The sequence below is a fragment of the Salmo salar genome, chromosome 04 (assembly GCF_965601325.2).
Source record: "Salmo salar chromosome 04, fSalSal1, whole genome shotgun sequence".
Classification (NCBI taxonomy): domain Eukaryota; kingdom Metazoa; phylum Chordata; class Actinopteri; order Salmoniformes; family Salmonidae; genus Salmo; species Salmo salar.
The window spans coordinates 6,604,107-6,675,135 of record NC_138294.1 but is presented as its reverse complement, the minus strand read 5'-3'; the positions used below and the strand labels follow the sequence as shown (position 1 = coordinate 6,675,135).

At 41.9% G+C, this 71,029-nt stretch overlaps 3 long non-coding RNA genes across 3 annotated transcripts; 2 read left to right on the top strand and 1 right to left on the bottom strand.

The window, feature by feature from the left end:
- The first annotated feature begins 6,357 nt into the window (after window positions 1-6,357).
- On the top strand, window positions 6,358-8,196 carry LOC106599975 (uncharacterized). Its single transcript, XR_006762893.2, has 3 exons — window positions 6,358-6,454; window positions 7,637-7,778; window positions 7,877-8,196. It is a non-coding gene; the product is annotated as an uncharacterized LOC106599975 (long non-coding RNA).
- An 8,062-nt stretch (window positions 8,197-16,258) lies between these two features.
- LOC123731867 (uncharacterized) lies at window positions 16,259-27,215 on the bottom strand. Its single transcript, XR_014392050.1, has 2 exons — window positions 26,647-27,215; window positions 16,259-19,043 (listed from the first exon to the last, which is right to left on the bottom strand). It is a non-coding gene; the product is annotated as an uncharacterized LOC123731867 (long non-coding RNA).
- Window positions 27,216-33,745: 6,530 nt separating this feature from the next.
- Window positions 33,746-40,012, top strand: LOC106592562 (uncharacterized). Its single transcript, XR_014392045.1, has 2 exons — window positions 33,746-34,317; window positions 39,278-40,012. It is a non-coding gene; the product is annotated as an uncharacterized LOC106592562 (long non-coding RNA).
- The last annotated feature ends 31,017 nt before the right edge of the window (window positions 40,013-71,029 follow it).

Sequence of the window (71,029 nt, the reverse complement as noted above, 5' to 3'; positions counted from 1 at the left end):
GGGAATTTACTAACAATTTACTAAATTACTCACGATAAACGTTCACAAAAAGCATTACAATTATTTTAAGAATTATAGATACAGAACCCCTCTATGCACTCGATATGTCCGATTTTAAAATAGCTTTTCGGATGAAGCACATTTTGCAATATTCTAAGTACATAGCCCGGCCATCACAGGGCTAGCTATTTAGACACCCAGCAAGTTTAGCCTTCACCATAATCACATTTACTATAAGAAAAATGGTCTTACCTTTCCTGTTCTTCGTCAGAATGCACTCCCAGGACTTCTACTTCAATAACAAATGTTGGTTTCGTCCAAAATAATCCATCGTTATATCCGAATAGCGTCGTTTTGTTCGTGCGTTCTAGACACTATCCGAAATGGTAAATCAGGGTCGCGCGCATGGCGCAATTCGTGACAAAAAAAATCTAAATATTCCATTACCGTACTTCGAAGCATGTCAACCGCTGTTTAAAATAAATTTTTATGTAATTTATCTCGTAGAAAAGCGATAATATTCCGACCGGGAATCTCCTTTTCGGCAAACAGAGGAAAAATCACAAAGACGGGTGCGGCCAGGTCACGCGCCTAAGCCCACAGTCCCTTGATCGGCCACTTGAGAAAGGCGATAATGTGTTTCAGCCTGGGGCTGGGATGACGACATTCTGTTTTTTCCCGGGCTCTGAGCGCCCATGGAAGACGTAGGAAGTGTCACGTTAGAGCAGAGATCCTTTGTAAAAGATAGAGATGGCAAAGAAGTTCAATAAATGGTCAGACAAGCCACTTCCTGTAAAGGAATCTCTCAGGTTTTGACCTGCCATTTGAGTTCTGTTATACTCACAGACACCATTCAAACAGTTTTAGAAACTTTAGGGTGTTTTCTATCCATATATAATAAGTATATGCATATTCTAGTTACTGGGTAGGATTAGAAACCAGATTAAATCGTGAAAATACTGCCCCCTAGCCATAACAGGTTAACAGCCAAACATTTTTTCTGTTGATCTGTTTGACTCAGAGGGATGACATTTGGGACACAGCCTCAGGGATATGAGTCTACCTAACCCAGGTGATATCTCAGACACCTCTGGTTCCATTTTGATGAAACGTGGGTGAATGATGAGTCTTGCCATAGAGATCCAGAATTCACTAAATTTCACTGATTGGCCTAAAGGGGGCGCTGCATCATTCATGGGGGACGACATATTTACTGTTGCTTTGTTATTGTTGTGATGTCATTGAGGAAACAGTGTAGGGAAGCAGAGGGAGAGGGGCTGAAATGTGTTGAGGAAACAGTGTAGGGAAGCAGAGGGAGAGGGACTGAAATGTGTTGAGGAAACAGTGTAGGGAAGCAGAGGGAGAGGGACTGAAATGTGTTGAGGAAACAGTATAAGGAAGCAGAGGGAGAGGGACTGAAATGTGTTGAGGAAACAGTGTAGGGAAGCAGAGGGAGAGGGGCTGAAATGTGTTGAGGAAACTGTGTGGGGAAGCAGAGGGAGAGGGACTGAAATGTGTTGAGGAAACAGTGTGGGGAAGCAGAGGGAGAGGGACTGAAATGTGTTGAGGAAACAGTGTGAGGAAGCAGAGGGAGAGGGACTGAAATGTGTTGAGGAAACAGTGTGGGGAAGCAGAGGGAGAGGGGCTGAAATGTGTTGAGGAAACAGTGTGGGGAAGCAGAGGGAGAGAGGCTGAAATGTGTTGAGGGAACAGTGTAGGGAAGCAAAGGGAGAGGGACTGAAATGTGTTGAGGAAACAGTGTGGGGAAGCAGAGGGAGAGGGACTGAAATGTGTTGAGGGAACAGTGTAGGGAAGCAGAGGGAGAGGGGCTGAAATGTGTTGAGGAAACAGTGTAGGGAAGCAGAGGGAGAGGGGCTGAAATGTGTTGAGGAAACAGTGTAGGGAAGCAGAGGGAGAGGGGCTGAAATGTGTTGAGGAAACAGTGTGAGGAAGCAGAGGGAGAGGGACTGAAATGTGTTGAGGAAACAGTGTGGGGAAGCAGAGGGAGAGGGACTGAAATGTGTTGAGGAAACTGTGTGGGGAAGCAGAGGGAGAGGGACTGAAATGTGTTGAGGAAACTGTGTGGGGAAGCTGAGGGAGAGGGACTGAAATGTGTTGATTCTTGCCTGTTCATTCATAGCTTGAACACATGGTTCTCTCTCTCTGTGTGTGTGTGTGTGTGTGTGTGTGTGTGTGTGTGTGTGTGTGTGTGTGTGTGTGTGTGTGTGTGTGTGTGTGTGTGTGTGTGTGTGTGTGTGTGTGTGTGTGTGTGTGTGTGTGTGTGTGTGTGTGTGTGTGTGTGTGTGTGTGTGTGTGTGTGTGTGTGTGTGTGTGTGTGCCAGAACCCTATGGGGAGTACACAATGACTCTGAATTTAATTAGGCCTGGATATCCACATTAAAACACATGTATATTATATCCTTCTCTCATCTCTCTCTCTCTCCCGCTTTAAAATGTCATATTATGTGCAAATAGTTAAAGAACAAAAGGGAAAATAAATCAACATAAATATGGGTTGTATTTACAATGGTGTTTGTTCTTGACTGGTTGTAACACGTTTCAGCTAAGACCCAGATGCAGACAACGTCAAAGTAACAACAGTTTATTAATCCAACAGGGGCAGGCAAGAGACAGGTCAAGGTCAGGCAGAGGTCAGTAATCTAGATAGATGGGGCAAAGGTACAGGACGGCAGGCAGGCTCAGGTCAGACAGAGGTCAGTAATCTAGATAGATGGGCAAAGGTACAGGACGGCAGGCAGGCTCAGGGCAGACAGAGGTCAGTAATCTAGATAGATGGGCAAAGGTACAGGACGGCAGGCAGGCTCAGGTCAGACAGAGGTCAGTAATCTAGATAGATGGGCAAAGGTACAGGACGGCAGGCAGGCTCAGGGCAGACAGAGGTCAGTAATCTAGATAGATGGGCAAAGGTACAGGACGGCAGGCAGGCTCAGGGCAGACAGAGGTCAGTAATCTAGATAGATGGGCAAAGGTACAGGACGGCAGGCAGGCTCAGGTCAGGCAGAGGTCAGTAATCTAGATAGATGGGCAAAGGTACAGGACGGCAGGCAGGCTCAGGGTCAAGGCAGGCAGAGAGGTCAAAACCAGGAAAACTAGAAAACAGGAACAATAGAAAGACAGGAGCCGAGGGAAAACCGCTGGTAGGTTTGATGAAACAAAACGAACTGGCAACAAACAAACAGAGAACACAGGTATAAATACACAGGGGATAATGGGGAAGATGGGCGACACCTGGAGGGGGGTGGAGAAGAGCACAAGGACAGGTGAAATAGATCACGGTGTGACAGGTTGCCCTTTTCTTGTGGCAACAGGTCACACATCTTGCTGCTGTGATGGTACACTGTGGTATTTCACCCAGTATAAATGGGAGTTAATCAAATAAATCAATAAATACAAAATATTTGTGGATCAACTACTCCATGTCTGGTCAGGGTCCAGCAGTCACCCACCAACCCTGGAGAGATACAGTCACCCACCAACCCTGGAGAGATACAGTCACCCACCAACCCTGGAGAGATACAGTCACCCACCAACCCTGGAGAGATACAGTCACCCACCAACCCTGGAGAGATACAGTCACCCACCAACCCTGGAGAGATTCAGTCACCCACCAACCCTGGAGAGATACAGTCACCCACCAACCCTGGAGAGATACAGTCACCCACCAACCCTGGAGAGATACAGTCACCCACCAACCCTGGAGAGATACAGTCACCCACCAACCCTGGAGAGATACAGTCACCCACCAACCCTGGAGAGATACAGTCACCCACCAACCCTGGAGAGATACAGGCTTTGCAGGATTTTGTTCCAGACCACCACTGAAACGCCTGAAGTTAAATTGGCTAATCATAAAGGATTTGATGATATATTGATTGATTGGTATTTGTTGAAGTGGTACTGGGCTGGGGAAACGTCTGCATACCTGGGCTGTGCCCCAATAATCTCTCCTTCCTCCCAAAGTGTGCACTTATTCTCTTCCCTTCATGGACAGGATTTGACAGGAATTTATTAGTATGGAAACTCATGCTATAACCTACTCCTACACCAATCCAATGCTTTTACACTTTATGGGGAGTAGGGAATGAGTGTACACTTCAGGAAGCAGTAAATACTTTTGGGACACACCCTTGGCCCAGGATGGAGGATCTCCACATTCACCACTTGGCAAAGGGAGCCTATACATTCTGTGGTGCTCTATTCTGGAATATTAACTGCCGTTTGTCGCCCCCTTGTGGAAAGAAACTCTTATTGATCTGGCTCTCTATAGAGATCTCTGCAGTTTGTACCTCGCAGCACACCGTACAAATATTCGAGGGTAAAAGCCTATATTACTGTTCTGCTAGCAGCAGGATAATATGCTGGCAGTACAATATCAGATTATTTTCTTCTAAATAAGAGTCCCCCTGCAAAGACGAGCTCAACTTTGAGAATATAAATTATTTTAGCACTGTAGTGCAGTACAACTGTTTTTCACAGCAGTGCAACCACTTTAGAAACAAATAAATGGGTAATTTGACGTATTTTAATATTGTATTATTTATACCAGCATTTCTTTTGAAAGTTTCCAAACTAAATACTGGTATGTTGAAAGCTGTTGTGTCGGCCAGTGGTGTAGTGGTGCCTGGAGAAGTGGGTATACAGTACTCTAATTTAGTAAAACATTTTCCAAACGGCCCAGTGAAGGAAAGGCACCCTGTGTGAAAAGCATGAGAAACAGTGATATACACTCTGAATGACCTAAAATGATGAATCTCATATTGGTCTTTCACAGTCAGGCCAACCCAAGCTGTACTGTTCAGTAGGATAATAGTAGACCAACCCAAGCTGTACTGGTCAGTAGGATAATAGTAGACCAACCCAAGCTGTACTGTTCAGTAGGATAATAGTAGACCAACCCAAGCTGTACTGTTCAGTAGGATAATAGTAGACCAACCCAAGCTGTACTGTTCAGTAGGATAATAGTAGACCAACCCAAGCTGTACTGGTCAGTAGGATAATAGTAGACCAACCCAAGCTGTACTGGTCAGTAGGATAATAGTAGACCCCAAACAGAGAAACTGAGTCAGAAATTCACAGGTTTCAAAATGTCTTTTTCAGGTTTTTGTTCTCAAAGTCTGACTTTTTTAAACAGAAAAACAATACAATTGTATGTTCTAAGTACATAACAATGCTTAAACCACATCAGGAGACCACAATTGAGGTTTGGGAAAAATCTAAGAAATTTAGATTTTTGAGAGTAGTTCCCCTTTAATCAAGTGTGCAGGAACCTGTAGTACAGGTACCAGCACTATTGTTGGATTAGCAGTGTTTCTGTAGTACAGGCACCTAGCACTATTGTTGGATTAGCAGTGTTTATATAGTACAGGCACCTAGTACTATGGTTGGATTAGCAGTGTTTCTGTAGTACAGGCACCTGGTGTAACCAACTTCACACAGCCCCCCAGAAGAAAGGCACACGGACACCCACACTTCAGGTTGACTCAGTTTTTATCTGCAGTAAAAGATATCAAACAGTGATGACAGGCATTGACAGGACGGTCACAGCCACGTTCACTGGTTAGGTAGGACACAATATATCATTTAGATAGGAACAACAGTAGTGATACATGGTTAGGTAGGACACAAGATATCATTTAGATAGGAACAACAGTAGTGATACATGGTTAGGTAGGACACAATATATCATTTAGATAGGAACAACAGTAGTGATACATGCCCTCAATGTGAAGTGATATTAATCCATAAATACAGAGCACAAGTACAACCCTTTTTATATAAACATTTTAAGGTAGTAAGAAAATAAACATGAAGTTAATATTTCAATAAGTCACCTGCTAGTAAATCACCTGCTGGTAATAGCTGCGTGACACATTGTAGTGCAGTGACCAACGGTGCTAGTTAGCTCGTCATTATCACGGCTAGCTAAACAAGCAGAAACCTGGTTAACTTGCTGAAATAGGTCTTTAATTTATGAACGGCAAAATAAATATATACATAGCCACATTCGCCATTGACTTTAGGATATATGAACCAGTTTTCCAAAACCACTATTGTGTTATAGAGTTTTAAACAGTTTTTATATACAGAGGAAAAGGACTGGAACCTGCTGTCAGAATATCTCTCTCAGCCTGAGGAGCAGGCAGACCAACTTCCCAAATAGGGGAGAACCACTCAAAACCCACTAGTTGTTCTTTCAAAGAAAATAATACAAATATGGTAAGTCCGAAGACCGCTCGTATTATCAACCTTACTACAATGGCAGCAAATATTTTTATCAATTCAGTAACACATAATGAAAGGAAACGTTAATTATATCACCTCTTTTCCTGAAGTGAATGGTTTCACCCACTACTCTCCCGGAACTGAGGCTTTGAGATCTACATTGCGCGCGAGGTTGATGGAAACTCTACATTTTCACTTTGTTACACCTTTGGTGAGCAAAACAGCTAATAACTTAGCTAAATACTGACATTATCCTCAATCGAGATATCTGTCCGTCGTTTCAGCTCCAACTGAAGTTAAAGGTGCATTTCAGACACACATGTTCGTGTCTATTCAGGATGTAGTGTACTCAGACTGTCTAGCTCTAGCTAATAACACAGCATAGTAGGCTATTGGTTGACAGACAGCCGCTGATCACATCACCACCAGGCAGGGACGTCACTAGACATTAATGGATGGGGGGCTAAGCCTCTTTTAGGGGGGTCTGGCATACTCACTCCGGTCCGTTTATTGTTAGCTAGCAGTCTCAAGCCACAGAAGTAGCTAACGTTAACTTAAACGTTGCATGTACACTAGATAGTGGTAAACTGCTGAGGCCGCCCATTGTGACTCGCTTGTGGACGTGCTGGCAGCATATGGCAGCATGTTTGATTGTGCGTCAAGAATTCAGCACAGCAAGTTTGTATGAAGATCTGGTTATTAAAGGGGTACATAGTTCAATAGTAATATCCTCTAAAACGCTCTGGTGACTAACACTTTGCTGCCCTGTTTCCAATTATCCACATGGCTGGCAGAACCTATTCAACTAAGTAAATACAATACAAAAATGTAAAACAAAAACGATGTATTATTAGCTAACCAGCTACAGTGCAGGCTAACACAAATGAGCTGCTAAATTAACTAGCTAGTTAGCTATCTTGCCAACGTTATATACTGTATAGATAGCTAGCCAAGTGAATTATATATCACCAGCTACCTAACATCATATTAGCTCGGTATCTTGATGTATTTATCACTGTAAAAAACTAACTCAAAATGCATTTGTAGGTAGCTAGCTAACAGCCTTGGAGGGTGAAATGATAGCAGCCCCAACTGTCAAAGTGAGAGAGAAGACTATTCTGGATAGGGCAGGTACTTTTGTGTAGTTCCTGTCCCTAGAAGTGAGGATGGAGATAATAGTAACATTATATTCAGTACGGTATAATTTGACTATAATGAAGTCTGTTTCTTGTGAGGTTTTCGGTCCTCAGATACAGAGAGCTGTGAAAGCCTGTCTACATATGAAGATGTCCCAATGAAGACCAGTGGTTCTCGCTTTAACTACCTTATTTTCTCAATAACAGTCTCTCTCCTTCACTTCATCCCTCTCTCCCCTTCTCCCTAAATCCTCTAGGTTATATCAGCTGTGTCGGTGAACCCCTCCTGCATCTGAACTGGCTACATAGGGGGCACAGCATGATCAGAGGTTAGAGGTCACTTGGTCAGGTCAACAGGAAGTATTATTAAAGAGATGCTTTACATTGAAATACAGATAGGTCAGTTTTGCATTTCACCTCCTGATTGATGTTAGATTAAAAAATAAAAACAAGGCTTAAATATGCTCTCTCTCTCTCCATCTGTCTCTCGTCTGCAGATATGTTTTGATGTGAGAGGATGCCAACCCCCAGTCCCATCATCGCCACCTCACCTGCTTTTAAGAACCTTTGGGCCGATGAGAGACACTATTGTGTAATTGTGATGAACTGAGAGAATATTTAGGTAGCACTGTGATTCATTAATCATGTGCTGCCTTCCCTGCTCCTGTGTGCTTACCTCTTTCCCTTTCTGTCTTTTACACCTCTTTCTTCCTCTGTTTTTATAATGCACAACACATCTGCATTGAAGTACAGATTGAACTTGTATTTATAACACTTGGATAAATGAGCTTTTCAATAAAGCATTTCACATTCTCTACTGGTTGTAATTAAGTCTCATTTGATGAAATACTACACCTATCCTGTGTTTATCAGATCAATGCAGATGAAGGGCATTAGATATTGAGATGAACCGGTGTGAGACTATTTACATGATGCATAGGAAGTGTAGTGTACTGTTTTTCTGTATATATGAATTACAAATCAGCCTTTAACTATTTAAATCCTGTTTCTAGTCTATTAGTTACAATGTGTAACGATTGATGTCCCAGGACCAAGATCGGTAAACACTGTTGAAGTGTATAATTGTAATACATACAGTTGAAGTCTGACGTTTACATACACTTAGCTTGGAGTCATTAAAACTCGTTTTTCAACCACTCCACAAATTTCTTGTTAACAAACTATAGTTTTGGCAAGTTGTTTAGGACATCTACTTTGTGCATGACAAGTAATTTTTCCCACAATTGTTTACAGAGATTATTTCACTTATAATTCACTGTATCACAATTCCAGTGGGTCAGAAGTTTACATACACTAAGTTGACTGTGCCTTTAAACAGCTTGGAAAATTCCAGAAAATTATGTCATGGCTTTATAAGCTTCTGATATGCTAATTGACATAATTTGAGTCAATTGGAGATGTACCTGTGGATGTATTTCAAGGCCTACCTTCAAACTCAGTACCTCTGTGCTTGACATCATGGGAAAATCAAAAGAAATCAGCCAATACCTCAGAAATAAATTGTAGACCTCCACAAGTCTGCTTCATCCTTGGGAGCAATTTCCAAATGCCTGAAGGTACCATGTTCATCTGTACAAGCAATAGTATGCAAGTATAAACAACATGGGACCACGCAGCCGTCATTCCGCTCAGGAAGGAAACACGTTCTGTCTCCTAGAGATTAACATTGGTGCGAAAAGTGCAAATCAATCCCAGAACAGCAAAGGACCTTGTGAAGATGCTGGAGGAAACAGGTACAAAATGATCTATATTCACAGTAAAACGAGTCCTACATCAACATAACCTGAAAGGTCGCTCAGCAAGGAAGAAGCCACTGCTCCAAAACCGCCATAAAAAAGTAAGACTACGGTTTGCAACTGCACATGGGGACAAAGATCGTACTTTTTGGAGAAATGTCCTCTGGTCTGATGAATCAAAAATACAACTGTTTGGCCATAATGACTAGAGGTCGACCGATTTATGCGTTTTCAACGCCGATACCGATTAATCAGCCGATTTTTTTGTGTATATATATATATACTGCTCAAAAAAATAAAGGGAACACTAAAATAACACATCCTAGATCTGAATGAATGAAAGAATCTTATTAAATACTTTTTTCTTTACATAGTTGAATGTGCTGACAACAAAATCACACAAAAATAATCAATGGAAATCCAATTTATCAACCCATGGAGGTCTGGATTTGGAGTCACACTCAAAATTAAAGTGGAAAACCACACTACAGGCTGATCCAACTTTGATGTAATGTCCTTAAAACAAGTCAAAATGAGGCTCAGTAGTGTGTGTGGCCTCCACGTGCCTGTATGACCTCCCTACAACGCCTGGGCATGCTCCTGATGAGGTGGCGGATGGTCTCCTGAGGGATCTCCTCCCAGACCTGGACTAAAGCATCTGCCAACTCCTGGACAGTTTGTGGTGCAACGTGGCGTTGGTGGATGGAGCGAGACATGATGTCCCAGATGTGCTCAATTGGATTCAGGTCTGGGGAACGGGCGGGCCAGTCCATAGCATCAATGCCTTCCTCTTGCAGGAACTGCTGACACACTCCAGCCACATGAGGTCTAGCATTGTTTGCATTAGGAGGAACCCAGGGCCAACTCCACCAGCATATGGTCTCACAAGGGGTCTGAGGATCTCATCTCGGTACCTAATGGCAGTCAGGCTACCTCTGGCGAGCACATGGAGGGGTGTGCGGCCCCCCAAAGAAATGCCACCCCACACCATGACTGACCCACCGCCAAACCGGTCATGCTGGAGGATGTTGCAGGCAGCAGAACGTTCTCCACGGCGTCTCCAGACTCTGTCACGTCTGTCACATGTTCTCAGTGTGAACCGGCTTCATCTGTGAAGAGCACAGGGCGCCAGTGGCGAATTTGCCAATCTTGGTGTTCTCTGGCAAATGCCAAACGTCCTGCACGGTGTTGGGCTGTAAGCACAACCCCTACCTGTGGACGTCGGGCCCTCATACCACCCTCATGGAGTCTGTTTCTGACCGTTTGAGCAGACATATGCACATTTGTGGCCTGCTGGAGGTCATTTTGCAGGGCTCTGGCAGTGCTCCGGCAGTGCTCCTCCTTGCACAAAGGCGGAGGTAGCGGTCCTGCTGCTGGGTTGTTGCCCTCCTACGGCCTCCTCCACGTCTCCTGATGTACTGGCCTGTCTCCTGGTAGCGCCTCCATGCTCTGGACACTACGCTGACAGACACAGCAAACCTTCTTGCCACAGCTCGCATTGATGTGCCATCCTGGATGAGCTGCACTACCTGCGCCACTTGTGTGGGTTGTAGACTCCGTCTCATGCTACCACTAGAGTGAAAGCACCGCCAGCATTTAAAAGTGACCAAAACATCAGCCAGGAAGCATAAGAACTGAGAAGTGGTCTGTGGTCCCCACCTGCAGAACCACTCTTTTATTGGGGGTGTCTTGCTAATTGCCTATAATTTCCACCTGTTGTCTATTCCATTTGCACAACAGCATGTGACATTTATTGTCAATCAGTGTTGCTTCCTAAGTGGACAGTTTGATTTCACAGAAGTGTGATTGACTTGGAGTTACATTGTGTTGTTTAAGTGTTCCCTTTATTTTTTTGAGCAGTGTATATATATATATATATGTAAAAATGACAATTACAACAATACTGAATGAACAATTTTATTTTAACTTTTAATATAATACATCAATCAAATCAATTTAGTCTCGAATAAATAATGAAACATGTTCAATTTGGTTTAAATAATGCAAAAACAAAGTGTTGGAGAAGAAAGTAAAAGTGCAATATGTGCCAGCCTAATCTCAGGAGTTGATGGGCTTGAAGTCATAAACATCACAATGCTTCAAGCACAGCGAAGAGCTGCTGGCAAATGCAGGAAAGTGCTGTTTGAATGAATGCTCACGAGCCTGCTGCTGCCTACCACTGCTCAGTCAGACTGCTCTATGAAATATCAAATCATAGAGTTAATTATAATATAATAACACACAGAAATACGAGCCTTAGGTCGTTAATATGGTCAAATCCGGAACTATCATTTAGAAAACAAAACGTTTATTCTTTCAGTGAAATATGGAACCGTTCAATATTTTTATTTAAGGTCAAATGTACTGTAACTGTCTAGTTGTGAAGAGAATCTAAATATGTTGTTTATTGATCTCCTCTCCATTCTAGCACCATACGTTCTGTTGTTTACTGATCTCCTCTCCATTCTAGCACCATACGTTCTATTGTTTACTGATCTCCTCTCCATTCTAGCACCATACGTTCTGTTGTTTACTGATCTCCTCTCCATTCTAGCACCATACATTCTGTTGTTTACTGATCTCCTCTCCATTCTAGCACCATACGTTCTGTTGTTTACTGATCTCCTCTCCATTCTAGCACCATACGTTCTGTTGTTTACTGATCTCCTCTCCATTCTAGCACCATATGTTCTGTTGTTTACTGATCTCCTCTCCATTCTAGCACCATACGTTCTGTTGTTTACTGATCTCCTCTCCATTCTAGCACCATACGTTCTGTTGTTTACTGATCTCCTCTCCATTCTAGCACCATACGTTATTCAGAAGCTGGTCAGCATATGAATAGAATCCATCTTCTCTCACCGTCTCCCCACAAGACCTACATCACACAAGATGCTTCAGAATAACAACAACAACAAGCTGGTGAAGTTGCTACCCAACAGGAACAACCATGACAACAACAACAAGCTGGTGAAGTTGCTACCCAACAGGAACAACCATGACAACAACAACAAGCTGGTGAAGTTGCTACCCAACAGGAACAACCATGACAACAACAACAAGCTGGTGAAGTTACTACCCAACAGGAACAGCCATGACAACAACAACAAGCTGGTGAAGTTGCTACCCAACAGGAACAACCATGACAACAACAACAAGCTGGTGAAGTTACTACCCAACAGGAACAACCATGACAACAACAACAAGCTGGTGAAGTTGCTACCCAACAGGAACAACCATGACAACAACAACAAGCTGGTGAAGTTGCTACCCAACAGGAACAACCATGACAACAACAACAAGCTGGTGAAGTTACTACCCAACAGGAACAGCCATGACGACAACAACAAGCTGGTGAAGTTGCTACCCAACAGGAACAACCATGACAACAACAACAACAACAACAAGCTGGTGAAGTTGCTACCCAACAGGAACAACCATGACAACAACAACAAGGTGGTGAAGTTGCTACCCAACAGGAACAACCATGACAACAACAACAAGCTGGTGAAGTTGCTACCCAACAGGAACAGCCATGACAACAACAACAAGCTGGTGAAGTTACTACCCAACAGGAACAACCATGACAACAACAACAAGCTGGTGAAGTTGCTACCCAACAGGAACAACCATGACGACAACAACAACAACAAGCTGGTAGATGCTTCTAGAAAAAACAATCAATTTGGAAACATTATGAAAAAATTAATGTCTCCACCATGGATGTTTAAGTTATATAGTCTACCAAGTGTTAATGTCTCCACCATGGATGTTTAAGTTATATAGTCTACCAAGTGTTAATGTCTCCACCATGGATGTTTAAGTTATATAGTCTACCAAGTGTTAATGTCTCCACCATGGATGTTTAAGTTATATAGTCTACCAAGTGTTAATGTCTCCACCATGGATGTTTAAGTTATATAGTCTACCAAGTGTTAATGTCTCCACCATGGATGTTTAAGTTATATAGTCTACCAAGTGTTAATGTCTCCACCATGAATGTTTAAGTTATATAATCTACCAAGTGTTAATGTCACCACCATGGATGTTTAAGTTATATAGTCTACCAAGTGTTAATGTCTCCACCATGAATGTTTAAGTTATATAGTCTACAAAGTGTTAATGTCACCACCATCGATGTTTAAGTTATATATTCTACCAAGTGTTAATGTCTCCACCATGGATGTTAAACTTCATCGGGGTAGGGGGCAGTATTTTGACGTCCGGATGAAATTATTAAATCTATTATTAGTAGATTTGGATAGAACAACATCAAATCGTTAGCCAAAGTTATTTTTGCAAGAAAAGACTTAGGTCATGGAAGTAGATGGGAATTTTTCTAATATAAAGTCAGAGTTGTAGCCATTAAATGTGCCAAAGTGCTGATGCACTTAAAGACCCTTAGAGAAAAAGAGTTGATGAGCAAGGTTGACAGTTTTCTAAAGAAGAGAATCTATCTGAAGAAGAAGAGTCTGTATTTAAGTCTTTACAACTAGAATTAGAAAGAAGAAGAGTCTGTATTTAAGTCTTTACAACTAGAATTAGAAAGAAGAAGAGTCTGTATTTAAGTCTTTACAACTAGAATTAGAAAGAAGAAGAGTCTGTATTTAAGTCTTTACAACTAGAATTAGAAAGAAGAAGAGTCTGTATTTAAGTCTTTACAACTAGAATTAGAAAGAAGAAGAGTCTGTATTTAAGTCTTTACAACTACAATTAGAAAGAAGAAGAGTCTGTATTTAAGTCTTTACAACTAGAATTAGAAAGAAGAAGAGTCTGTATTTAAGTCTTTACAACTAGAATTAGAACAGCTTTACACGGGTCAAAGGGTGCCTTTGTAAGGTCAAGAGCAAAATGGATTGAAGAGGGGGAAGAAACAATAGTTACTTTTTTGCACTTGAAAAGAGAAACTACAAAAGAAAATATAGAAAACTGCACTCAAAATTAACAATGTTTTATGCAAAGATCCCATTACAATATTATCATTTGTCAATTCCTTTTAAGAAAACCTTTACAGCTCTCAATTTCAGGAAGATGGTTGTGAAAGCTACATTTGCCACATTCAGAATTATGTCCCTGTAATTGAGGATGATTTCCACTCAGTTTGCGATTCACCTGTGTCAATTTAAGAAATTAGAGAGGCTCTGAATTCAATGAAAAAAAGGGAAATCTCCTGGCCCTGATGGCCTATCAGTTGACTTCTATAGACAGTTTGGGGAGTTACTAGAAGACCCGATTTTTAATATGTTTCAGATTGCATTAAAAATGGTGAAATGGTCTCCACTATGAAACAGGGCCTTGTTTCACTGATTCCGAAGCCCAATAAAGACCCTTCTCTCATTGACAATTGGAGACCAATTACTTTATTAAATATTGATTACAAATTGATTTTTCTGGTTTATGGCAAAAATTAAAGAAAGGAATAGATACCATTATAAATGAGACTCAAACAGGATTCATGAAGGGCCGTCACATCAGCTCTAACATTTGTTTAGTCTTGGACCTTATAGATTATTCAGATGCAATTGACTCAGATGCGGTTGTCTTATTTTTGGACTTCTGTAAAGCCTTTGACACAATTGAACATTCATTTCTCTTTAGGTCACTTAAACTTTTTGGATTCGGTGAAAATTTTATCAAAGCATGTTTTACAAAGATATAAATAGTTCTGTGTTACTAAACCTTAATACTTCCTAAATGTTCAGTGTCAACAGAAGTGTACGACAGGGATGCCCAATTTTGCCATTTTTATTCATTTTGGTTGTGGAACTAATGCAAATTTGTATGGCTTAAACCATTTTTAACAAAGAAATCAAAATTTCCCAACTGGCTGATGATACTACTCTTTTTTAAGAGACAAAAACCAGGTCGCCCTTAATGCTATAACTGCATTTTCTATTGCATCAGGATTAAAACGGAATGTTTCTAAATGTGAAATCGTATGTTTATTTGAATCTGATGATAAAGAAATAGAAAATATTCCTGTAAAGTACTGTGTTTAAAATCTAGGAATACATCTGTCAAAAAACCACTTAGTCAGACAACATATGAATTTCTCTCCTACAATTAAGAAAAACAAAAATATATTTAATGATTGTCTACAAAGAGATCTTTCTATACTTGGGAGAGTACTTCTGTCCAAGGCAGAGGGACTGTCTCATTTTGTGTACCCCTCATTATCTTTATTTGTAAATCCTTCTACTTGTAAAGAGATCAATAAGACCTTTCTTGACTTCATCTGTAAAAAGGATATCTGCGTTTTCTGTGAAAAAGGTGAGAATCTGTCCCATTTGTTCTTTAATGTAAATTTGTATCAGAATTTTGGGAAAACCTTGCAAAATACTTCTTTACCATTATGAACACTGTCTATGTTTTTGACATGAAAGAAATAATATGTTACTATATGTTACTATTGCAATGATAACAAGACCATTGAAATGATTGTGAATATTTTTATTCTTGTTGCCAAATACTTTATACAAAGACAAAAATTGAATTTAACTATTTTATTAAAACATTAACCCCAGTGAATAACAACAAGAATAACATTTTCCTGAATCATTATAGATTTTTTCAGAGTGATTACAATTGCACTAGAATTGTTTATTTTTTTATTACTTCATTGATATGTTTTAGTATTTTCTCGTTAATAGCTGCATTCTGTTTTGTATGATGTAACAATGTAAATTGTTGATCTGTATTTTGAATTTAAAAAATATATATAAAATCAATTAAAAATAAAAAGACATCGCCTTCTGCTGACTGTAGTGGGAAACGCAGTTGAGGAACCAAATGTTTATTTTTCATTTATTCCATAAAAGTTGATTATTATATTAAGTCGTTCAAAGAGAAGCATGTGTTGATTGATTCGTGTTTAATGAGTGATAATTTAAAACAAACTTTAGACCCACTACATATTTGCATTGAACCATACTTCTGACATGGATCATTTTGACCCCAGAGGCATATCTTTTATCATAGCCAAAATGTGGTTTATTAAATTTTTCATGACTTTGTCAATCAACTTGATCTTAATACATCTAAATCATGGTTTAGTGTTTCTGTATCAATATGGACTTTTAACAAATTCAAATCCTTTGGAGTAATTTTGACTCCAGCCAAAAGCACCTTGGATAAATAGGACGTTTATTTCAAATCAAAATCAAATCACATTTTATTGGTCACATACACGTGTTTAGCAAATGTTATTGCGGGTGTAGCAAAATGCTTGTGTTTCTAGCTCCGACAGTGCAGTAATATCTAACAAATAATATCTAACAATTTCACAACATATACCCAATACACACAAATCTAAGTATTTGAATCTAGGTTTCTCTGTAGACATGATCCATCCCACCAGAGGGTGGAGGGGCACCTGTATCAGTGGTTTTGACCAGATAGACACCTGCAGACACACAGTATAGCGCCTCCCATGTACTCTCCTAAGATTGGACTTTTCTATACCACGTATCATGTGATTGTGTACAAAACTGCCAGTGGTAGAAAACTGCCAGCGGAATGCAGTGCATTCATAAAGTATTCAGACCCATTCACTTTTTCAACATTTTGTTACATTACAGCCTTATTCTAAAAATGTTGAATTGTTTCCCCTCATCAATCTACACACAATACCCCATAATGACAAACCATTTGCAAATGTATTTACTTAAGTGTTCAGACCCATTGCTATGAGATTCGAAATTGCTTTCAGGTGCATCCTGTTTCCATTAATCATCCTTGAGATGTTTCTTCAAATTGATTGGAGTCCACCTGTGGTAAATTCAATTGATTGGACATGATTTGGAAAGGCACACACCTTTCTCAGAGTGAAAACCAAGCCATGAGGTCAAAGGAATTGTCCATAGAGCTGAGACAGGATTGTGTTGAGGCACAGATCTGGAGAAAGGTACCAAAAAATGTCTGCAGCATTGAAGGTCCCCAAGAACACAGTGGCCTCCATCATTCTAAAATTTAAAAAGTTTGGAACTACCAAGACTCTTCCTAGAGCTGGCCACCTGGCCAAACTGAGCAATTTTGGTATTTTATTAGGATCCCCATTAGCTGTTGCAAAAGCAGCAGCTACTCTTCCTGGGGCCCACACAAAACATGACATAATACAGATCAATAGACAAGAACAGCTCAAGGACAGAACTACATACATTTGGGAGAAGGGCCTTGGTCAGGGAGGTGACCAAGAACCTGATGGTCACTCTGACAAAGCTCCAGAGTTCTTCTGTGTAGATGGGAGAACCTTCCAGAAGGACAACCATCTCTGCAGCACTCCAACAATCAGGCCTTTATGGTAGAGTGGCCAGACGGAAGCCACTCCTCAGTAAAAGGCTCATGACAGAACGCTTGGAGTTGCCAAAAAGCACCTAAAGGACTCTCAGACCTGGATGAAACCAGGCACCATCCCTACGGTGAAGCATGGTGGTGGCAGCATCATGCTGTGGGGATGTTTTTCAGTGGCAGGGACTGGCAGACTAGTCAGGATCGAGGGAAAGATGAACGGAGCAAAGTACAAAGATTTTTCCACTGATGAGGCTCATAGAACATGGGGGAAAACGATTAGGCTTCTAAATTGTGACACCATTAAAATACTCCTACTACAATGTTAAAACATTCTACATTGTGACATAATTTCATTGATATCATGAAACAACTCCTTCATGTATGTATTTTCTGATGTTTGATCAGAGATCTTTTATCAGAGTATATTTTTTGATATTGATTACAGCTATGAGGTTTCTCTCCTGTGTGAGTTCTCCGGTGTGATATTAGGGTGCTTGGGTGACTAAAACTCTTCCCACATTGATCACAGCTACACGATTTCTCTCCTGTGTGTGTTCTCTGGCGTGAAGTCAGCTGGCTGGATGTAGTAAAACTCTTCAAACATTGATCATAGCTATAAGGTTTCTCTCATTTTACATTTACATTTACATTTTAGTCATTTAGCAGACGCTCTTATCCAGAGCGACTTACAGTAGTGAATGCATACATTTCATACAATTTCATACATTTTTATTTTTTTATTTTATTTTTTTTCTGTGCTGGCCCCCCGTGGGAATCGAACCCACAACCCTGGCGTTGCAAACACCATGCTCTACCAACTGAGCTACAGGGAAGGCTCTCCTGTGTGTGTTCTTTGGTGGTATATCAGGCTGAATGACTGAGTAAAACTCTTCCCACATTGATTACAGCTATAAGATTTCTCCCCTGTGTGTGTTCTCTGGTGTAGAGTCAGATGGCTAGATGTAACAAAACTCTTCCCACATTGATCACAGCTATAAGGTTTCTCTCCTGTGTGCTCTCAGATGTACTATCAGCCAGCTTGAGTGATTAAAACTCTTCCCACATTGAGTACAGTTTTAAGATTTCTCAACTGTGTGTATTTTTTGGTGTGATTTTAAATCTGTTGAACTAACAAATCTCTTTCCGCAGCCAGAGCAGTGGTACGGTTTCTCTCCTGTGTGTGTTCTCAGATGTACTATCAGGCAGCTTGAGTGAGTAAAACTCTTCCCACATTGAGCACAGCTATAAGGTTTCTCTCCAGTGTGTATTCTCTGGTGAGTTTTCAGGCAGCTTGACTGAGTAAAACTCTTCCCACATTGATCACAGCTATAAGGTTTCTCTCCAGTGTGAATTCTCATGTGTACTTTTAGTGATTCTGATCTTAAGTAACTCTTCCCACACTCAAAACAGTGGTGAGATTTCTCTCCTGTGTGTACTCGCTGGTGTATTTTAAGTTCTGATGAAGATTTGCAATGTTTCCCACAGTCAGAGCAGAGGTGAGATTTCTTCTCTGTGGGTTTCTTGAGGTGATATGATCTGGAGAGACTCTTCTCTGCCTCGTTAGCATCATCATGTTGTTGAGGCTCCCCAGAGGATCCAAGATAGTCACGTCTCTCTCCTGTGTGAACAACAAGTCAGACAGATGGTTAAAGGCCCACAACAGCAGAAATCTATTGTAAAAGGTGATGCCAACAGCATAGCCATAATGTTATACAACAATTGACGTCTGTAATGAATGTTAAAATTACTTCACAATTGTCTTAAGACAGTCAAGTGAGCAACAATAGTCATATTTAGTCTTGTTTTCACATTAGTAGTAACATCAATGATTTTAGGCTAGAAAAAAGTAAAACATTTTGAAATCCTAAGCAGTGTGCCAGATGAATTTTTGGTCTCCAAAATAGGCCCCTTTCTGTGTTTTCTAAAATTGCGACAATGGCGATGCACACGCAATTTGGTTGCAGAAACACCTCCCTGCTAATGAGGAAACCACTAGTTATGGATGTTGTATATCTGCCTGAAGCAAAAACGGTGAGCAAAAATTTTAGTTTTTCCACAATGTATTCTGAATATTACAACACACTATCAGTGCAAGATCAGGAGTGCTACTCAAGGAAACTCACATTAAGCTCTGTGTCTATTCACTAATTCACCACCGTGGGGGAAAACTCAGGGGAGTTCTCATCGGCTGACAGCAAATATAGCCTCCATTTCCAGGTTGATTATGAGTGCATTTCACACTACTTTGGATTATAATTGTAAGACTCATTTGAATGTCCTGATTTATATAATGTTTATGTTATTGTTGAAAATCTACTACTTTATATTTAAAAACGTCTTCAACCAGTAAAATGCTCTTTGGCTCGTTTTCCATCAGCCTGACAATGAGGGTTTGTCCACTAAGTGTTTAACAAATTGACCCATAACTTCACCTAACAATAACATAGACCTACTGTAGGACCCATAACTTCACCTAACAACAACATAGACCTACTGTAGGACCCATAACTTCACCTAACAATAACATAGACCTAGGATTATAAATCATTTAATATTTCAGGTGAAACTTGGAAACTAAAATGTATTTGTCATGACATTTCATAACCTCATCACCAGATAATGTTGTGAATAGTCCCAGTAGGCTAAATGTCCTGAATAAAGGAAAATAGCTCTGTGTGTTGTGCAATAGCCTATCCATCAAGGAACAGTTCTCCACACATTATGAGCTAAGTATCTCTGTGCGCAAACAGACTAACGAGACCCTACTGTAAATCAAGCAGACAATATCACATTATAAACATCAATTTGTTTGGGATATTGGATCCAATGTGGATCACGGCATAACTGTCTTTACCGGTGTAATGAATGAAGAAGCACATTTGACTGGCATTCAGAAAATTATTTCCTGGATCAGCTGATGATAGTTGAACATGTGACTAAGTAAACAGCTACTGTATTAAGTATTATGTGTAATTATTGAAGAACTGCGTTAATGACAGTATCCATTTGGGTGTTGTGAATCAACTTAAGGTGAATCTGTTACAACCATTGGATTTAGCAAACTCTGAAATGATTTAGGATTTATGTGCCCATGAAAACTGTTTTCCCAGCATAACATAAGAAGACACTAAATGTTACGTAGTTAGAGAGCATTTCAGAGATCTGAATACAAAAACAATTGTCCGACAGCAAGATCCAGTATTTAAGTTAAAGTTCATCATAACGTTATGACTATAACTACTGTTCCCTGAAGGAGGGAAACTAGGTACAACATACTATTAAATCCACGCCTCGCTGGAAGCCCCGCCTTCCACAGGTTATGAGCGTGAGACTCTGATTTATTCCTTCAATTTAATTCCGCTCTTCACCGACCCAGGAAGTGGCGGGGCCAAACAGGTGTTGTAACTCGTTCATAACTGGCAGATCGGTAGAAATGGTAAGATAAATTGGCACTCCAAATGGAAAAGGAAAAAGTTTGCGGATTTACCGGAAACTTCAGGAGCATAACGTCCAAATTTACGAAGATCAGCAGCAGGTCGGTAATTGGTTATTTTCTTCTGGTTATATTGATCTCTGGCTTCCTCAAGTCATTTGTGTGTGTTAATTAGTTAATCAAACGCTTGAAGCATCAGTTCAAGTTCCGTACATACAGTTGATTTTATTAAACATGTGGGGTGTGTCTATATGAAAAAATACACGTCATAAAATTTCAACCAATCAATTGGTAGAAAGAAAATACTATTTTTTTTAAAATCTGGGACAGCCCTAGAACATACAGTTCATTTGGACCCCTTCCCTTTTCCCACATTTTGTTATGTTACAGCCTTATTCCAAAATGGATGACATCTTTTTATTTATTATCAATCTTCAGACAATACCCCATAATGACATAACAATACCCCATAATGACATCACAATACCCCAAACAGGGAATAAAGTTTAGAAATGCTTGCATACCAGGGAACCTTTGGCAAAACCAACTATATCATACTACAACCAATAAGCATACTACAAACTCAATGTACTTCACAAATAGTACGGTTAGTATGATTATTCCAACACAGCTCAGGTCTCTGGGCTGCCATTTTGTTTCTGTTTAAATCCTAGGTTGCCCCTTTAAAAAACCACACAATCAAACAACCAATCTGCAGTTGAAACAATAACAAAGATGTCATTCCACCACTGTTTTGGTAATAAGATGATGGATGGGGCTGGAGACATGTAACTACTCTCAAATGTGATGTAGTTAATGGAGATGGAGGTGTGTTCTAGTGGGTCTGGACAGGTGTGATGTAGTTAATGGAGATGGAGGTGTGTTCTAGTGGGTCTGGACAGGTGTGATGTAGTTAATGGAGATGGGGGAGTGTTCTAGTGGGTCTGGACAGGTGTGATGGAGTTAATGGAGATGGAGGTGTGTTCTAGTGGGTCTGGGCAGGTGTGATGTAGTTAATGGAGATGGAGGTGTGTTCTAGTGGGTCTGGACAGGTGTGATGTAGTTAATGGAGATGGAGGTGTGTTCTAGTGGGTCTGGACAGGTGTGATGTAGTTAATGGAGATGGAGGTGTGTTCTAGTGGGTCTGGACAGGTGTGATGTAGTTAATGGAGATGGAGGTGTGTTCTAGTGGGTCTGGACAGGTGTGATGTAGTTAATGGAGATGGGGGTGTGTTCTAGTGGGTCTGGACAGGTGTGATGTAGTTAATGGAGATGGAGGTGTGTTCTAGTGGGTCTGGACAGGTGTGATGTAGTTAATGGAGATGGATGTGTGTTCTAGTGGGTCTGGACAGGTGTGATGTAGTTAATGGAGATGGAGGTGTGTTCTAGTGGGTCTGGACAGGTGTGATGTAGTTAATGGAGATGGAGGTGTGTTCTAGTGGGTCTGGACAGGTGTGATGTAGTTAATGGAGATGGAGGTGTGTTCTAGTGGGTCTGGGCAGGTGTGATGTAGTTAATGGAGATGGAGGTGTGTTCTAGTGGGTCTGGACAGGTGTGATGTAGTTAATGGAGATGGAGGTGTGTTCTAGTGGGTCTGGACAGGTGTGATGTAGTTAATGGAGATGGGGGTGTGTTCTAGTGGGTCTGGACAGGTGTGATGTAGTTAATGGAGATGGAGGTGTGTTCTAGTGGGTCTGGACAGGTGTGATGTAGTTAATGGGGGTGTGTTCTAGTGGGTCTGGGCAGGTGTGATGTAGTTAATGGAGATGGAGGTGTGTTCTAGTGGGTCTGGACAGGTGTGATGTAGTTAATGGAGATGGAGGTGTGTTCTAGTGGGTCTGGACAGGTGTGATGTAGTTAATGGAGATGGAGGTGTGTTCTAGTGGGTCTGGACAGGTGTGATGGAGTTAATGGAGATGGAGGTGTGTTCTAGTGGGTCTGGACAGGTGTGATGTAGTTAATGGAGATGGAGGTGTGTTCTAGTGGGTCTGGACAGGTGTGATGGAGTTAATGGAGATGGAGGTGTGTTCTAGTGGGTCTGGACAGGTGTGATGTAGTTAATGGAGATGGAGGTGTGTTCTAGTGGGTCTGGACAGGTGTGATGTAGTTAATGGAGATGGAGGTGTGTTCTAGTGGGTCTGGGCAGGTGTGATGTAGTTAATGGAGATGGAGGTGTGTTCTAGTGGGTCTGGACAGGTGTGATGTAGTTAATGGAGATGGAGGTGTGTTCTAGTGGGTCTGGACAGGTGTGATGTAGTTAATGGAGATGGGGGTGTGTTCTAGTGGGTCTGGACAGGTGTGATGTAGTTAATGGAGATGGGGGTGTGTTCTAGTGGGTCTGGGCAGGTGTGATGTAGTTAATATTTGTATGATGCTGTCATTTGTATTTTTTGTATTGTTTATAAATTATCAAATGAAAAATATTTTTTTAAGTCCCAATGCAGTCACCCCTCACTGTTCTATTTTTGGAGTTATTACATAAAACCAATCAGAATTCAGAAGAATGCCAAAGTCAGGTGTGAAGTAATATGGAGGACCAGCCTATTCCCTATGATGTAAACTACAACAGAAATAACTTCAAATGTAGAACTTGAAATTAAACCAACCGTTTCCACTCATGACTTGAGTGATTAAAGTAAACCACAGTTTTGGAAATACATAATGCCATCGAACCAAATATCAAAGAATGTTAGCTATATGCAGTTCTCTTAGCCAGCCCGCTAACATTAGCTATTTAGCCAACTAGCTATGGTCAGCGAGCTGGAGCCCAACTACTGGAGACCAGTTAGAACCCAACTAACAAAACCCAACTAAAACATGCAGATCAAAAGAGCAGAGACACACATAATGATGTCATGGAAAATCCCCAACATCCAAAATAGATAGATTCCAGATGTCAGTCAGCTAGCAGTAAGCCAAGGTGGAAAAACGAACAAAACTCCCGTAGTGTACTTCACAGAGAATGCTGAAAAGTAGTGATGGGGAACATCTCCCTGAAGCATTCGTGAGCATCAAGTCCATGCTATATTTTGGGTAAATGGTGACTGGCTGACTGATTTATAAATAACAATGAGTAGTTATTTATGATGCAAGGTGATTTGTAGATCAATTAGTCTGCAGTCGCCTGCAGTGTGAGCTGCAGGCGGTTGTTCGATGAAATGAAGCTTCGAACATCATTGATCACGTGCTGCTGATAAATTGATACAGGCATCGGCACACTGCTTTGAAGTATATTGCTTAGCGATTTTAACGCGTGACTCGTAGCTGTCGGTATCAAATGTAAAGTACCTACCTAAAAGTTTTTTTTTAAAGGAGCAAGCAGGTGTGATTTTGTCTTTTGTTTTGAGGCCACGGTAAGAAGGCACCAGAGCCTAACGTGCTAATGGGTTCCCTCTAGATAACACAACCACACAGTGCATGAAAAGCATGAGGTGTGGCTAACGTTAGCAAGCTTAAGCTAGCTACCGAGCTAGCATAGAAACTCAATAGCACAGAGTAGATCCTCCATATGACGCTGAGAAATACTGCATTGTGGGTAGTTTAGAAGATATCCCAAAATAAATGAAAACATGTGTAATAACGAAAAACAACTGTTTGTACTTATAGGTAACCAGATCGTGAATACAACTAGGTTACTAAGTCTTTAACCACACTGTATTGTTACACTGGTGAGTAAAAACTCATGCTTCCCACCCTTTAACTTTTTGTCTGATAATTATAATATACATTTTACTCAACTGCGTTACCCACTCCAGTCAGCAGATGGCGATGTGGGGCTTTAAGGCAATGCTGCTAGTGTGATGTTTAATCTAGTGGATGGGACGCTTTTTTTCAACAGCAGCAACAGTTAGTCAGCCACCTCCGTAGCTTGCTAGCCAAAATAGCCGAACCAATAAAGCTCTTTAGACGCTTTCATGTGTATTAGCCACTGTGTTTTAAACACTTCTGTTGTCGAGTTAGTTATCCGATTTAATTTCATATTTACGGTGTTTCTGTTATTAGTCAGCTAGCCGGCTGGTTAAGTTAGCACTAGCCTAGCTAGCTAACATCTCCAACCATGAGCTCACTAAGCTTGCTTCAGAGTTCAAGTAACAGACACATCTCAACATCAACAGTTCAGAGGACCATCAGGCCTTCATGGTTGATATTGCTGCAAAGAAACCATTACTAAAGAACACCAATTAGAAGAAGAGACTTGCGTTGGGCCAAGAAACACGAGCAATGGACATTAGACCATTGGAAATCTGTCTTTTGGTCTGATGAGATCAAATTTTAGATTTTATATTTTCAGATGACCTGGCCTCCACAATCACCTAACCTCAACCCAATTGAGATGGTGTGGGATGAGTTGGACCGCAGAGTGAAAGAAAAGCAGCCAACAAGTGCTCAGCATATGTGGTAACTCCTTCAAGACTGTTGAAAAAGTATTCCAGGTGAAGCTGGTTGAGAGAATACAAAGAGTGTGCAAAGCTGTCATCAAGGCAAAGGGTGGCTACTTTGAAGAATCTCAAATATAAAATATATTTTGATTTGTTTAACACTTTTTTGGTTACTACATGATTCCATATGTGTTATTTCAGAGTTTTGATGTCTTCGCTATTATTCTACATTGTAGAAAATAGTAAAAGTAAAGAAAAATCCTTGAATGAGTATGTGTCTTAACTTTTGACTGGTACCATTATTTTCTCATGCAATTACAGTAGGTTGTATCGCTGTAGGTCATGCCAGTAGGTTACAGTAGGTTGTATCCAAGTTGTTGTATCTCTGTAGGTCATGCCAGTAGGTTACAGTAGGTTGTATCCAAGTGGTTGTATCTCTCTAGGTCATGCCAGTAGGTTACATTAGGTTGTATCTCTAGGTCATGCCAGTAGGTTACAGTAGGTTGTATCTCTGTAGGTCATGCCAGTAGGTTACAGTAGGTTGTATCTCTGCAGGTCATGCCAGTAGGTTACAGTAGGTTGTATCTCTGCAGGTCATGCCAGTAGGTTACAGTAGGTTGTATCTCTGTAGGTCATGCCAGTAGGTTACAGTAGGTTGTATCTCTGTAGGTCCTGCCGTTAGGTTACAGTAGGTTGTATCCAAGTGGAAACAATTATCAACCCAATGTGGAAAGTGTCGAATTTGGTCAACAACAAAATGAATGACTTATTTGCTACGTGAGGTTTACTTGATCTAACAGAAGTTTCATAATGATTAAGTTGTTATGTGGACACGTGACATACCAACAACTTTGATAAAAACACTATAGGAGTTGTCTCCAGATCGCTATGCATATTCATGCTAGTAGCTTAGCATCTCTCTCCATTGAATACAGGCAGTTGACGACAACAACCCTCATAGAATATAAACAATAGATAACAATAATAAGATGTATCCACCAATCCAAAGAAAGGATAGGCGGGAGCTAGACAACCCACAGTGCTGCTTTGTGGACAACGACTCCCCTTGTTAGGGCAGAGACTTCTTGTCAGCATATCCATCATCTTTGGTGTAGCCAACCCAACTCTCACATGGCTCTATTGGGGGGAACGGTGTGTAGTAAATCATCACTACATTAAAATCACTACATGCCGTGGCCCCCAGTCTGCTGTCAGCAGATAGACCCTTCTCAAATATATATGTCAAGTCACTTTTTGGAAACGGAACGGAGAAAACAAGGGGTAGCTTGCCCTCTATGTCGTCTGATTGTAGACATATCAGTAATCATCCTAGGGCCCTCCGGTGAAGAGGTATTGATGAGCCAACTCCGAATATCCAAAGTGAAAAAACTATTTAAGGCGGTACTTACTGGTGTAAATCAGATCTCCTACCTCCACCTCTTCATCTTTCAATGTGACAGAAATTTCCCCTTCCTTCTGAACTCCAAAAACTGTATCCTCTTTTTCTTCCTCCTCTTCTTTCACAGTAACATCCTCTTCCTCCTCTTTCACTCTGAACATGTCTTCCTCCTCTTCTTTCACTGGAACAGCCTCATCCCCAACTTCTTTTTTTACTGTGACATCCTCCTCTTCCTTCTCCCCTTTCACTACAATGTTCAGCCCCAGAGCTTCTTTCTCCGTCCAGCAGACCTCCTCTTCTTTAGCAGAAGGGGAGAAGCTTAGTGACCTCATTTTCGTGGATGTTAGCTAGCTAGCTATCATTAGCAACTAAGCTAGTGCTAACTTAACCAGCCAGCTACTATATCTGACTAACAAAAAACAACGTAATATTAAATTAAATAGGTTAACAAGTTGATACGATAGAAGTGTGTCTAAAACACAGCCGCTAATATACACCGAAAGCATCTAACGAGCTTGAATCTTTCGGCTATGTTGGCTAGCAAGCTACCGAGGTGGTTAACTTGTTGTTTTTGAAGAACCGTCCACTAGATTATACGTCACGCTGCAGCATCGCCTGAAAGACGCACATCGCCGTCTGCTGACTGGATGGAAAACGCAGTTGGGGAAAATATTATTTAAAATGGATTTCATTAAATAATACTATTGTATTGAGATATACAAAGACAGGAATGTGTTGATTGATTAGTGAGAATAAAAAAATGTTTACTACAGCACATTTAAGGCAGTTTCATTAAGTCAAAATAAATTTAAATAAGTAGCCAGCTACTGTCGGTCTATACTGCTCCTACATGGTGTAACAATACATCATGTAGATGTATATAATGAACAGATTAGGTCTATACTGCTCCTACATGGTGTAACAATACATAATGTAGATGTACACTAACAATCTAAAGTTTGGGGTCACTTAGTCCTTGTTTTTGAAAGAAAATCAATTTTTTTGTCCATTAAAATAACATCAAATTCATCAGAAGTACAGTTTAGACATTGTTAATGTTGTAAATGACTATTGTAGCTGGAAACAGCTGATTTTTTTAATGGAATATCTACATAGACGTACAGAGGCCCATTATCAGCAACCATCACTCCTGTGTTACAATGGCACGTTGTGTTAGCTAATCCAAGTTTATCATTTTAAAAGGCTAATTGATCATTAGAAAACCCTTTTGCAATTATGTTAGCCCAGCTGAAAACTGTTGTGCTGATTTAACAAAGCTTTTGTAAACAAAAGATTTGTTAAACCTTAAACCTGTTAAACCTAATGGCTGTGATCAATGTGGGAAGAGTTTTACTCAGCTAAACAACCTGATAGTATACCAGCATACACACACAGGAGAGAAACTTTATGGCTGTGATCAATGTGTGAAGAGTTTTACCACATCCAGCCAGCTGACTTCACACCAGAGAACACACACAGGAGAGAAATCTTATAGCTGTAATCAAAGTGGGAAGAGTTTTACTCAGTCATTCAGCCTGATATACCACCAGAGAACACACCAGGAGAGAAATATTATAGCTGTGGTCAATGTGGGAAGAGTTTTACTACATCTAGCTATCTGTCTATACACCAGAGAACACACCCTGGAGAGAAACCTTATAGCTGTGATCAATGTGACAAGAGATACTCTGATAAAAGATCTCTGATCAAACATCAGAAAATACATACATGAAGGAGTTGTTTCATGATATCAATTAAATTATGTCATAATGTAGAATGTTTTAACATTGTAGTAGGAGTATTTTAATGATGTCACAATGTAGAACCCTAATCGTTTGCCCCCTGTTCTATTGATTTCAGCATGATATGGATATTAGCCTCATCAGGGGAAAAATCCAGGCTCTGAATTGAAAGAGTACTATTTATGTGATTTAACAAAAAGTGACTAACAAAAAAAGAGCTGTGTTACACTTACAGCATTGGTGACCCACTTGAATCAAAATGTAGCTAGCTGTTTTCTACAAGTTGTCCTCTAACCAGTGATGTACACATTATTCCCAGATTCCATGTGGTTTTTGAGCTGTTAGTTTTAACAGGACATGCAACCTCATCTCCCCACTCTCACGCAATTGATTTCAACATGATATCGATGAGTGATGACAAATAAGTGTTTCATTCCTTTGTTTAGCGACCCCTAAATTGTAAGGTATCACTCCAAAATGTAGCTGACTGTCTTCTGCAGGTTGTCCTCTAACCAGTGAGGTAAAATATATCTCCCATTTCCATGTTTTTTAGTGGTGTTAGTTTCAACAGCACGTACAACCTGATTTTCCCCTTAATGGATATCAGTGATGTATTGCTACTAAACAGCAGTGTTGTTGTTGCTGGTGCAGTTTATAAGGTGTTTAAAAACATACAAGTAATATGATTATGGCAGATGTTTGTGTGTATATACATGTTTTATTATTCCATGCCTCACCATTAAGTGAATTATTGCCAATACATATTAACAAAGGGGTGTACATTTGATTTTCATATTTCATATTATGTAACATTTAGTAATGATAATTATTTATGCAACCAGCTTACCATTTTTGGGTACAATTATATTGACATTGTTGCCCTGCTATTAGAATATCAGGGTTCATTCTCGGAGGTGCCAACCCAAATGTACTAGAGCATGACATTGGGGACTGGGCCCAGATCCAACAACATGCCTATCTAGTGAACCCTGAAAAGAGAGAGAAGCTCCGCAGTGAGGTGGAAAGCTACTACCGATATTGCAGGAGTTTCCTCTTGAAATCAGACCGTGGTAAGGACAACTTGGTTGCTGAAATTCTCAATGGTGGGCAGTCAAAAATGTTTTGCGTTTCGCCAGTGCGTTGCCATGGATCCCAATTTATTTTGACTGCATGTTTCTCTGTATTGGAGATGAGTTTTGTTTGGGCTCGTTCCAAGGGGACGAGAGTTCTAGAAGCAAGTGAGTTTTAGGAAGACGAGAGTTCTAGAAGCTAGTGAGTTTTAGGAAGACGAGATTTCTAGAAGCTAGTGAGTTTTAGGAAGACGAGAGTTCTAGAAGCTAGTGAGTTTTAGGAAGACGAGAGTTCTAGAAGCTAGTGAGTTTTAGGAAGACGAGAGTTCTAGAAGCAAGTGAGTTTTAGGAAGACGAGAGTTCTAGAAGCTAGTGAGTTTTAGGAAGACGAGATTTCTAGAAGCTAGTGAGTTTTAGGAAGACGAGAGTTCTAGAAGCTAGTGAGTTTAAAAAAAAATTACATTGTAGAAAAATATATATATTTAAAAATAGGTGTGTTTTCTTGTTTTTAATTGTTGACAGCCAGTAGACACCATGTTTATATTGGTGAAGGTGAAGCATTGTAGTTGATTATAATGTGAAATGGAAGTTGTTTTCTGTTGATGGTGAGCAAACTTGTCCAACAAAAATATAGGACGTATTTGTTGTCTTAAGGGAGAAGGTGTTACAGGCTTTGGTTTTTCCATTTATGTTTTGAGGTTGGACTTTAGCACGTCTAGCTCGTTAGCACGTCTAGGTCGTTAGCACGTCTAGGTCGTTAGCACGTCTAGCACGACTAGCCCGTTAGCAGGTCTTGCTCGTTAGCACGTCTAGCTCGTTAGCAGGTCTAGCTCGTTAGCACGTCTAGCTCGTTAGCACGTAGGACACACTGATTGGTGTCACCTCATTAGTCAGTTTGTGTTCCACCTGTGCTGTGGGAAGGTATTTCACCTGAGCTGGTCCAGGTGCTATTTAAGAGTGTCTGGCCCAGTATGCCAGTTGTCTTCAAAGACGTGGAGGGTCAACAACTTTAGTTACGCTACCTTTTTGGTTTGCGTCCTGTCTTTAAGTTTGGTGTGGGTTTTTCTTTTGTTTGCCTCTTCTTGGGCAGATTTAGTGGCTGTCTTTTAGGTCCCAGTTGTTGTTACTAGTCAACTTTCAGTGGACACCCCCATAGTGTCTTTCAGAACCCCTCCTAAAACCCCACCTGTTTAGTTGTGGTTGTTGTCAGTGACTCTTTGTTAGTTCCTCTTCTATTTAAGGGACATTTCTGGTTTTCTTGCTGGGGAACGTAACAACAAACAATGGAGTAAAACAAGCTTATATTTTGGGTTGGATATTGCATCCAATTCTTAATATTTTAATCAATGATATTTCCTTACAATGCTCATTAATCTTTCAGTTGTTATTCTTATATTTTTTTTTTATCCTGTTGTGGTAAATATTTATGTTTATTTACTTTGTATTTTCCTGTGAAGCCATTGTGTTGCATGCATGTCTGAAATGTGCTGTATAAATAAAGCTTGATTTGAACATATTGAAGAAATATGCGCAAAGCAACACATATCTTAGTCCAACTTAGTATGAAAAACAGTATCAGTCGGACTTTTCCAGCCTGCTGAAGGAGTGGTAAACACCACCCCTGGCTCTACCAGGGGCTTGAGGTGGTCTCCCACAGCTCCTCTTATATCATGTTCTGTGGCCTTGCCGTTCCATTTCTTGACAGCCGCTGCAACACAGAAACACATTTAGTTGTATTATATAAAACACTCAAAGTAATGGATATGGAGCATCTATGGCCTCAGTTACACCTGGCACCTAAATGTGACTTCTGTCATCTAAAATTCACCCTCACCTTTGATGTGCATGAAACAAGTTATCTGGACATTTTGATTAAGAGGGAGAGGAGTGGCTTTAGCACAGACCTATACAGGAAGCCAACGGACAGGAAATCCCTGTTAGCTTCCACCCTACACCCCTAGAAAATAGTCTCTCCGTCAGCCAATACTGTCGCATAAGCAGGTTTTGTGGTACACAGAGTGACTATGACAAACAAGCCGACTGTCTGGATGAGTGTTTCAGACAGCGGGGTTACCCAGAGGACTGTCTGGATGAGTGTTTCAGACAGCGGGGTTACCCAGAGGACTGTCTGGATGAGTGTTTCAGACAGCGGGGTTACCCAGAGGACTGTCTGGATGAACGTTTCAGAAAGCGGGGTAACCCAGAGGACTGTCTGGATGAGCGTTTCAGACAGCGACAATGCTTCCTTCAGTACTCCCCAAACCTCCCCTCCCTCCAGATCAACATGTTCAATGCTTCCTTCAGTACTCCCCAAACCTCCCTCCCTCCAGACCAACACGTTCAATGCTTCCTTCAGTACTCCCCAAACCTCCCTCCCTCCAGACCAACACGTTCAATGCTTCCTTCATTACTCCCCAAACCTCCCTCCCTCCAGACCAACACGTTCAATGCTTCCTTCAGTTCTCCCCAAACCTCCCTCCCTCCAGATCAACATGTTCAATGCTTCCTTCAGTTCTCCCCAAACCTCCCCTCCCTTCAGACCAACGTGTTCAATGCTTCCTTCAGTTCTCCCCAAACCTCCCTCCCTCCAGACCAACATGTTCAATGCTTCCTTCAGTACTCCCCAAACCTCCCTCCCTTCAGAGCAACATGTTCAATGCTTCCTTCAGTACTCCCCAAACCTCCCCTCCCTTCAGAGCAACACGTTCAATGCTTCCTTCAGTACTCCCCAAACCTCCCCTCCCTCCAGATCAACATGTTCAATGCTTCCTTCAGTACTCCCCAAACCTCCCTCCCTCCAGACCAACACGTTCAATGCTTCCTTCAGTACTCCCCAAACCTCCCTCCCTCCAGACCAACACGTTCAATGCTTCCTTCAGTACTCCCCAAACCTCCCTCCCTCCAGACCAACACGTTCAATGCTTCCTTCAGTACTCCCCAAACCTCCCTCCCTCCAGACCAACACGTTCAATGCTTCCTTCAGTACTCCCCAAACCTCCCTCCCTCCAGAGCAACACGTTCAATGCTTCCTTCAGTACTCCCCAAACCTCCCCTCCCTTCAGACCAACACGTTCAATGCTTCCTTCAGTTCTCCCCAAACCTCCCTCCCTCCAGATCAACATGTTCAATGCTTCCTTCAGTACTCCCCAAACCTCCCTCCCTCCAGACCAACATGTTCAATGCTTCCTTCAGTACTCCCCAAACCTCCCCTCCCTCCAGACCAACATGTTCACTGCTTCCTTCAGTTCTCCCCAAACCTCCCTCCCTCCAGACCAACATGTTCAATGCTTCCTTCAGTACTCCCCAAACCTCCCCTCCCTCCAGACCAACATGTTCAATGCTTCCTTCAGTTCTCCCCAAACCTCCCTCCCTCCAGACCAACATGTTCAATGCTTCCTTCAGTTCTCCCCAAACCTCCCTCCCTCCAGACCAACATGTTCAATGCTTCCTTCAGTTCTCCCCAAACCTCCCTCCCTCCAGATCAACACGTTCAATGCTTCCTTCAGTTCTCCCCACTTGGTAAACAGTTGGACCACATCATTAAAACACTGGCACGTCTTGATCATTGATCCACAACTGGAAAAGACGATTAAAGAACCCCGACGGGTAGTCTTCAGACACGCCCCCAACATCAGTCAAATGGTGGTGAGGTCTGATCTTCCACCACAGCCACGTAGTACTTTCCTAGACAATGTGCCGGACGGTATATTATTGATGTGGCCCATGTACCCAGTGTAACTTTACCAGAAAAAAAAGCTACTTTTCTCCACGGACTGCAGGCGACAGGCTCAAGTCATGGTTGATTGGTCGATTGTAGCGGTAGTCATTTCGATGGCGACTTACTTTACAGTTATTTAGACCGCGGTGGTTATTGAAGTTGTGGTTTTGTGGAAGAAACCGTTGTTGTGCATCATCTTTCAACGCTCCAATACCTGATAATGACCAAACCTGTAGAGGCTATTTGGGAATTTAACTTCAATTAACCTGAAAGTGTTCATAGTAGAAACATCTGTTGTGATGGTAGAATGTGGAAAGACCCACCTCATTGGTTAATATTCACTGTAGTATTACCATCTGTTGTGTTGGTAGAATGTGTAAAGACCCACCTCATTGGTTAATATTCACTGTAGTAGAAACATCTGTTGTGTTGGTAGAATGTAGAAGTAGGTTTTAAATTCATAATTATTACAAATCTGCAGTTGTCTGACTATTATATTATTATTTAATGAAAGAAATGTAAAAATGCACTTTTTGTCTGGAAATAAAAGAAACATTTATCTGCGTTAACCACTCCAGTCAACAGATGGCGATATGTGTTTTTCAGGCGATGCTTTCAGCGTGACGTATAATGTAGTGGACGGGACGCTTCTTCAACAACATCTAGTCAGCCACCTCGGTAGCTTCCTAGCCGAAACATTCAAGCTGTTCAGACTGCTTCGGTGTATATTTGCCTCTGTATTTGGAACATAATTCTGTCTTTTAACTAGTTTCCCCATTTAATGTGATATTTCCGTTTAGTCAGGTAACGGTAGCTGGCTTGATAAATGAGCCTGTCACTAGGCTAGTCGCTAACTAGCTAGGTTAGCTGGCTAACATCCCCGACCATGAGCTCACCAAGCTACTGCCCTCCTGCTAAAAAAGAGGTCTGCTGGAAGGAGAAAGAAGGTATTTGGCTGAACGTTGTCGTGAAAGAGGAGAATGAAGAGGAGGATGTCACAGTAAATGAAGAAGTAGAGGGAGAGGCTGTTACAGAGAAAGAAGAGGAAGAAAACGATTATACTTTTTTTGGAGTGAATGAAGGAGAGATAACTGTCATTTTGAAGGAGGAGGAGAGGGAAGAAGAGGAGACAGAAGATCTGAGTAACACCAGTAAGTCCTGTCTTGAAAATAGTTGTTTTAATGATGCGTGGTTTTAAACGGCATTCTATTCTAGTTCTGATCTTAAATGCCGTTTTAATGTAGGAATTGATAAAGCTACACTGTAAGATGTGAATACCATCAACAAGCTGGCCAACAACAAAACTTTAACAATGGATTTGCACGCAAAATCACAACTTAAATGTCTCACGGAATGGACTTGTCTTCATTCAATACTGCAATTCCATCGTACTAAACTGGAGGCGATTCCGAGCCCACTGTTGACTGCGGTCAAGTGTGCCGACAGTCGCAAAACGCGGTCAGGCCATCTGCTCTTCAGTTTCTTCCTGAATTTGCGTGCGTGAATACACTTTACGGAATGGCGTTTTTTCAGGTAGGGAAACTGAGTTGAATGGACTCTCATGCCCAGATAGTCGAGACGATGGCTACAAATCATTCCAAGCAAACCGTTTGAAGCAAACTTATTCAATCTTCCATAATAAAAATGATACCAAATCGTTTATTTAATTTTCGCGTTATCATAAAGTACTTTATCATTGCTAGAGTGCCAAGCGTAGGCTGGAGTGGTGTAAACGCTACAGCATACAATGACATTCTAGACCATTCTGTGCTTCCAACTTTGTGGCAACATTTTGGGGAAGGCCCTTTGCTGTTTCAGCATGACAATGCCCCTGGACCTAGGTCCATACAGAAATGGTTTGTTGAGATCGGTGTAGAAGAACTTGACTGGCCTGCACAGATCCCTGACCTCAACCCCATCAAACACCTTTGGGATGAAGTGGAACGCCGACTGCGAGCCAGGCCTAATCGCCCAACATCAGTTCCCGACCTCACTAATGCTCTTGTGGCTGAATGGAAGCAAGTCCCCCACAGCAATGTTCCGACATCTAGTGGAAAGCCTTCCCAGAAGAGTGGAGGCTGTTATAGCAGCAAAGGGGGGACCAATCCCCTTTTTAATTCACTTGATTTTGGAATAAGATGTTCGACAAGCAGGTGTCCACATACGTTCGGTCATGTAGTGTATCTAGCGTATTCCAAAGTTACTCTATAATTCTGTCACCGAAATAAATGTTGCTGTGGTTACAGCAGCTAGCGTAATCCTTACAATTTGGAAGGGTCATGGCCACTCCTACTCTGAAACAGTGGACAGTATCTATAGGACTTATTAAGGAAGTCAGACATGGTGTATGACTAGATTATGAACAGTATCTATAGGACTTTATTAAGGAAGTCAGACATGGTGTATGACTAGATTATGAACAGTATCTATAGGACTTATTAAGGAAGTCAGACATGGTGTATGACTAGATCATGATATTTACTGTATATCATCCTAGCAGGCAGGCATAGACACTTTCCTGTATATCATCCTAGCAGGTAGGCGGACAGAGATACAGTTGATGTCGGAAGTTTAAATACACCTTAGCCAAATACGTTTAAACTCAGTTTTTCACAATTCCTGACATTTAATCCTAGTAAAAATGCACTGTCTTCGGTCAGTTAGGATCACCTCTTTATTTTAAGAATGTCATGTCAAAATAATAGTAGAGAGAATTATTTTTTTCAGCTTTTATTTCTTTCAAAACATTCCCAGTGGGTCAGACGTTTGCATACACTCAATTAGTATTTGGTAGCATTGCCTTTAAATTGTTTAACTTGGGTCAAATGTTTCGGGTAGCCTTCCACAAGCTTCCCACAATAAGTTGGGTGAATTTTGGCCCATTCCTCGTGACAGAGCTGGTGTAACTTAATCAGGTTTGTAGGCCTCCTTGCTCACACTCGCTTTTTCATTTCTGCCCACAAATGTTCTATAGGATTGAGGTCAGGGCTTTGTGATGGCCACTCCAACACCTTGACTTTGTTGTCCTTAAGCCATTTTTCCTGAACTTTGGAAGTTTGCTTGGGGTCATTGTCCATTTGGAAGACCCATTTGCAACCAAGCTTTAACTTCCTGACTGATGTCTTGATGTTGCTTCAGTATATCCACATACTTTTCCACCCTCATGATGCCATCTATTTTGTGAAGTGCACCAGTCCCTCCTGCAGCAAAGCACCCCCACAACATCATGCTGCCACCCCGTACTTCAAGGTTGGGATGGTGTTCCTCGGCTTGCAAGCCTCCCCCTTTTTCCTCCAAACATAATGATGGTCATTATGGCCAAACAGTTCTATTTTTGTTTCATCAGACTAGAGGACATTTCTCCAAAAAGTATGATATTTGTCCCCATGTGCAGTTGCAAACCGTAGTCTGGCTTTTTTATGGCGTTTTGGAGCAGTGGCTTCTCCTTGCTGAGCTGCCTTTCCAGGTTAGGTCGATAAAGGACTCGTTTTACTGTGGATATAGATACTTTTGTACCTATTTCCTCCAGCAACTTCACAAGGTTCTTTGCTGCTGTTCTGGGATTGATTTGCACGTTTCGCACCAAAGTACGTCTCCTTCCAAAGCGGTATGACGGCTGCGTGGTCCCACTGTGTTTATACTTGCATACTATTGTTTATACAGATGAACGTGGTACCCTCAGGAATTTGGAAATTCCTCCCAAGGATGAACCAGACTTGTGGAAGTCTAAAAAATAAATCTGAGGTTTTGGCTGATTTCTTTTGATTTTCCCGTGATGTCAAGCAAAGAGGCACTGAGTTTGAAGGTAGGCCTTGAAATACATCCACAGGTACACCTCCAATTGACTCAAATGATGTCAATTAACCTATCAGAAGCTTCTAAAGCCATGACATCATTTTCTGGAATTTTCCAAGCTGTTTAAAGGCACAGTCAACTTAGTGTATGTAAACTTCTGACTCACTGGAATTGTGATACAGTGAATTATAAGTGAAATAATATGTCTGTAAACAATTGTTGGGAAAATTACTTGTATCATGCACAAAGTAGATGTCCTAACCGACTTGCCAAAACTATACATTGTTAACAAGAAATTTGTGGAGTGGTTGAAAAACAAGTTTTAATGACTCCCACCTAAGTGTATGTAAACTTCTGACTTCAACTGTGGATGTGTGTGATCAAGTAGACCTCTGTCAGTGGAGACAGGAAGCACCAAGTAGACCTCTGTCAGTGGAGACAGGAAGCACCAAGGAGACCTCCGTCAGTGGAGACAGGAAGCACCAAGGAGACCTCCGTCAGTGGAGACAGGAAGCACCAAGGAGACCTCTGTCAGTGGAGACAGGAAGCACCAAGGAGATCTCAGTCAGTGGAGACAGGAAGCACCAAGGAGATCTCAGTCAGTGGAGACAGGAAGCACCAAGGAGATCTCAGTCAGTGGAGACAGGAAGCACCAAGGAAACCTCAGTCAGTGGAGACAGGAAGCACCAAGGAGATCTCAGTCAGTGGAGACAGGAAGCACCAAGGAGATCTCAGTCAGTGGAGACAGGAAGCACCAAGGAGATCTCAGTCAGTGGAGACAGGAAGCACCAAGGAAACCTCCGTCAGTGGAGACAGGAAGCACCAAGGAGACCTCTGTCAGTGGAGACAGGAAGCACCAAGGAGACCTCCGTCAGTGGAGACAGGAAGCACCAAGGAGATCTCAGTCAGTGGAGACAGGAAGCACCAAGGAGATCTCAGTCAGTGGAGACAGGAAGCACCAAGGAGATCTCAGTCAGTGGAGACAGGAAGCACCAAGGAGATCTCAGTCAGTGGAGACAGGAAGCACCAAGGAGATCTCAGTCAGTGGAGACAGGAAGCACCAAGGAGATCTCAGTCAGTGGAGACAGGAAGCACCAAGGAGACCTCCGTCACCTGAATCTGGCTCTCCTCTAAAGAAAAATATATTTGTTTATGCTTAATTCTTTCATAACATTAACAAGTTATTTATTCATGGTTCATTCAATTATGTATAATGTGCCTTGAGCAAATTTGTTTCTTTCAATTATGTGTTGTGATTTTACCAAAATATACAGCTCACGTTTATGACATTGGTAACATTATCCTAGTAAACACCTGACTGCAGGACATTGAGGAAAATGTCTCATTGGGCCAGCTGATGGGCCCTGGGCAAATCTCTGTACTGGGAGTACTCTGACATGACTTCCTCTGGTGTAATTATGCCTTAGTCAAGTGCTCCTTGTAAAAGGCAACCAGACTCCTCAACTCCTCCTGACCATACTGACTGACAGAGTCTCTGACTAAGAACCACACAGAGACCTGCATTTTCTAGTCACCTTAATAATACTTGTGAAAACTGACTTTAGGTGATTGAGGGATCTAGTCTAGATGACCGTAAATTCTGGACTATAAGCCGCAACTTTTTTCCCACGCTTTGAACCTCGCGTCTTAAACAATGACGCGGCTAATATATGGATTTTTCCCGCTTTCAATTTTTATTTCTAAAAAAAACCACATTCTGTGACGTGCTCAGTTTTTTGGCGGTATGAAGCTTTCATTAGACCAATGAAATTGCCGGACGGGTTAAGGTCAAACAACTTTTTTGTTTACTGTTTAGATTAAATCGAGCGCTCTCAAACTTCCCATCATTCTGATTACGGTAGTCATTTTGTCACCCTCATCATGGCAAAGACACGGAGATGCAGCTTTCAAGTTGAAGGCGATTGATCTGGCTGTTGGAAAAGGAAATAGAGCTGCTGCACGGGAGCTTGGTCTTAATGAGTCGATGATAAGACGTTGGAAACAGCAGCGTGAGGAATTCACTCAGTGCAAAAAGACAACTAAAGCTTACTGCTTATTTTTTGTTACAAGCCGTGTTTCGTTAAAGCCTGTGTAAAGTTCATTTGTTTCAATGTACCGGTAGGCACCTGCGGCTTATAGACATGTGCGGCTTATTTATGTTCAAAATAATATATATTTTTAAATTCAGTGGGTGCGGCTTATATTCAGGTGCGCTTAATAGTCCGGAAATTACAGGAATACGTCATAGGAAGTTTTATCATGTGGAGGTTTCATTCAGGTTTCTGTTTAATTAAATAATCTGTTTGTCTTTGACAGGAGAGAGACCAGACTCTCCTTCTGACAGCAGGAAGAGTCCTTCAGGGAAACCAGACCCCGAGACGTCCAAACCAGCAGGCGGACATCACTGCTCCCAGTGTGGAAAGAGTTTTACTCAGTTAGGGAGCCTGAGAATACATAAGAGAATACACACTGGAGAGAAGCCTTACCACTGTTCCCAATGCGGAATGACGTTTACCCAGTTAGGGAGCCTGCAAAACCATGAGAGGGGACACACAGGGGAAAAGCTTTTCCAATGTTCCCATTGTGGAAAGAGTTTTGGCCAGGTAGGAAACCTGAACAAGCATGTGAGGACACACACAGGTAAGAAGATGTACCGCTGCTTCCAGTGTGGAGAGAGATTTACCCGGTTAAGGTACCTGAAAGAGCATGAACGAATACATACAAATACACAGGAGGAGACATACCACTGCTCTCATTGTGGAAAGACATTTTCCCAGTCAGAGAACCTGAAAACACATGAGAGAATCAAGAGGCTGTGTTCTGACTTGTGTTTTTGACTGAGAATTTGTGTTTTTGTTTGGGCTGTCAGACTTCAGTTCACTTTGTGTAATGTTAGTGCACTATTTTTTAATTGTGATTAACCCATTGTCTGAAAAGGTTAAAAACACACTGAAAACATCCAAAATACATACTATATACCGCTAACATCTACAATGCCATGTAAAAACAAGATGACATTGAGGTTAAATAAAGTGTGCTTTATCAATGGAACATATTTTGACATGTCCACTGTGGGGCTCTGTAGAGTCATAATATCCATAAAAACTAGAGGTCAAACAGGGAGATGGTTCACATCGTTTTTCCACCATTCATTTTTCCCATAGGGCTGTGTTTTGTTTAGGCTTACCCTGGTGTGACGTTTTGATAACCATGTAAATATCTCTAGGACAAGGTGACTGAGGACACAGTGTGTTGTGAATTTATTGTAATGTTTTTAAAATGGTATAACTGCCTTTATTTTTGCTGGACCCCAGGAAGAGTAGCTGCTGCCTTGGCAGGAACTAATGGTGATCCATAATAAACCCCAGAAAGAGTAGCTGCTGCCTTGGCAGAAACTAATGGTGATCCATAATAAACCCCAGGAAGAGTAGCTGCTGCCTTGGCAGGTACTAATGGGGATCCATAATAAATACAAATACTTTTATCAATATATTTGTCTCTCTTTACTCTCGGATTCGAAAATGCTAATTAGCATCAAAGTAGACGACATGCAAGACTACAAATCCCTGCTCTAGAAAGAGTATTGGTGGTTACAAACTTCTTACATTTAACAATGATGGAGGCCATTGTGTTCTTGGGGACCGTAAATGCTGCAGACATTTTTTGGTACCTTTCCCCAGGTCTTTGCCTCGACACAATCCTGTCTCAGAGCTCTACGGACAATTCCTTTGACCTCATGGCTTGGTTTTTGCTCTGACGTGAACTGTAAACTGTGGGACCTTATATAGACAGGTGTGTGCCTTTCCAAATCATGTCTAATTAATTGCATTTACCACAGGTGGACTCCAATCAAGTTGTAGAAACATCTCAAGGATGATCAATGGAATCAGGATGCATCTGAGCTCAATTTCGAGTCTCATAGCAAAGAGTCTGAATACTTAAGTAAATACATGTGCAAAAGTGTATAAAAATCTGTTTTTGATTTGTTATTATGGGGTATTGTGTGTTGATTGATGAGGGGAAAAAATATAATTCCATTTTAGAATGAGGCTGAAATGTAACTAAATGTGGAAAAGTGAATGGGTCTGAATACTTAACGAATGCACTGTCTACCGCTGGCAAAGTTTTCTACCGCTGGCAAAGTTTTCTACCATTGGCAGTTTTGTACACAGTCACGTGATACGTGGTATAGAAAAGTCCAATCTTAGGAGAGTACATGGGAGGCACTATACTGTGTGTCTGCAGGTGTCTATCTGGTCAAAACCACTGATACAGGTGCCCCTCCACCCTCTGGTGGGATGGATCATGTCTACAGATGTATATAAGCTGTTCCCAAGATGGTAGCATGTCAAGTCGTTTGTGTCTAGTACATTTTAACCTACTAATAACCTATTTATTTATGGCTGAGTAACTTCTTTGTTGTGTAGTGCAAACTATTTTATTTTTGCTGCTGTAAAGATCACGGGTCTTCCTCAACTTGGCACTTCAACTCGGCACTGAAGTTTACCAAAGTAACCCGATCTCTGGCTGGCCTGAGTTCCTTCTTCATCCACGGAGTGTCTCGTCCAAGCCGCTCCTTTTTGCTCTTCGTCTGGCTGTCAGTGGCAGCTCATCAATCCCCAACCCGCTCTCTCAATCGACCTCAACACCCAATCTACTCACACGTGCAAATACTCACATTCAGATTTACATATACGCTGTCCCTCTCTCCCCTTACCTTCATTGGGCTCTATTATTTACATTTGTCAGAGAAAATGACAGTTTTCATGGTATTGCTTTATGCACTGACTTTAACGAGATCTGGAGAAAACGAACATTGTCGCTGGGTGAGTACATCTGACAATGTGCTCTCCCGTCCATTGGACATTTTGTTTGCAGGAACTCGCTCCTTTTTACTCGTTCCACTCGTCCAAGTGCCGATGTATTTGTGGCATGATGTGAAGATTACGAATTTGTGTCACTACCAAAGTCTAATGGTTTTAAATGACTGTTTTGTATTGTCTGGAAACTCACTTGTAGACTTCGCTTGCAGTAGGTCTCTTAAAAAAGAGAAGCCGTGCAAAGTTATTAAACAGAGGTGCCTAGTTATTCTTCTATTGTTGATATCAGGTAACGTGCAGCCTAACCCTGGCCCTGATATGCAATGTCTCCAAACCCCCTCTGATTTGAAATCAAGATCTGGTCTTGGTATTTTTCATTTAAATGTACACAGCCTGTTGTCAAAAATGGATGGGGTTAGGATTTGGGCTAAATCAACTGATGCTGATATAATTGTGTTTTCTGAAACCTGGCTCAGCAAGTCTGTTCTTGATACGGATATTTGTATAACTGGTTACAATGTTTATCGCACTGATCGGGTTAAGAAAGGTGGGGGTGTGGCTATATATGTAAAAACAAAATTCCCTGTAAGTGTGGCAAAGTCTGAAACTATTTGTAAACAGTTGGAATTTCTTGCTTTGAATATTGAGGTTTCTAAGGGTCTTTCTCTAACTGTGATTGGCTGTTATAGACCCCCCTCTGCTCTCGGTGATGCATTTTCTTCTTTGACGCACCTCATGTCTAATCTTCTTTACAGTGAAATGATTTTGATTGGTGATCTCAACTGGTGTTGGTTAATGCCGGTGTCTGATGATTTAAAAATGTTTTGTAATTCTATGAATCTTACCCAGTTGATTAACTCACCCACTCGCCCAAATCTAAAATGCCCAGATAAATCTACCCTGATTGATTTGATATTGACAAATGTTCCACATAAATATTCTGCGGTTGGTGTTTTTTGTAATGATTTAAGTGACCATTGTGCTGTTGTTGCTATTAGAAATACTAAGATTTCTAAGTCTAACCCGCGTTTTATTCGTAAGAGAAATCTGAAGTGTTTCATTGAGCAGGCTTTCTTTCATGATTGGTTTTATTTTGACTGGAGCAAGATTGAGCTTATCCCTGATGTGGAAACTGCCTGGAAATTCTTTCAGGATGGTTTTCTCCAAATAGTAAACAGACATGCTCCATTCCGCAGGTTCAGGGTTAAAGGGAGGGATAATCCATGGTTTTCGTCTGAGCTTTCTTGCATTGTTCACGACCGTAATCTAGCCTGGGCTAAAGCAAGGAAATCGTGTTCTGATGCTGATTGGCTTGTTTTTAGGCAGTTACGAAACAAGTGTTTTTCTCTTCTCAGGAAGGCCAAGTCTGAATATTTTATGTCTGTTACCACTGATAACCTGAATGACCCTAGAAAGTTTTGGAAGGCTATTAGTGTATGTCTGGTAACAGTAATGTTAATGAATTACCGTCATGTGTATTGAAGGACTCTGTTGCTATATATGACAAAACTGAAATGCTGAATTGTTTCAATGAGCACTTTGTATCATCTGGTAGACTGTTTGATTCAGTGTCCTCTGTCTCTGTACAACCTTGTGTTGATGAACCAGTGAGAGCTGGTCAAACTTTTAGCTTTTTGCCATTCTCAGTGCAGGTGGTACATAAGGCCCTGAAATCCTTAGATCAGAGAAAGCCTGCAGGTCCTGATCTTTTGGATCCCTGCTTTTTAAATCTGGCAGCTGATTTCATAGCTGAACCACTTGCATATCTGTTTAATCTAACCCTGGAATGTAATGAAATTCCAAAGATCTGGAAATCAGCATTTGTCCTGCCACTTTTAAAAGGGGGAGATCCAACTCTTTTAAATAATTATAGGCCAATCTCAAAGCTGTCACCCCTGGTGAAAATACTTGAAACCCTTGTGAGTGACCAGCTAAAAGAGTTTTTATATACTAACTCTATTTTATCACTGTATCAATCGGGTTTCAGGAAGAAGCATAGCACAATTACAGCAGCCATGAAGGTTTTAAATGATATCACTGAAGCTCTTGACAAAAAACAGCATTGTGTCTCACTTTTTATTGATCTCTCTAAGGCTTTTGATACAGTTGATCATGCTATACTAAGGCAGAGATTGTCGAGTGTAGGTCTTTCAGAGCATGCAGTTGCATGGTTTGTTAACTATCTGTCTGATAGAACTCAGTGCACTCAATTTGATGGGCTTAGGTCTGTTAAATTGTCTGTCTTAAATGGTGTGCCCCAAGGCTCTGTACTTGGTCCTCTCTTATTCACTATTTATATAAATAATTTAGACAAAAATGTCCAAAATGCACAACTTCATTTTTATGCTGATGATACTGTTATTTACTGTTGTGATTCATCTCTTACAAAAGCTTTCCAGAACTTGCAAACTGCTTTTAATACTGTTCAACATACCTTGTCTCAATTGAAGCTTATCCTCAATACTGACAAAACTAAACTACTGGTGTTTTCTAAAGCAAGAAATAGACCTCTGAACTTTTCACCTATTACTACCTGTCAGGGCAAGGAGATGGAGGTCGTAACCTCATAAATATCTTGGAATTTTGATTGATGATGGCCTCTCTTTTAAAATGCATATTCAACAAATTACAAAAGAATTGAAGCTGAAATTAGGATTTTATTTTAGGAATAAGGCTTGTTTTTCTTTTGAAGCCAGAAGGAGGCTAGTATCAGCTACATTTATGCCTTTACTAGACTATTTTATATATGAATGCTTCCGCTCAGTGTTTGAGATCAATTGACACCCTTTACCATGGCACTTTGAGATTTATTTTAAATTGCAAAACCCTTACGCACCACTGCACTTTATATACCAGGGTTGGCTGGCCTTCTCTAGTCACTCGTAGGCTGAGTCACTGGTATATTTTTATTTACAAAGCCATTTTGGGTTTACTACCTTTTTATTTGGGCATTTTTATTGTTCAGAAATGTGGTGGGTACTCTCTTCGTTCGCGGGACTTTATCCTGCTAACTGTTCCAAATGTCCGAACTGAATTTGGTAAAAGGGCTTTTATGTACTCTGCTCCATCGTCTTGGAACGCCTTACAAAATACTTGTAAACTGGAAGAACTTGTCCCGATTGGTATTTTCAAATCACTGATTAATGATCTTGAGACTGATTCCCTGACCTGTCAATGTTTTTAATTTGTGTTTTTGATTTTGTTATGGTTCTTACTAGATTACTTGTAGTCCTGGACCAGACAGCATCACAGGTGATATTCTCCTGGACCAGACAGCATCACAGGTGATATTCTCCTGGACCAGACAGCATCGCAGGTGTTATTCTCCTGGACCAGACAGTATCACAGGTGATATTCTCCTGGACCAGACAGCATCACAGGTGATATTCTCCTGGACCAGACAGCATCACAGGTGATATTCTCTTGGACCAGACAGCATCACAGGTGATATTCTCCTGGACCGGACAGCATCACAGGTGATATTCTCCTGGACCGGACAGCATCACAGGTGATATTCTCCTGGACCAGACAGCATCACAGGTGATATTCTCCTGGACCAGACAGCATCACAGGTGATATTCTCCTGGACCAGACAGCATCACAGGTGATATTCTCCTGGACCAGACAGCATCACAGGTGATATTCTCCTGGACCAGACAGCATCACAGGTGATATTCTCCTGGACTGGACAGCATCGCAGGTGATATTCTCCTGGACCAGACAGCATCACAGGTGATATTCTCCTGGACCAGACAGCTGGGGGATACACTATTTATACAAAAGCATAGTGCCAACTGTAAAGTTTGGTGGAATAATGGTCTGGGGTTGTTTTTCATGGTTTGGGCCCCTTAGTTCCAGTGAAGGGAAATCTTAACGCTACACCATACAATTACATTCTAGAGGATTCTGTGCTTCCAACTTTGTGGCAACAGTTTGCGGAAGGTCCTTTCCTGTTTCAGCATGACAATGCCCCTGTACACAAAGCGAGTTAAATACATGAATGGTTAGTCGTGATTGGTGTGGAGGAACTTCACAAGCCCTGACCTCAACGACGTCGAACGCCTTAGGGATGAAGTGGAACGCCGACTGCGAGCCAGGCCTAATCGCCCAACATCAGTGCCCGACCTCACTAATGCTCTTGTGGCTGAATGGAAGCAAGTCCCTTCAGCAATGTTCCAACATCTAGTGGAAAGCCTTCCCAGAAGAGTGGAGGCTGTTATAGCAGAAAAGGGGGGGACCAACTCCATGCAAATGCCCATGATTTTGGAATGAGATGTTTGACGAGCAGGTGACCACATACTTTTGTTGATTCGGTGAATATACTGCAGACAGACAGACAGACAGACAGACTACTAGTCACCCCTCCACTCTCTCCCTGAGTCCAGGCCCCAGACAGAACAGCAACACCATCAGAACTATAGCAGTCTTCATTCTGAAATGACTCTGGTCTTCTTCAGAAGTAGTGCAGTAGTCTACAGGGTTCAGAACTCACCTTTTTAAACACTTCTTATCACTCACATCATGAGGTTTCACATGTGTTTGGTTACATAGTTCCCAATGTTCTTCTTAGTGATAAAACAGCAAACATTAAGAGTGTTTACTTATCAGACCCACATATATAACAAATATACTATAATATACTATATTCATATGCTTTTAGTACTCACACATGAATCATATCGTGTATGCAGGTCATGTGTTGTTTTGAGCCAGCAGTAAAAACACAATGACAGGACAGTTCCTCTTATGACCACTAGGTGGTAATCTGGTGTCACAGACGCAGGACTGTAGACTAGAAAGAAGCATTGCACCAATTATCTCTCCTTTCTCCTAAAGTGTGCACTTGTTCCCTTCACTGAAATGACTGGTATACTAAATATAGTGGAAACGCCCTCTTGATAACAGAAGGTAGAGTCCTCTGAGTGGAACGGTGGGAGACAAACAGTATCCTCTCCCCTTCTCCCATCCTCCTCTTCTCTCTCTCCTCTTTTCTCCCCCTCTCCTCTTCTCCCCCTCTCCCCTTCTCCTCTCCTCCCTCTCCCCCCTCTCCTCTTGTCTCCTCTTCATATTTGTATCATTGACTTCTCACCAGTGATGTCATCATAACCAGTAACCTTTTCCTCTCTTGTCCCAGTCCAGCCTGACCCTGACATATAGCATCAGACCTGTTGAGTTGACTTGGGTAACAGACCTCTAGCTTCTACACCACATCCCCCCTTCTCCTGCTCTAACATGAGACCTCATCAGTACTCATTTTGGGTGCTGGTACTGTTTATATTTAGGTGCTGGAACATTAATCCAATATTCTATAAGAGGTGAACTCAAGCAGTAGAAAGTTAGAGGTGATATTATAGAACACTATGTGGAACGTTGCTGTTCTGTCAGCAGTTTCCTGTGGAGATTTTTTAACAGATCAGTTTGCTGTAGTGTGTTCAACCACTGATCCAAGATAAGTTGCTAAGAAGTTTATCTCACATCAAAGACGTACTGAACTAATGAGAGAGAAGTCATATAGCCGTGCAGTATGTTCCACTCTTCAGTCCAAACTTTATGACAGTGACTTGTATATGTCAGTGGAGCCCCAGTTAGAGACAGACATGATATCTACAGGGATATTGATGATCATTTTCTGGGCCACAGGTAAGATGCTGTTATATTAATATACACTTGTTACTGAGATATGTTTTGATATTGTAAGATATGTTACCATTTGCAGGGTTAGTAAAATAAGATGCAACTGGAAGCAGACAGTAAAAATGTGTCTCAAAGCAGGACAATGATGTGATGACCTGTAAATGTACTTTACTGTAGCCTAACCGTCCATCTGGGGACAGGCACTAATGTCAGTTAAGTTGTGATGGTGTCATGCATCTGACTGATATATATTCAGTGTGTCAATGATTGATTGTATCTGTCTCTAATTTAATGAGAGTATGTATTATATATTATATTGGTGTTATGTTAGAGTAGGAGAAGGGAGGGCTGTAGATGCTAGAGGTCTATGAGCTGAGTCAAAATCAACAAGTCCAACACTATATGTCAGGAAGAGTTAGAGAGCGAGAGAGAGATGGAAGAGAGAGGAGGGGTGGGGAGAGAGATTTGAGGAGGAGAGAGAGAGAGAGGAGGGTAGGGAGAGAGGAGGGTTGGGGAGAGAGAAAGGGAGGGGGGAGGGGAGATGGGAGGGGAGGGCATAGAGCAAGATAGGTGAGAGAGAAGGGGAGGGGAGAAAAAAATTTTGAGGGGAGGGGAGAAAGGAAGGTAGGAGAGGGGAGAGAGAAGGGTGAGGGGAGAGAGAAGGGTATAGGAGGGTATAGGGTATAGGAGGAGGGTAAGGGAGAGAGGAGAAGGGGGAGGGGAGATGGGAGGGTAGGGGAGAGGAGGGCAGGGGAGAGAGAGGAGGGTGGAGGAGACTGGAGGGTTGGGGATATAGGGTAGGGGAGAGAAGAGGGGAAAGGAGGGTCGGGAGGAGAGTAGAGGAGAGAGGAGGGTTGGGGAGAGAGAGGAAGGTAGAGGAGAGAGGAGGGTAGTGGAGAGAGAAGAGGAGGGTAGTGGAGAGAGAAGAGGAGGGTAGTGGAGAGAGAATGGGAGGTGAGAAGGGAGGGTAGGGGAGAGAGATTTGAGAAGGAGAAAGGAGGGTAGGGTAGACGAGGGTAGAGGAGAGAGGGAAGGGTAGAGGAGAGAGGGAAGGGTAGAGGAGAGAGGGAAGGGTAGAGGAGAGAGGGAAGGGTAGAGGAGAGAGGAGGGTAGGGGAGAGAGGAGGGTAGGGGAGAGAGAGATGTGTGGAAGTGAGAGGAGGGTAGGGGAGAGAGGAGGAATGTGTGTACACATGGGTGTTGTTGCACCATACCAACGATAAGCCTGTCTTCCCCATCACATCATGAAAGGTCATGTTGATGTTCATTTAACCTCTGTCTCTCTCTTCCTCTGACTCATCCCTTTCTCCTTTGTTTCTCTCTATCTCTCTGTCTCTTTCTCTCTCTTTCTCCTCTGTCTCTCTCTTTCTCCTCAGATCTCCAGGCTCAAAGCGTCAGTCCACCAGGTAGGTGGAGTATAAATCTACAGTGATTATAGCAGTTCAATATTAATCAACTTTATTATCCCACATGGAGAAATTCATGTGTCCATACAAACCATTCTAAACCCCAATAACAAGTAGTGTTTTATGGAACTATTAATACTTGTCATATTATATATTATATTGGTGTCATGTTAGAGTAAGAGAAGGGGGGTGTAGAGGATAGAGGTCTGTTACCCAAGTCAACAGGTCTGATGCTATCTGTCAGGAAGAGAGAGACGAGGGGACAGAGGACGGGAGGGGAGATAGAGTGGAGGAGAGAGAGGGAGATGTCAACAGAGATGGGTCTGACAGACTAACATGCAGTTAACTCAATATCTTTTCATTACTGACTTCTCACCAGTGATGTCATCATAACCAGTAACCTTTTCCACTCTTGGTCCGGCTCAGCTTGACCCTGACCTCTGAAATTAATGATTTAAAAAACTGACAAAAGCAAATGTATTAAATTAGATTTAATCTCATCTGCAAAGAGAGTCACACATTTGCATGGAAGGGGAATGTACACTACATGACCAATAAGTATGTGGACACCTGCTCATCTAACATCTCATTCCAAAATCATGGTTATTAATTTGGAGTTGGTCTCCCTTTGCTGCTATAACAGCCTCCACTCTTCTGGGAAGGCTTTCCACTAGATGTTGGAACATTGCTGCCAGGACTTGCTTCCATTCAGCCACAACAGCATTAGTGAGGTTGGGCGATTCGGCCTGGCTCGCAGTCGGCGTTTGAATTCATCCCTAAAGGTATTCAATGGGGTTTAGGTCAGGGCTCTGTGCACGCCAGTAAAGTTCTTCCACATCGATCTCAACAAACTATTTCTGTATGGACCTCGCTTTGTGTACAGGGGGCATTGTCATGCTGAAACAGGACAGGTCCTTCCCCAAACTGTTGCCACAAAGTTGGAAGCACAGAATAGTCTAGAATGTCATTGTATGCTGTAGCGATTAGATTTCCCTTCAATGGAACTAAGGGGCCTAACCCGATCCATTAAAAACAACCCCAGACCATTATTCATCCTCCACCAAACTTTACAGTTGGCACTATGCTTTGGGGCAGGTAGCGTTCTCCTGGCATCTGCCAACCCCAGGTTTGTGGTTCGGACTGCTAGATGGTGAAACGTGATTCATCACTCCAGAGAACGCATTTCAACTCCAGCCGAAGCTTGGCATTGAGCATGGTGATCTGAGGCTTGTGTGCCGCTGCTCTGCCATAGAAACCCATTTCATGAAACTCCAGACGAAAAGTTCTTGTGCTGAAGTTGCTTCCAGAGGAAGTGTGGAACTCGGTAGTGAGTGTTGCAACCGAGGACAACTGATTTTTACGCGCGATGCACTTCATCACTCGCGGTCCCGTTCTGTGAGCTTGTGTGAGCTACCACTTCCTGGCTAAGCCACTGCTGCTCCTAGACATATCCACTTCACAATAACAGCCCTTACAGTTGACCGGGGCAGCTAAAGCAGGGTACAAATGACCAACTGACTTGTTGGAAAGGTAGCATACTATGATGGTGCCATGTTGATTGTCACTGAGTTCTTCAGTAAGGCCATTCTACAGACAATGTTTGTCTATGGAGATTGCATGGCGGTGTGCTCAATTTTATTCACAGGTCAGGAACAGGTGTGGCTAAAATAGCGAAATCCACTCATTTGAAGGGGTGTCCACATGCTTTTGTATATACTGTAAGGTGTAGCTGGGTCGGCCCGTCCTCCACCAACCCAACACATCCCACTCAGCTTTAGGATCTTAGGGAAACATTCATTATTGGTTTCAGGAGTGTTAGGTCAAGGCCAGAGTGACAACCCACAGGACAGCAGACCACCAGGACAGGACTGAACAACCCAACAGCTATTGAAAACAGGAAGTGGTCGTGTTTTTTATACAGACTCCTTTTGTCGTACAGTATTCCATATAGGGCATCCTGACCTCATGAAAGTTGACCAGTAAATAAAATCTGATACATAATGAGACATTTCTGCCATCCATTGTGACATTGTTGGAGGATAACCAACCTTCTAATTAATGATAATGCATTTCTGAGTGGCTATAAATGCTTGGTTACACAGTTTCTTCTGATAACAGTCTCTGGTATCAACATTTCCAAGCCAACAAATACAGGGAGAATCTGTAGACATGCTGAGATAAAAGAACATCCTCTTGACCAGAATTCAGCCAGAATTCACAAGACCATAACATCTGCAAATATGTCCCCTTTTGTGGATGGGGGGGTTTAATCAACCACAAGGCTACCTTGGTCCTAACTGTCTCATATGTCCTTCTCCCCCTCTCCTCTTCTCCCCTCTCCTCTCCTCTTCTCTCCCTCTCCTCTTCTCCCCCTCTCCTCTTCTCCCCTCTCCTCTTCTCCCTCTTCTCCACACTCTCCTCTTCTCCCCCTCTCCTCTTCTCCACACTCTCCTCTTCTCCACACTCTCCTCTTCTCCCCACTCTCCTCTTCTCCTCTTCTCCCCCTCTCCTCTTCTCCCCCTCTCCTCTTCTCCACACTCTCCTCTTCTTCACACTCTCCTCTTCTTCACACTCTCCTCTTCTCCACACTCTCCTCTTCTCCACACTCCTCTTCTCTACACTCCTCTTCTCCACACTCTCCTCTTCTCCACACTCTCCTCTTCTCCACACTCTCCTCTTCTCCCCCTCTCCTCTTCTCCACACTCTCCTCTTCTCCACACTCTCCTCTTCTCCACACTCTCCTCTTCTCCACACTCTCCTCTTCTCCACACTCTCCTCTTCTCCACACTCTCCTCTTCTCCCCCATCTCCTTTATATAATATGCATTAGAAGAGTGGAGGGAGGGAGGGCGGGAGGGAGGGAGGGATAAAAGAGTAATGATCAGAACCAGAGAGAGGGGAGGGAAGGGGGAGGACCAGATGGAGGAAGGGGGAGAGTGAAAATATCATTTTATCACTGACTTCTCACCAGTGATGTCATCATAACCAGTAACCTTTTCCTCTCTTGTCCCAGTCCAGCCTGACCCTGACATATAGCATCAGACCTGTTGAGTTGACTTGGGTAACAGACCTCTAGCTTCTACACCACATCCCCCCTTCTCCTGCTCTAACATGAGACCTCATCAGTACTCATTTTGGGTGCTGGTACTGTTTATATTTAGGTGCTGGAACATTAATCCAATATTCTATAAGAGGTGAACTCAAGCAGTAGACAGTTAGAGGTGATATTATAGGACACTATGTGAAACGTTGCTGCTCTGCCAGCAGTTTCCTGTGGAGTTTTTTTAACCTCTATGGGCTAGGCGGGACGTAATCGTCCCACCTACTTAACAGCCAGTGTAATCCAGTGGCGCGATTTTCAAATACCTTAAAAATCCTATTACTTCAATTTCTCAAACATATGACTATTTTACAGCTATTTAAAGACAAGACTCTCGTTAATCTAACCACACTGTCCGATTTCAAAAAGGCTTTACAACGAAAGCAAAACATTAGATTATGTCAGCAGAGTACCAAGCCAGAAATAATCAGACACCCATTTTTCAAGCTAGCATATAATGTCACAAAAACCCAGAAGACAGCTAAATGCAGCACTAACCTTTGATGATCTTCATCAGATGACAACCCTAGGACATTATGTTATACAATACATGCATGTTTTGTTCAATCAAGTTCATATTTATATCAAAAAACAGCTTTTTACATTAGCATGTGACGTTCAGAACTAGCATACCCCCCGCAAACTTCCGGGGAATTTACTAACAATTTACTAAATTACTCACGATAAACGTTCACAAAAAGCATAACAATTATTTTAAGAATTATAGATACAGAACTCCTCTATGCACTCGATATGTCCGATTTTAAAATAGCTTTTTGGTGAAAGCACATTTTGCAATATTCTAAGTACATAGCCCAGCCATCACGGGCTAGCTATTTAGACACCCGGCAAGTTTAGCCTTCACCAAAATCAGATTTACTATTACAAAAGTTTGATTACCTTTTGTTGTCTTCGTCAGAATGCACTCCCAGGACTGCTACTTCAATAACAAATGTTGGTTTGGTCCAAAATAATCCATCGTTATATCCGAATAGCGGCGTTTTGTTCGTGCGTTCCAGAAATAAAAAGAAATCTAAATATTCCATTACCGTACTTCGAAGCATGTCAACCGCTGTTTAAATTCCATTTTTATGCCATTTTTCTCATGAAAAAGTGATAATATTCCGACTGGGAATCTGCGTTTAGGTAAACAGACGAAAGAAAATAAAGCATTCGGTCGACTCGGGCACTCGCCTAAGCCCATAGTACTCTGATCGGCCACTTGCCAAAAGCGATAATGTGTTTCAGCCAGAGGCTGCCTCGATATCGTTCAGCTTTTTCCCGGGCTCTGAGAGCCTATGCGAGCCGTAGGAAGTGTCACGTTAGAGCAAAGATGCTCAGTCTTCAATAAAAAGAGCCAAGATCAAACACAACTTCTCAGACAGGCCACTTCCTGCATGGAATCTTCTCAGGTTTTGGCCTGCCATTTGAGTTCTGTTATACTCACAGACACCATTTAAACAGTTTTAGAAACTTTAGGGTGTTTTCTATCCAAAGCCAATAATTATATGCATATTCTAGTTACTGGGCAGGAGTAGTAACCAGATTAAATCGGGTACGTTTTCTATCCGGCTGTGTCAATACTGCCCCCTAGCCCTAACAGGTTAACTTTTATTGTGAACACGACTAATAAACAAAACAATAAACGAACGAACAGTCTTGTAGGCTCACACAGCAGTACAAAGAACAACCTCCCACAAAGGGACAGGTAAAAACATGGCTACCTAAGTATGACTCTCAATCAGCAACAACGATGTACAGCTGTTCCTGATTGAGAGCCATACCAGGCCAACAAAGAAATACACAACATAGATACATCATAGAAATACACAACATAGAACAATGACAAAACCCCTGGAATACATAAACCACACACCCCTCTACAAACACACACACCCCGAACCATATAAAACACGTCCTGACCAAACTATAATAACAAATAACCCCTTTACTGGTCAGGACGTGACAATTGTAAAGGGTTTAAACTCTGTTTCCCATGCTTGTTCAATGAACCATAAACAATTAATGAACATGCACCTGTTTAATAAGACACTAACAGCTTACAGATGGTAGGCAATTAAGGTCACAGTTATGAAAACTTAGGACACTAAAGAGGCCATTCTTCCGACTCTAAAAAACACCAAATGAAAGATGCCCAGGGTCCCTGCTCATCATCGTGAACGTGCCTTAGGCATGCTGCAAGGAGGCATGAGGACTGCAGATGTGCCCGGGGCAATAAATTGCGATGTCCGTATTGTGAGATGCCTAAGACAGCGCTACAGGGAGACAGGACGGACAGCTGATCGTCCTCGCAGTGGTAGAACTCGTGTAACAACACCTACACAGGATCGGTACATCCGAACATCACACCTGGGGGACAGGTACAGGATGGCAACAACAACTGTCCGAGTTACAACAGGAAAGCACAATCCTTCCATCAGTGCTCGGACTGTCCGCAATAGGCTGAGGGAGGCTGGACTGAGGGCTTGTAGGCCTGTTGTATGACAGGTCCTCAACAGACATCACTGACAACAACGTTGCCTATGGGCACAAACCTTCCGTCGCTGGACCAGACAGGTGTCGTGTCTTTGGCATCATTAAAAGTGAAGACTTATTTAATCCAATCAATTCTCTGTTATTATTATTATGTGATTAAACTTTTCATGTAAATGTAATTAACTAGGAAGTCGGGGCACCAAGGAAAATCATCAGATTACAATGTTATAATTTTCCTAATATAACTCTTCAAATATTTTAAAATCTGATCAATTAGTATTCTAATTAATTAAGGATTGTTTACCTCACGTTAGTCTTATTCCAAACGTTGTAAACAGTTGTTTATCTGCACGAACCCAGCCTTTACTATGAATCATCCATACGCCAATTGGCTTAATCATTTATTTACTAACTAACTAAATAATCACAGAAATGCATCAATGGATACTTCAGAGTACCAATCAGAAATGTTCTCATAGAATAGATGTTTCGGCGGTTGTCGGTCTTCTCATCCCAGGTTGATATAATTTCTAGCTGCGGACTACTAATTAGTATCTAAGATTTGCTCTTATTCTGTCGGATCGATAGTCTCAGAGTTGAACCATTTCCCGCTGTGTAGCCAATGCTCCACGGGGTACAGTTAGGAATTCAACAACCATTACAACCTTAGAGTACACTGAGGTTTTTATGGTCTAAAGAGGATTTCCTCAGGAGGGGTTTTTATTAGTAACAACAGGAAAGGGCGGATCCATGACGACAGATCATGTCTCCGCTCACGGAGGCGGGCCAATGACTTAGTTAAACTTTAAAGGGAATACAATTCTCTCACATTAAAGGTTTAACATCACATTACATGTTTCACAAATTGTTTCATCTTTACTCATTCATTTTATACTAGTATTAGATGCAAACCTCATAATTGAGAAATGACATCTACTAAAGAATTTCTAAATAAAACTGGTTAAATGGATTTAACTACATCCTAATCTTCTACCGGGGTAACCAGTTGACTTGAGCAGCCCGATGAAAACTCACGCTGTCCCAAATTAGAACATACATTAGCTTCTCAGGATCACCTGACCCTCTCTGTTCTGGATGAAAAAGACTTTCATGTAAGGTGTTGAGGAAATGAAGGAGATGGGCAGTGTGGTCTGGTCCAAGGGTGGCATGGTGGTGGAGGACCCTATTGTGGCTCATAGCTGCACATAATATTATGGTGACATTTCCCCCGTGCTGGACAGGTACCTCAATGATGATGCATTGGCCAAGGATGTTCCTTCCTCTCCTCCTCTTCTTCGCTAAATTGAATCCAGCCTCATCTATGAATATGAGTTCCTGGAGGATGGGACTTGAATCCAACTCCATGATTTGCTGAAATGACAGAAAATACTATAATTGCTGTATATTAAAGTTCACTGGTAACATCAATGAGTCTCTGATGTTGCTAGAGAGTAATACTAGTATATTACTTACTGCAGATATTTGTAGCGTTTATCCTTCACTCTTTGGGAATTCCTTTCAAATGGGACTGTAGATGTGCTTCATCCAGAGATGATGTTTATTAAGGATGTGGGTTATGGTTGATAAACTCACTCTGATGTTATGGAAGATGACAGGGTTTTCAATCATCTGTTGATGGCTTTCCTGCAGTCTTATGGCATTATGTTCAACTACCATTTACACAATGGCAGCATCCTGTTCTCCTGTAAATAGACGTGTTGTACCACATGGTGGTCGTCTTTCAGTTTTACAACAACAACATAGCATCCAGTACAGTAAACACTACAGTAATGCAGTATACAAGATAAACATGTTACACAGTAGTATAGCCCCCAGTTTCCTCCATACAGTACAGTAAACACTACAGTAATACAGTATACAAGATAAACATGTTACAGAGTAGTATAGCTCCCAGTTTCCTCCATCCAGTACAGTAAATACTACAGTAATACAGTATACAAGATAAACATGTTACACAGTAGTATAGCCCTCAGTTTCCTCCATACAGTACAGTAAATACTACAGTAATACAGTATACAAGATAAACATGTTACAGAGTAGTATAGCTCCCAGTTTCCTCCATCCAGTACAGTAAACACTACAGTAACAGTATACAAGATAAACATGTTACAGAGTAGTATAGCTCCCAGTTTCCTCCATACAGTAATACATGAAACATGTACTTTGTTTCCCCTTCCAGTATGTATTGGAATCTACAGTCTTTACTGTGCTTTATGTTGTACTTCTGTCAAGTAGTAAAAGTAGTAGAGAGGTCCAATGTCTGCAGTGCAAACCTCTTCTCATTGTGGAACGTCTGGATGATGGATGCTATGGTGAAGTGGCTCAGATTGGGGTGAACTCTCTGTCCAGCCTCTATCAAGGTCAAACCATGGTTGACCACATGGTCTGTCCATCCTCTATCAAGGTCAAACCATGGTTGACCACATGGTCTGTCCATCCTCTATCAAGGTCAAACCATGGTTGACCACATGGTCTGTCCAGCCTCTATCAAGGTCAAACCATGGTTGACCACATGGTCTGTCCAGCCTCTATCAAGGTCAAACCATGGTTGACCACATGGTCCACCACAGTCGCTCAAATTTCATCACAGATTACTCTCCTTGTTCTTGGTCTTCCTCCTCCTCTTCCTCCTCCTCTATCTCTCTCTGCCAGTTTGCTTCCATTGTTCTCCAAACACAGGAGGACTCATCTGGTGTGTTTTTATCCATACCAAAGGTCTGATTGTGAAGTGAACGTTTACAGAACTGGTGCTACCACTTGTGCAGAGTGAAAGTTATCAATTGGTAATTGAGCTCAGCTTGAGAGATTTTAGTTGTGAAGGTTGTGCCAAAGGTAGAGAATTGTGTGTTGTGTTTTGCCAAATGTTTGTTGTAGAATTGAAATCTGAGTGTAAAGCTAAACATGGACCAGTAGTATTGTAGATGTGGTGTCTGGTTCTGATAAATGAGTTACAGGTTTGGGTCATTGAGTCTCATGTTCCAGTAGTATTGTAGATGTGGTGTCTGGTTCTGATAAATGAGTTACAGGTTTGGGTCATTGGTCCTCATGTTCCAGTAGTATTGTAGATGTGGTGTCTGGTTCTGAGAAATGAGTTACAGGTTTGGGTCATTGGTCCTCATGTTCCAGTAGTATTGTAGATGTGGTGTCTGGTTCTGATAAATCAGTTACAGGTTTGGGTCATTGGTCCTCATGGGCCAGTTTTAGTGTGGAAACAATTAGGAAAAACTGTAAGGTTGTTGTATTAAGTGATGGTCAAATGTACTTAAACAAATGAGAAGAGAATCATATGAAAGTATTGTGAGCATTGCATTGTGAAAGGAAATTACTTCATATGAAGTGTATTTCTAAATGAATCACTGATTAGGTTTGGTGGAAAAGTTACTGTGTGATTTGGTTATTACTACTGGTTATTACTACTGCCCAGAAACTAGAATATGCATATAATTATTGGCTTTGGATAGAAAACACCCTAAAGTTTCTAAAACTGTTTGAATGGTGTCTGTGAGTATAACAGAACTCATATGGCAGGCAAAAACCTGAGAAGATTCTGTACAGGAAGTGCCCTCTCTGACCATTCCTTGGGCTTCTTGACTCTGTTTATTGAAACCTTAGGATCTTTGCTGTAACGTGACACTTCCTACGGCTCCCATAGGCTCTCAGAAGGCGGGAAAAAGCTGAATCGTGTCTTTGCAGCCCCTGGCTGAAAAACATTAGCGCCTTTGGTAAGTGGTCTATCAGAGTACAATGAGACTGAGGCGCGTGCACGAGGCGACCCCATGTTTTTATTTTCTCTCTTTTTGAACTAAAACACGGTTTCCCGGTCGGAATATTATCGCTTTTTTACGAGAAAAATTGCATAAAAATTGATTTTAAACAGCGGTTGACATGCTTCGAAGTACGGTAATGGAATATTTAGAATTTTTTTGTCACGAAACGCGTCGGGCGCGTCACCCTTATTTACCCTTCGGATAGTGTCTTGAACGCACGAACAAAACGCCGCTATTTGGATATAACTATGGATTATTTGGGACCGAACCAACATTTGTTATTGAAGTAGAAGTCCTGGGAGTGCATTCTGACAAAGAACAGCAAAGTTAATAACATTTTTCTTATAGTAAATCTGACTTTGGTGAGGGCTAAACTTGGTGGGTGTCTAAATAGCTAGCCCTGTGATGCCAGGCTATCTACTTAGAATATTGCAAAATGTGCTTTCACCGAAAAGCTATTTTAAAATCGGACATAGCGAGTGCATAGAGGAGTTCTGTATCTATAATTCTTAAAATAATTGTTATGTTTTTTGTGAACGTTTATCGTGAGTAATTTAGTAAATTCACCGGAAGTTTGCGGGGGGTATGCTAGTTCTGAACGTCACATGCTAATGTAAAAAGCTGGTTTTGATATAAATATGAACTTGATTGAACAAAACATGCATGTATTGTATAACATAATGTCCTAAGATTGTCATCTGATGAAGATCATCAATGGGTAGTGCTGCATTTAGCTGTGGTTTGGGTTTATGTGACATTATATGCTAGCTTGAAAAATGGGTGTCTGATTATTTCTGGCTGACATAATCTAATGTTTTGCTTTCGTTGTAAAGCCTTTTTGAAATCGGACAGTGTGGTTAGATTAACGAGAGTCTTGTCTTTAAAATGGTGTAAAATAGTCATATGTTTGAGAAATTGAAGTAATAGCATTTCTAAGGTATTTGAATAACGCGCCACGGGATTCCACTGGCTGTTACGTAGGTGGGACTATTTCGTCCCACCGACCCTAGAAAGGTTAAACAAATGAGAAGAGAATCATTTGAAAGTAAACTGAAAATGTGCTGAAAGTTTAGAAAAAACAGCCTTTTTGATGAGAGCAGAGCAGCAGCAGATGATGAGGGTCAAGTGTGTGTGTGTGTGTGTGTGTGTGTGTCTTTGTTGTGTTGGTTTGGGATTTGTGTGTCAATGTAGTGTGTGATTGAGTGTGTATATAGTGTGTATATATAGTGTGAATATATAGTATTGTATATAGAGTGTGGATATAGTATTGTATATATAGTGTGTATATAGTGTGAATGTATAGTATTGTATATATAGTGTGAATATATAGTATTGTATATATAGTGTGAATATATAGTATTGTGTGTATATAGTGTGAATATATATATTATTGTATATATAGTGTGTGAATAAATAGTATTGTGTATATATAGTGTGTATATAGTGTGAATATATACTATTGTATATATAGTGTGTATATAGTTTGAATATATAGTATTGTGTATATATAGTGTATATATAGTGTGTATATATGTTATTATGAGTGAGTGTGTGTATATATAGTATTGTGAGTGTATGTAGGGTCAGTGCAGATAGTCTAGGTAAACATTAATTAATGTTATATTAATGTTATATTAATTAATCTTATGACTATTTAGCAGGGTTAGAGTTAGGGTTACCAGAGTTCATAGGGGAAACTTCACTATGTTAACAACTATTAACCATGCTGGTACTCCAGGCACTGCCCCCTAGGGGTGGGATGTGGGTACTGGAAATGGACTGTCTGACTGTGGCCTAAGCTTCAGGGTTTTACCTCGGTAAAGACCAGGATCAGCTACCCCAACCCCAAGGTCATGGCAAGAAGGGATCCAGCTATTGTCAAATTCACATCAAAAGGTGATCTTTTTAGCATTTTAGCTAATCCTAACCCTTTTCCTAACCTTAACCTAATTCTCCTAACCTGCTATGAAAAGTGAAATATGACGTTTATCTGACAAAAGATGGATCCCTTTTAGGCATGACCGAACCCCAAACCTATCCTTAACCACTTGTTCAGAAAAAGCAAAACTGACCCAAGATCAGCATCGAGGTGCAACTTCCCCCAACTCCCTTGGGTGGCCTAACCACTTACCTCCCTCTATACTATACCTAACAACAGAGTATATTATTATTATAGATAGATAACCACTTACCTCCCTCTATTCTGTACCTAACAACAGAGTATATTATTATTATAGATAGATAACCACTTACCTCCCTCTATTCTGTACCTAACAACAGAGTATATTATTATTATAGATAGATAACCACTTACCTCCCTCTATTCTGTACCTAACAACAGAGTATATTATTATTATAGATAGATAACCACTTACCTCCCTCTATTCTGTACCTAACAACAGAGTATATTATTATTATAGATAGATAACCACTTACCTCCCTCTATTCTGTACCTAACAACAGAGTATATTACTATCAACACATTACGAGCAGACAGACAGAACTACTTCTCACCCCTCCACTCTCTCCCTGAGTCCAGGCCCCAGACAGACAGACAGACAGACAGACAGACCTACTAGTCACCCCTCCACTCTCTCCCTGAGTCCAGGTCCCAGACAGACAGAACAGCAACACCATCAGAACTATAGCAGTCTTCATTCTGAAATGACTCTGGTCTTCTTCAGAAGTAGTGCAGTAGTCTACAGGGTTCAGAACTCACCTTTTTAAACACTTCTTATCAATCACATCATGAGGTTTCACATGTGTTTGGTTACATAGTGCCCAATGTTCTGCTTAGTGATAAAACAGCAAACATTAAGAGTGTTTACTTGTCAGACCCACATATATAATAAATATACTATAATATACTATATTCATATGCTTTTAGTACTCACACATGAATCAGATCATGTATGCAGGTCATGTGTTGTTTTGAGCCAGCAGTAAAAACACACTGACAGGACAGTTCCTCTTATGGCCACTAGGTGGTAATCTGGTGTCACAGACGCAGGACTGTAGACTAGAAAGAAGCATTGTCCCAATTATCTCTCCTTTCTCCTAAAGTGTGCACTTGTTCCCTTCCCTTCACTGAAATGACTGGTACACGAAATATGGTGGAAAAACCCACTTGATAACAGAAGGAATAGTCCCGTGGGAAACAAACAGTACCTCCTCTCCCATTCTCCCATCCTCCTCTCCTCTCTCTCCTCCTCTCCCCTCTCTCCTTTCTCCCCCCTCCGATCTTCTCCCTCCTCTCCTCTTCTCTTCTCCCCCTCTCCTCTCCTTGGGTGACGGGTGCTGGGTGGTGGGTGCTGGGTGACGGGTGGTGGGTGATGTGTGTTGGGTGGTGGTGGTGGGTGCTGGGTGGCGGGTGCTGGGTGGTGGGTGCTGGGTGGCGGGTGCTGGGTGGTGGGTGCTGGGTGGCGGGTGCTGGGTGGTGGGTGGCGGGTGCTGGGTGATGGGTGCTGGGTGATGGGTGCTGGGTGGTGGGTGCTGGGTGGTGGGTGCTGGGTGGTGGGTGGTAGGTGACGGGTGGTGGGTGCTGGGTGGTAGGTGCTGGGTGGTGGGTGATGGGTGCTGGGTCTCCCCCCTCCAGTGTATCTGAGTTGATTCCATTGTGACGAGGCACCGTGATAAAGTCACTCTCACTAAACTGGAAATGTACTGGAATACAACTTTTAGATCGCAAAAATGTTTATTATACACATCAGATTTTAATCATTGTGTCATAACTATTGAGGTCTTCTCTCGAACGAGCCATTGATCATATTTTTGAGATATTCCTGCCTCTAGAAATGTGTAATTTAATGGAGAGTCTAGCACGTTTCTCCTATTTGTCTGCCTCTATAGTCCAGGGTGCATTGCATGGTGCCTTTGCCAGAGATATTATAGAAAGGAGATAGGAATCCAATGAATAATGATATGTATAATGGCCCACATAGCAGACTGTCGACCAATCGCGTTCACGTTGTCATGCAGTATCACGTGGTTGCTAAGCTAATCCTCACCAATCCCTTCTCAAATTCATTTTATATGTCAAGAAACGTCCCTATTTTCTTTTTTTCGTTGTGAAATCTGTTGATTTCTGTTGATTTCACATGAGATTTCACAACAATTTTCCATGTTGCTACCAACCTTATTATAACGTTAAAATTAAACATTTGTTAAAAAAAATAATTGTTCTCACATATTAGTCTCACATATCAACTACAAAATCCACAATGCAATGTTTTCTCTATGGGAAGATTTCTACAACGATTTTCCATCTTGCTACCAACCTTATTATAATGCCAAAATGAAACATTTGCTTACAGAAATGATTGTTCTGACATACTAGTGTTATTTAACACTGTAAAGTAAAGGAATGAGTAGTTTTGGGTGGATTTTTACTTTAATGTGCAGATTTTCCTTTTGTATTTCATGATTTTCTTCATTCTTTGGTCGAGTCTATTTGTCGTTACGCGTCCTTGTCGATTGTAGTTCTAAGTAATTCCTTTGATATGTTCCTTTTAGTTCAATACATGTGTAGGATTTATCTGCCATAGTTTACATTCACAGTCAGCTGTTTTATGCTCCGGTTAGTTTCACATTGATGTGGGTATTTGAAGTCAGCCTTTGAAGTTGGTATTAAAGATCTATTTCATTGTACTGATCCACCAGTAGACTAAATTAGTCAATGTAGCCTATATGTGATGAGGTTGAGTAGTACATTGTACACTACATTCCACAGACCTTTACAACTTCTTAGGGATCAAATCCCTTTATGGCAGAGTGCCAAATTCAAATTAAATTACAAAAAATATTTAACTTTCATGAAATCACAAGTGTAATACATAAAAATAAAGCTTAACTTCTTGTTAATCCAGCCACCGTGTCAGATTTCAAAAAGACTTTACGGCGAAAGCAAACTATGTGATTATCTGGACAGCACCCCATCATACAAATGCATGACAAACATTTTTCAACCAGGGAGGTGCGACACGAAAGTCAGAAATAACGATATAATTCATGCCTTACCTTTGAAGATCTTCTTCTGTTGGCACTCCAAAATGTCCCAGAAACATCACAAATGGTCCTTTTGTTCGATTAATTCCTTCTTAATATCCCCAAAAGGTCAATTTTTGCGGCGCGTTTGATTCAGAAATACACCGGTTCCAACTCGCCCAACATGACTACAAATTATCTAATAAGTTACCTGTAAACTTGGTCCAAACATTTCAAACAACTTTCCTAATCCATCCTTAGGTATCCTAAAACATAAATAATCGATAAAATTTAAGATGGAATATACTGTGTTCAATAGCGGATAAAAACAAAGTGTAGCGAGCTCCAGGTCACGTGCAAAATACAATAGAGTCCACTTGGCTTGACACTCACAGAGAACAGCCGTACTTATTCATTTCTCTAAAGAAAAACATCAACTCATTTCTAAAGACTGTTGACATCTAGTGGAAGCCATAGAAACTGCAACCAGGTTCCTGATAAATGTAGTTTCCCATAGAAAATGAATTGAAAACACAGTGACCTCAATTTGTTTTTTTTCCTGGATGGTTTTTCCTCGGGGTTTCGCCTGCCAAATCAGTTCTGTTATACTCACAGACATTATTCAAACTGTTTTAGAAACTTCAGAGTGTTTCTATCCAAATCTACTAATAACATGCATATCCTAGCTTCTGGGCCTGAGTAGCAGGCAGTTTACTTTGGGCATGCTTTTCATCCGGATGTGAAAATACTGCCCCCTAGCCCTAAGAGGATTTAAACTTAATATAAACCTAATATTGCAGTGATAATTAATGTCTGGAGGCATTTTTGCTAGTTTTTGCTGTACTCCAAATAGTATTTTACAGTTTTTAAGTACAGTAAATTATCAGGTGGGGGGATTTCTACAAACCCCATTTAGCCATACCCTAGGTTTAGCTGTATTTATACACACCCCATTTAGCCATACCCTAGGTTTAGCTGTATTTCTACACACCCCATTTAGCCATACCCTAGGTTTAGCTGTATTTCTACACACCCCATTTAGCCATACCCTAGGTTTAGCTGTATTTCTACACACCCCATTTAGCCATACCCTAGGTTTAGCTGTATTTATACACACCCCATTTAGCCATACCCTAGGTTTAGATGTATTTATACACACCCTATTTAGCCATACCCTAGGTTTAGATGTATTTATACACACCCCATTTAGCCATACCCTAGGTTTAGATGTATTTATACACACCCCATTTAGCCATACCCTAGGTTTAGATGTATTTATACACACCCTATTTAGCCATACCCTAGGTTTAGCAGTATTTCTACAGCCCCAAACATCATAATGTGGCTATGGGACAGAAGAGCAGAGGGGAGATGGAGAGAGAGGGAGATGTCAACAGAGATAGGTCTGACAGACTAACATGCAGTTAACTCAATATCTTTTCATTACTGACTTCTCACCAGTGATGTCATCATAACCAGTAACCTTTTCAACTCTTGGTCCGGCTCAGCTTGACCCTGACCTCTGAAATTAATGATTTAAAAAAACAGACGAAAGCAAATGTATTTAATTAGATATAAACTGATCTGCAAAGTGAGTTACACATTTGCATTGAAGGGAATGTACACTACATGACCAAAAGTATGTGGACACCTGCTCATGTAACATCTCATTCCAAAATCATGGTCATTAATATGGAGTTGGTCCCCCTTTGCTGCCATAACAGCCTCCATTCTTCTGGGAAGGATTTCCACTAGATGTTGGAACATTGCTGCCAGGACTTGCTTCCATTCAAACACAAGAGCATTAGTGAGGTTAGGCGATTAGGCCTGGATCGCAGTCGACGTTTCAGTTCATCCTGTGGTGTACAGCAGGTCAGCCACCAGGGGGAGACTCGTCGAGGCCTGGTAACAGATGGAGTATACATCACGAGGCGATGGCTCCATCTGCTGGACGTGCCAGGTCTCGACGGGTTCTCCGGCCAGGACTAATTGGGGCTGTTTGGGGGTTGGTGAGTAATCAAGGGCTGATTGCTCACCAGCTGTGCAAGGCCCATAAAGCTGCCAGAAAGGCAGCACACAGAGACAGTGGGGAGGAAAGGACTGCTGTATATTTGGGGAAGGTTACAGAGGTAACAGGAATGAGTGCAGTTTTGATCCCGAGTGGATACAGCAAAACCCGGAGCCCAGAAGACGGTCTCCCGGAGATCCGTTTCTATCCTTTTCTTTTTTGATTTACTATTGAAATGACCATCCTTGAAACAGAGCTAATCCTTCTCTGTCCGTGTCTGATCCATTTTGACCAAACCCCCAGGTCTGCCACAATCCCTTAAGGCATTCAATGGGTTTTAGGTCAGGGCTCTGTGCAGGCCAGTAAAGTTCTACCACATCGATCTCAACAAACTATTTCTGTATGGACCTCGCTTTGTGTACAGGGGGCATTGTCATGCTGAAACAGGAAAGGGCCTTCCCAAACTGTTGCCACAAAGTTGGAACCACAGAATAGTCTAGAATGTCATTGTATGCTGTAGCGATTAGTTTTCCCTTCAATGGAACTAAGGGACCTAACCGGAACCATGAAAAACAACCCCAGACCATTATTCCTCCTCCACCAAACTTTACAGTCAGCACTATGCATTGGGGCAGGTAGCGTTCTCCTGGCATCTGCCAAACCCAGGTTTGTGGTTCGGACTGCTAGATGGTGAAACGTGATTCATCACTCCAGAGAACGCGTTTCCACTCCAGCCTACGTGTGGCATTGCACATGGTGATCTTAGGCTTGTGTGCTGCTGCTCTGCTATAGAAACCCATTTCATGAAGCTCCAGACAAACAGTTCTTGTACTGAAGTTGCTTCCAGAGGAAGTTTGGAACTCAGTAGTGAGTGTTGCAACCGAGGACTGATGATTTTTATGCGCGATGCACTTCAGCGGTCCTGTTCTGTGAGCTTGTGTGAGCTACCACTTCGCGGCTAAGCCACTGCTGCTACTAGACATATCCACTTCACAATAACAGCCCTTACAGTTGACCGGGGCAGCTAAAGCAGGGTAAAAATGATCAACTGACTTGTTGGAAAGGTAACATACTATGATGGTGCCATGTTGATTGTCACTGAGTTCTTCAGTAAGGCCATTCTACATACAATGTTTGTCTATGGAGATTGCATGGCGGTGTGCTCAATTTTATTCACAGGTCAGGAACAGGTGTGGCTGAAATAGCCAAATCCACTAATTTGAAGGGGTGTCCACATACTTTTGTATATACTGTAAGGTGTAGCTGGGTCGGCCCGTCCTCCACCAACCCAACACATCCCACTCAGCTTTAGGATCTTAGTGAAACATTCATTATTGGTTTCAGGTGTGTTAGGTCAAGGCCAGAGTGACAACCCACAGGACAGCAGACCACCAGGACAGGACTGAACAACCCAACGGCTATTGAAACATGAAGTGGTCATCTTTTAATACAGACTCCTTTTGTCGTACAGTATTCCATATAAGGCATCCTGACCTCATGAAAGTTGACCAGTAAATCAAATCCAGTGATACATAACGAGACATTTCTGCCATCCATTGTGACATTGTTGGAGGATAACCAACCTTCCAATTAATGATAATGCATTTCTCAGCCTCTATAAATGGTTGGTTACACAGTTTCTTCTGATAACAGTCTCTGGTATCAACATTTCCAAGCCAACAAATACAGGGAGAATCTGTAGACATGTTGAGATAAAAGAGCATCCTCTTGACCAGAATTCAGCCAGAATTCACAAGACCATAACATCTGCAAATATGTCCCCTTTTGTGGATGGGGGGTTAATCAACCACAAGGCTACCTTGGTCCTAACTGTCACAGGTTACGTTGGTCCTAACTGTCTCATATGTCCTTCTCCCCCTCTCCTCTTCTCCCCTCTCCTCTCCTCTCCTCTTCTCCCCCTCTCCTCTTCTCCACACTCTCCTCTTCTCCCCCCTCTCCTCTTCTCCCCCTCTCCTCTCCTCTTCTCCCCCTCTCCTCTCCTCTTCTCCCCCTCTCCTCTTCTCCACACTCTCCTCTTCTCCCCCCTCTCCTCTTCTCCCCCTCTCCTCTTCTCCCACTCTACCCTTCTCCCCCATCTCCTGATCTCATTCTCCCTCCCATTTATATAATATGCATTAGAAGAGGGGAGGGAGGGAGAAGAGAGTAATGATCAGAACCAGACTGAGGGGAGGGAAGGGGGAGGACCAGATGGAGGAAGGGGGAGAGTGAAAATATCATTTTATCACTGACTTCTCACCAGTGATGTCATCATAAGCAGTAACCTTTTCCTCTCTTGGCCCAGTCCAGCCTGACCCTGACATATAGCATCAGACCTGTTGAGTTGACTTGGGTAACAGACCTCTAGCTTCTACACCACATCCCCCCTTCTCCTGCTCTAACATGAGACCTCATCAGTACTCATTTTGGGTGCTGGTACTGTTTATATTTAGGTGCTGGAACATTAAGCCAATATTCTATAAGAGGTGAACTCAAGCAGTAGAAAGTTAGAGGTGATATTATAGAACACTATGTGAAACGTTGCTGCTCTGCCAGCAGTTTCCTGTGGAGTTTTTTTAACAGATCAGTTTGCTGTAGTGTGTTCAACCACTGATCCAAGATAAGTTGCTAAGAAGTTTATCTCACATCATTGAGCTGAGTCGAGATCAACAAGTCCAACACTATATGCCAGGAAGAGAGAGAGAACTAGAGAGAGAGATGAGCAGAGAGAGAGAGAGAGGGAGGAGAGAGAAGGGGTGGGGAGAGCAGAGGACAGGAGGGGAGAGAGGAGGGGAGGGGAGAGAGGAGGGTAGGGGAGGGAGGTGGGTAAGGGAGAGAAAAGGAGAGGGGAGAGGGAGATTTGTGGGGGAAAGAGAAAGAGTAAGGGAAGTGTTCCACTAGGGTCCTCTCAGCCAGATGGCTCCACTAGGGCCCTCTCAGTCATCTGGCTCCACTAGGGCCCTCTCAGTCATCTGGCTCCACTAGGGCCCTCTCAGTCAGCTGGCTCCACTAGGGCCCTCTCAGTCAGCTGGCTCCACTAGGGCCCTCTCAGTCAGCTGGCTCCACTAGGGCCCTCTCAACCAGCTGGCTCCACTAGGGCCCTCTCAGTCAGATGGCTCCAGTAGGGCCCTCTCAGTCAGCTGGCTCCACTAGGGCCCTCTCAGTCAGCTGGCTCCACAAGGGCCCTCTCAGCCAGCTGGCTCCACTAGGGCCCTCTCAGCCAGCTGGCTCCACTAGGGCCCTCTCAGTCAGCTGGCTCCACTAGGGCCCTCTCAACCAGCTGGCTCCACTAGGGCCCTCTCAGTCAGATGGCTCCACTAGGGCCCTCTCAGTCAGCTGGCTCCACTAGGGCCCTCTCAGTCAGCTGGCTCCACAAGGGCCCTCTCAGCCAGCTGGCTCCACTAGGGCCCTCTCAGTCAGATGGCTCCACTAAGGCCCTCTCAGTCATCTGGCTCCACTAGGGCCCTCTCAGTCAGATGGCTCCACTAGGGCCCTCTCAGCCAGCTGGCTCCACTAGGGCCCTCTCAGTCAGATGGCTCCACTAGGGCCCTCTCAGTCAGCTGGCTCCACTAGGGCCCTCTGTCAGCTGGCTCCACTAGGGCCCTCTCAGCCAGCTGGCTCCACTAGGGCCCTCTCAGTCAGATGGCTCCACTAGGGCCCTCTCAGCCAGCTGGCTCCACTAGGGCCCTCTCAGCCAGCCGGCTCCACTAGGGCCCTCTCAGCCATCTGGCTCCACTAGGGCCCTCTCAGTCAGCTGGTGTCTGTAGGAGAGTGTGAGCTGTGTGAACAAAAAGTAGAAGTACAAATGTCAAGGGAAATGAACTAAAGTGATAAATCTAGTCCTAGGTTTTATTTACTGTGGTGTTTGTTCTCCACTGGTTACCCTGTTCTCATCACAACAGGTCACACATTCTGCTGCCATGATTGCACACTGTGGTATTTCACCTAACAGATACGGGAGCTTGTCAATATTATATTTGTTTTCAAATTATTTTGGGGTCCTTGTAATCTGAGAGAAATATGTGTCTGTTATATCGTCTTACATTTGACAGGAGGTTAGGAAGTGCAGTTCGTTTCCACCTCATTTTGTGAGCAGTGGGCACATAGCCTGTCTTCTCTCTGCCTATGGCGACCTCTCTCAATAGCAAGGCTATGTTCACTGAATCTGTAAATAGTCACTTTTTTTCTCAGTTTTCTATCAGTCATGGTGGGCAGCTAGTTTGCCATCATTTATGTATGTTTGGTTATAATTTGTTTGGGCCAGACTGTCTGAGTGCTGTGCTGAGGATTTGTTGGGTTAGTAGTGGTTTGTGAACTTAGCTTCAGGACCAGCTGGATGAAGGGACTTTTCTCTATGTTCATCTCTTGGCATTTCAGTGGTGGTCTCTTGTTTTGAGGTGGTTTAGAAATTGATGTCTTGTTTCTGGACATTAATTAGTGATGGCTATTAATTAGTGATGGCTATTAATTAGTGATGGATATTAATTAGTGATGACATTTATTAGTGATGATATTAATTAGTGATGGATATTAATTAGTGATGGATATTAATTAGTGATGGACATTAATTAGTGATGGATATTAATTAGTGATGGATATTAATTAGTGATGGATATTATTTAGTGATGATATTAATTAGTGTTGGATATTAATTAGTGATGGATATTAATTAGTGTTGATATTAATTAGTGATGGATATTAATTAGTGATGATATTAATTATTGATGGATATTGGTGTAATTCTGTCCTACATGCATTATTTGGGCCTTTTTCTCTGTACTCTAAGAATGTTATTGCAGAATTTCTTCATGCAGTATTTAAATGCAGTATTTAAAATCTTGATTGGTTAGTGGACCCAACAGTTTACCTCCATATAGGGCAATTGGTCCAATTGTAGATTTACCCATGATAAATGTTTTATTAAGTAATAGCCAATCAGCGTTGAGCTAAACTGAGTGATCTCAGCTGTGAATGGTCCTGGCGCACAAAAGAAAAGTGTAAAAGGTGTCGTGGACGAATCAGAATTAGTTGGGTAACATAGATAATTAAGATGTTTTATTAGTATAATATGCTTATTTGAGGTACTTGTCATTAGAAAGTGTCCATTGGACTCTGGTGTCTTTTCAGTTGCACGTCTACCTTAGCTGGGGCTCAGACACTTGGGGCCCAGAGAGGGGAGAGGTCAGATTTGTCATCATGAGAATGTGTCTTTACCTATTCTTAAACCATTTGAAGTGATGGTGTGATTAATGGGGAACCAATGACTTGTCTCCACAATGTCTGTGAGCAAGTCACTCCCTCCTTTTCTTTATTGTGGGGAGGATTATGGCAGTGTCTGGACCCTTGTATGTCCTCTGTTAGATCTCACACTTATCCTGGGATATTATATGGCCTAGAGGCTCACTCCCTCCAGTGAGCCTGTCCAGGAGTAGGGTCAAGAGGGGGTTTGCTTGAGATGGGAGTATCGAGAGATGACAATTGATATATGCAATTGGATGAAATAGTTCTGTTCAATACCGTACCAGGGAGGGATGGTTCTAAGGAGACCAGATACTGGGCTATACCATTAATCCTGTTGATACAGCAGTTACTGTCTGCTGTGTTTTATTGATATCTGTCATACAAAACGTAACCTTTGTGAACTGTTACTAAGTATCTGTGGTTTGTCAATGTACGTTGAAGGGGGTGTATCGTTGCTATAAAAGATCCCTGTAGCCATTGACTAATCACCTTCCTGGTTCATTCGAGAGAGTGCGTTAATGAAGGTCAAGAACCTTTGCAAAAGTATCTTAATTAAGTATTAAAGATGTAGTTTAACTCGGACTGGTGTGTTTGTAA